The following is a 72089-nucleotide window of genomic DNA, read 5'->3' on the forward strand; positions in this document are numbered from 1 at the left end:
ATATAGCCATATCCTGGCTCATAGACATTGTCATATAGCTATATCTTCACGCTAAGGAAGGGGCAAGGATTCTCTATGGGGTCTTTTTTTTTTTTTATATATGGGGTCTTTTTTATAAGCACATTAATCTTCCTCCTCCTCCTCCTCCTCCTCCTCCTCCTCCTCCTTCTTCTTCTTCTTCTTGAGTTTGTTTATTTCTTAGAAAGAGCACATGCAAGAAAGAATGTGAGTGGGGGAGAGGCAGAGGGAGAGAGAGAACCAGATTGCTTTGTATTGAGCATAGGGCCCAACATGCAGGTTGATCTCATGGAGATCAAGACCTGAGTCGAAACCAAGCCTCAGATGCTTAACTGACTGAGCCACTCAGGCACTCCTCAACATATGAATTTTGAGGGGACAGAAACATTCCATTTATAGCAACTGGTAAAACTGACTACACCAGATTCATGAATGAGAATTTTAGGCTTTGAGATTCCAGTTATATTCATATTAACTAGATTATCCTTTTATCTTTAATTTAATGAGCTATATTATACTTATTCTACTTGGATTTCTTCTCTACTAAAAAAAAAAGAGAGAGAGAGAAAAAAAAAACAAAGCAAAACAACAAAAAAATTCTTAAATTTCTCTGCAAGAGAGTGTCTTTCTGTCCATTCCCCAGCCATTTAGCTTTCTACCATATTATTAACTTAATTGTCTTTACCGATTTTTCTCTCCATTTCTTCCTATAGCAACTTGTAATTCTACCTCTCTTGGACTTTTATCAAGCTCTTCGTCCTTAGTTAGTTTTTTTTTCCTATGGAATTCATATGGAATTGTTTATTTTCTCTTTATTAATGGATTTGAAGCATTTTCATTTTATTTCTATTTTAATGGATACTTTTGAATTTTTGCATAGACATATTTCTCACTAAATTTACGTGAGTTTATATTTACATGAAGGTTACCTTCTATATCAAATAAATCCAAGATGCATATTTTACTTTGTAACACTACAAGAAATTAGTCATCTCAGACTATCAACTATGAACTTTTTTCTGTGAAATTAAGTGAAAAAAAAAAAAGTTGGTCTATTCGCTCAATCAACCATTCTCTAACTTACTTTGTACCTACATTACTTATTTTTCTGACAATAATTCATTGACCACTCATAATGCTGGGTCCTGAATAGGTAGAGTAAAATGATATGAGTTACACAAAGAGTTCAGAATTACTAAAGTTTAAATTTAGACACTGGAGAAGAATATTGTGTAAGTATGAATAGGGTTTAGAAGATGAAATGGTAAGTGATTAAAAAGTAGTTATAGTCTAGAATAGAAATGTTCTTAATTTCTCAGGTAATTGACTATTATCCCTAAAGAGTTTTAACATTGAACTATTTCAGACAAAGTGACACCAACATGGCATCTGAATTTTAATAAAAAAATCACCCTGGTAGCTCTATCAAAAATGGGTTCAAGAGGATGAAATCAGAGATAGGGAATAACCTGGGGAAAATTTTTAATTAGCTGTGATAGAAATTATAAGTTCCTGAAACAAAGGAGGAGTAGGAATAATTCAAATAAGTTGAAAAATATCATGGAAGTAGAAATGACCAGGATTAGGTAACAAATTGTATGAAGGATGAAGAAAGAATATGGAGTCTTAGTGGCCTGACTCCCAGTTTTCTAATTCTTTAGATTGCATAGCTTGTTAGATCCTTATTGCACAGAAAGAAAAGAGTGAAAGAGCTGAATACACATACCTCAGCCTGTATGAGATGCTTTATTAGCCATTCTTTGTGTATGTGTATACAAGTGTGTGTATGTTGTCATATGTATTATCCCTAAGCTGCACAAGCCACCTAAAGAGGACCTCTTCTCCCTTGCCCAAAAGCTGGGGTCAGGACCACATTTGTGGCTCACTGTACAGTGGGAAGTGTTTCTGACATGCTTTAGAAAATGTACCCTCTGTGGTACTGGGAGAAGCCATCTACAGGGAGGATTGTCATCTTCAAACACACTGCAGAATTACCCAAGAGAAACCAGGAGGAGCCATTTATAGGGAAGTGTCCCACTCACGGCATTCTACTATGAAGACATTGGAGAGGGTCTTGGGAGCACTGAGGAAAACCAAGTGCTCTAGAACCAGGAACTGGAAAACCCATCCTCTGCAGGAGTTGGGTCTGAAAGAAGTCACACCCAACAGTAGTGGGTACTTAGCACAAGATTAATTGTACTGTACACAGGATTCTACACTGGAGAAAGCTTTGTCCTGGAGGAGACTGGAAAAAGGAGATGGAGACAGAATGGAGAGAAGAAAAGAAAAACTCTTTCTCCCCCAATGTCCTTTCACCACTCTATTGAGAGCTAGCTCTCATATGAAAAATACTGACAAAATGTGTCTACATTATCACAGAGCAGACAAAGACAGCGATAATTGGAATATGAGGTGTGATAGGTTGACAGCTGAAGAGTCCACACCTTTACATTTTTACTTAAAAAGATACAGCTAACTTTCTGACAAGTGAAGAAGTTTTCACCTCTCAAAATTAGAAGACGAATAGTTGTAACACTCATTTTAGGAGAGAGAAGGAGATTGATATGTATATTCTGTTTCCTTCCTCTTCCTTCCTCTTTCTTTTTCCCTTATTTTTTTTCTTTCTTTTTTCTTTCTCTTTCTCTCTTTCTCTGTCTCTTTCCCTCTCCAAAAAAAGAAACAAAACAAAACAAAACAAACAAACAAAAAAAGAAAATATAAGAAATACTATGTGTTATGGTTACTATCTAAAATTGGCCACAATGCATTGATATCTGTGATTTCCTATTTCCACTATGCATTCTGTATTTCTCTGTCCTCAGAATATCAGCTGAGAGGGGTTTCTATATGGTGGTGTAGTGATGTAAGGATTAGATTGGGGGGTCTGAGTCTCTCTTTCCCTCTTTGCTATAGTTTTCATCAAGCCATATTACTGAGTGTGGAAGTACTAAAAGGTACCGCAGAATATCCCCTAGATTTTAGACATTGTTGTCTTCCCCCTCCTGTGTAGCAGCAACATAATGTCTTTATGGTAATTGACATCAATCACTTCAGCAAAGAGAGGAGATTTTTTTTTTTTCTCCCTATTGATCCAATAGTAAAACAAACTCTAAATAAACTCTGAATAGCCTGTGGCAGTCTCATCTTACATTTGAATTGAAATTGTGTCATGGCCCCTTGACATGTCTTGTGGACTTGTTCTGTCTAAGGGACTAAGACTTTCAAATCAAGAAAGTTCATGGTTTCCAAGAGGGGAAACAAAAATTAGAATGAATATTTAGCAGTAATAGTGAGAGGAGTAACCTTCACTTCTGTTATTTTTCTTCTGGACTCATGTACTGCTACTTTTGGGAAGAGAGCAGGATATAATGGTCTCTGATTCGAACTGTACAAATCACATACTGCAACTTTTTAGGGTATTATCTCTCATTTGATTTTATAACAGAATCTTCAACAAATCACTTCATTTTTAAATTAACTCAATCTTTCCTTGTACATTTCAGTATTATCAAAACAAGTTAATTCCATGAGAATGAACCTATTGCTATTCTTTCTTTGCTGAGAAATTGGCTTCTTTAGCAAAAGAGTTGTTATGAATATGGGTAAGCCATTCTGGCAGTCCATGAATGATGATGTTGGTAGAAATACTACATGAAGGAAAACACATGCATATACAGAATATGTGTATTTCAGTGAAAACAAATTTCTGCCCCTGCATGATAGAAGAGTTCCAACCTAATCAACAGCCATCAGTTTGACTTGCCTTTCTCCACAATTGTGCCATATCTCACAATGGTCCTTAGCATTGGACTCCATATTAACAAAACAGACACTCAGCCATATTTTTAGTCAATTCAACCTTGGTAAAGGAAATTCCATATTGTTGAGCTCACGCATAGCCTCCACTTCTACCACTAGGATTATTTTGGTCATAGGCCCAGCACTGGATGGATTGGGGAAAGACATTGATGGGCATCCATAGAGCATACTGGTTTACCACCTGATTAATTAGAACTTCCCCTCATTGTGAACACCTTTTGGTGGCCATACCACACTGGTGCAAATATATTCATAATCTATGCCAGATCTGAAAAGCCCATTCACATACTTCTTTCCCATATTTCCTTGTTACCAATCATCCAACCCTATTTCTTTCAAGGTCCTGCCATCCAATTAAACCATGAGCATCTTCTCTTATATAATTTAAATATGTGTGTCTGGCTACCTGTAACTAGATATATTAGACAAGTAAATGCAGTACTTCCCACTGGAAGAAGATCTTTCTATTATTCTTTAGGTATGGCCCTAAGTGAGGTTGCAGTACTGGAGCTGTCCACTTTTGGCTGGTATCAACATATTATGGAAACACATGTGTAACTAAACTCAAGAGGTTGGTCAGTACTTTGGTGTGGTTTTGGTTTGGGTTTTTCTTTGACATTTTTTTTAAAGATTTATTTTTTTGAGAGAGAGCACAAGCATGAGTAGCGGGGAGGGACAGAGGCAGAGGGAAAAACACACTCCCCACTGAGCAGGGAGACATACCAATCTGTCATTCAAAACCAACATGTGGCCGAAACTATGACCACTGCTGCTGGGAAATCAATAATAAACCAAAATGATGTAGTTTAACTCCTAATTTTGCTTAAAGTGTAGTGGTGGTGGAGAAGGAAAAAGAGAAAAGGAAAAAAGAAAAGGAGGGGAGGGAGGAGTTGGAGGAAGAAGAAGAAAAAGGACAGTGCATAGCAAGAGGAGCTACTGTGCATATAAGGCAAGGAGACTATTTTCTATGGTATTATCAAGAACCAGACATGGAAATTCTAATATTATATAGATGTTTGAAAGAAAAACTATTTTAAGTCACCCTCTGCCATCAAACTCCCAGAAAAACAAAACCAAACAAAAAACTTAGTATATTGCTTTTCTAAATCTGAATTTAGAAGACATCTGCATAAATGAATGAGCTATATAAGATTCAAGGGCATTGTTTAATTTTATTCTTAGAATTGCACATCCAGCTGTAGACAATTCTTAACCAACAGAACATTACTGTTGATTTGCCATAATTTGGAGGAATTATGACCCTTTCTCTCTTCCCTGTAGAGAGCATGCATTTTGCCTCTACACCTTTTCCAGATTGTAGAGTACACTCTCACCTAAGCAACTTATTATCTGGAGAAGTTCAGTAAGAACTAGCTAACATTCTCTTTCATATGATAGAACAGTATAAAGTATATACCAACTGGGGCTAAGTGCTGGGAGGAGGTATCTGAGGAAAAGTCATTTTATTCTTCTTCTAATCCATGTTCTTCAATAAATTCAGAAAATCATCCTTTGTGACTTTGCATAGAAACTAGTAGTATGATTTTGATAGTTCCCACTCCCCTATACGTATGCAACTTTCTTCACAATCTAGGATAAAGTGTTCATAATTCAATATATCCAACCTTAGTGCATCAGTGAATAAAGGATCTGGCTGTAGTCTTAATAATCTACTACCAGGGTGCAGGTTCACATTCAAACTACCCAAAAGCAATGGAGTTCATCCAATTTAATTTTGCAGAATATTTTTCCATTCATTCTTCAAATATACTGTGTTCCAAATTACTGGCTATCCAATACATGGCTCCATGCATTCAGCTTTGCATACTTTTTAATTTATTGATTCACATAGTATTTTTTCATGTGGAAGACCCCATGCATCTTATTTTTATTAGTTGTTAGAGAACAACGATTTAATACCCCTACAGAACTCAACCATCTGACAGCAAGAAACACAAAGACTTCTCATAGATAAATTAATTTTAAGGAAAGAAGGAATAAAAGAGAGTAATAGAGTGGACCTTGCTTTATATAAAATATGAGAAGTCATCAGCCAAGTAAGAAGAAACCATTGCATTCAGAGAAGTAATACATAAGCAAATAGGACAATTTGGAGAGCACTGAGTTTCTGGTCATTGAACTAAAAACTTCAGAGTTTCAATGGTAGTAAGTAAAGAGATGGCCAGGTAATAGAGTTGCTGAGCTGATCAGGAGCAAAGGGTAGCAACTGAAGACATTTCACTAGAAGATTCCAATTACTGTTCTGGGCCATCTTTATTGGCATAACCTGTTTAAACTAGATTAAGCAGCATTAGGCTGCTTAATGAAGGATCTACAAATTCCATTGGTTTACGCAAATTCTACATATGTAGTTATATTTGTGGGTGAATTATAATCCTAGAGAACTTGGAGGGAACTAATTTAACACCGAGAAAAGTTTTATAATAACAATCATTCAGAATTTGAGTTGCATCTCAGGTTTCTTTGATTTCAACATCTATGCTCTTTGTACTATATTTATTTTATGAAACAAGATTTGAAAGTAAAATGGTGTGGATGGAATAAAAAAATGCATGTCTATCTTCACCTAAGAAGGGACAAAAAGGAGGATGGGGAGGATCATAAGCAGAGAGGTTATTGGAGAGGTTCTAGCATGTGTATTTATAGAGTGTAGTCAGTGTTGAAAGTTGAACATTGAATCAAACAGATTCAGAGTGAACAAGACTCTCTAATGCTATCTAGAGAGTGTTATTTAACTTCTTTAAACAGAATTATTAACTTCTTTAAGTCTAAATTTATTTAAAGTGAGGATAATAGTAACTACCTAATAGGACCATTGCAAGAAAGTAATCATCAGTCCTAATTTTCACTTTGTTGCACACATAAAATATGCTATATTTATGTCCCAAAGTGTAAAATTCAGAAGCCTACTCTGGCTGCTACAGGTTCTTACCAGTCACATCAAAGTCTGAAAATAACAGTGACATAGAATATCTAGAATTTTCTGTGATACCCTATTTTGGAAGGCTTTATTTATTTATTTATCTATTTATTTATTTATTTATTTTACTTGGAGAATGCATAAGACACATTGCTTGATACACAGTAGGTTATCAGTAGATAGCAGCTATTATTATAGATTTTTCCCTATAATTAAATGGGTCAAAATTTTCTGTTTTATGTAAGTGTTTGGGATGCCATAAAATATATGTAGTAAACTGAAGATTCCTCTCTTTTTAGAAGATCACATCAACTCCATATTTACTGGGTTTAAGTTAGGACAAACATGTTCCTCAAATACATATTCAATTTTCAGTGACAATCTAAGCCTCAGTAATTCAGACATTGGCATGATACTGGATTCATATTTGGGAAATGTGATCCTAAAATATTTTTTTCTATAAAAAATATCTTATTTGTTCATTTTTGATGACATAACAAGGAGAACAGCAATATCTGTCCTTTTTTTCTCAACTTTTTCAATATTTTCATTATGTTTCTTTTTTTTCTGCAGGATTTCAGGATTTCTTCATGTTTTAAGGTTCTCACTTATAATAGAATTCTGACTCTCTCCATACATCTAATTGAAGCTGTTTGTGTGTGTATATATTCTCATCAGTTTCTTTTTTCTTTATAAAATGATGAGTGCATAAAGCCTGAGCTGACACCATAGCAACACAATTTTTTGAAATTTCTTATTCTGTCAATTTAAGGAGTTATAATATTTCTCTTAGTAAATCCTCTCATTTACTTTATGTTCACCATTTATTCTAAAATAATGTTAAGTATGATTCTGTAATTCTCACTTGCTCTACATAGGATGATTTTGGTGGATAAAATTGACATGGCAGATGAGGATCATGTTAGTAATATACTTTTCTTTAGATCACTAAGCTTAATTGATATATATATATATATATATATATATATATATATATAGGAATAATCTGTGGGTAGCTAACCTCTGAATTTATACACAGTACCCCAAAGGAAATGCTCTGCCTAATTCAACTTCATGTCAATGGCATATTGCAACAAATACAGTAATTCTCATGCAGAATGCATAATTACTTCATGACCTGGATTTATCTCAAATGTTACTTATCTATGTATCTGGCAACATAACTTTACTATTCTATTTCCTCAAAAAAAGACACTTACATAATGTCAGTCTAAAATAGCATCACTCAACTTGTTATAGTACTTGTAATAAGTCACATGTATTTTATCTTCAAATCTAATGGCAAATGAATTCATGAATCTCTTTTCTTTCCTCAATAAGAAAGTCTTAATTTTTGAGATTACTATTTCTTCCTTTTCCCAGTAGTGGCAGGCTCCCTCCTGGGCATTTGAATAAAATGCTTTCATAAAATTAAAAAATACTTCTTGGCATGAAAAAAAGAAGTATAGGTGTTTTATATCATCAGGACTTTAAAAGCAATTATACAATAACCAATAGTTTTTCTTTAAAAAAAAAAGTAAAGAAAATTGAAATAGAGTAAATTAAAAGATGGATTGCAAGGTAAATTCCCATTTTAGAGTAGATGGAAAAACAAATACTTATATTGTTTGCTTTAAAAAAAGAAAGAAAAAAAGGAAAGGAAATTAAATGTTAGTATCTAAAGTATAAACTTTTACAAGGAAAGAAATATTTTTTTCCTCATCTAATTTGTGTACCTTGAAAACATCAGAAAATAGAAAAACTCTTCAGGTTTGAATTTCTGACTATATAATCCTTTCTGCTTTCTTTCCTTGGAAATACCAAAGACAAACAATTTCCTCTGTGCGATGTTGTAATATGTGAATAATTTCTATAAGGAAATCTCTCTACCAAATGATTATCTAAATTTTTAAAATTTTCTTTATTAACTTGAATGGTTACATAGTTTCTTCACAAAAGTGTACTTGCCATAGTAAAATCAAACAAAATGAGGCTTGCAGAAATATAGAAACAATGAATTTCTCCTCATGATTGTAATTCAATCATAAATAAAAATATCAAACCCTTTTCATTAATCAGGCTTTGTAGACTTTGGATATTGTGAAAGCTGGGGAGAATGGGCCCTATCCAGGGACTATCTGAGGAAAGCTCTCTTTGCAGTTGATGTGCACATTTGGTTTAGCAGATGTTCTTTGTTGATTGAGCCACGAGTGACTATATCCTAGCACTGTCTAACCTCTTTCTTTCCTTCAGTCAATCTTTTCACAGCCTTGGTTAATCTAACAGATGCTTCAGAATAAGTCAATAGATGGAGGAAAACTGATTAATATTTAAAAATAGGAATGCTTGAGACCCTTATTATTTTGTGGATAAACTACAAATTTTAGCAGATGTGTTTAAAATAAAGTATATAGCAAACTAATTTAAGATTAAAGATTCAAGATAAATTAAATTAAATATTTTTTTATCATTTGCATATTAGCAACTTTATATAATTTTTCAAGCCATGTGCTGATAAAGAGGTGTTAAGCCACCTCCACAGGACACAGTTACAAATATTTTAAATTTTCAAACTGAAAAATGAGAAAATAGTAATGACAAGTATAAATTAAACTATTTGTAGAAGAAAATATTCAGTAAGGGTAAGTACTATTTCTGTAGTAACTACTCAATAATGACTCCTGTGGACTGGATTTGTCGCCTGAAACTCTTATATTGAAGTCTTAACCCCTAGTATAACTGTTTCTGGAGATAGTGTTTTTAGAAGGTAATTAAAGTTAAATGAGGTCATAGTTTCATAAGAGTGTGACTTCATTAAAAGGGAACAAGAGAGATCTCTTTCTCCTGTTCTCTGCTATGAGAGTCGCAGTGAGAGGTTAGCCATTTGCAAACCAGGAAGCAGGCCCTTACAGAACCTGACCATGCTGACATCATGATCTCAGACTCATAGCCTCTATAACTAAGAGAAAATGAATTTCTGTTGTTTAACCCATGCGGTCTATGGTATTTTGTTATGGCAGTCTGAGCTGGCTAATATAAGAACAATAAATAATTTAAATATTCTTCAAATATAGTATATATTACAATCTTATATAAATATTATGTTCCTGAGATTGATATTTGTCATCTGAAAAAGAAAACAAATATCAACTTTTAAAAAATAATTCTTGGATATTATCTTCAAAATTTTATTTAAATGGTGGTTATTCTGAAACAAACGTGAACAGTGTTATTAATCTATAGGTAGAAGAAAGTTGCTAATTATAATGCCAATTATTTTGTCATGAAATATGGGAAAGGAGAAAAGGAAGCTGAATTTCTCTACATAATGAGAAGAGCAAATTTGAACCCCTAGGAAGGAAATTAAATAAGGATTCACTATAGAAAGAACTTGAGAAACCAAGAGAAACCAAGGTATTAGCAAGATGAATGCCAGATGTCTATGTGCTCTATACTGTGGTCAAGGAATTAACCACACTTTTTGTTTGATTTTAAAGAAAGTAAGAATGGCAATTGTAGATAAGGAAGAAACAGTCACAGAACTCATCAATGAGAGGGGCACTGAGAAACATGAGAAATTAAGTTCCTGGGCATATTTTTTTAAATGTTAAAGACATTATTGACTTCCATAATCCTTCGGATTTGAGGATTGAAACAAAATTATATTTATTTCGAAAAAGTAAGAAAAACCAAATGCTATCTAGGATAGATACAGATTGTCTATTAAACATTCAAAATATATTTAATTTTTGCAGCCTATAAAAAAGTCTGTCTTTGTTGCTGAGTGTATAAAGCATGTGTATAGACACACATGCATAGAATCCTAAGATTTTGACTATCAACAGAACCTATATTGTCTCAACAGTGTGTCTTAAATAATTGACACAATCTAGGAGGATCAGAGAAATCACGTACATAAATAAATAATACAGTTCTTTTCTATATTGGTGAAAAGATTGGAATAAGATTAATGCAGTGGTTCTGGTAGCTCATGCCTATCAGTAAGCTGAAAATTCTCATCTTAATACCACCTCAATTACCTCTCAATTACTAAAGATCCAGAAGCAAACACTAGAAAAAATTCATAAGAATATGCACCGGGGGGCTAAGATCCTATTGAGAGGTATTAAATACAACAACTAAATCATGAACATATTCTGTGTCATAAATTAATCAGTCAAACTTTGATAATCATAGTACCTTAAAACTAACATTATAACAAATTAACAAAAAAAAAATTACCCAAGGTACTCATTTCAAAATATCAATGCTTAAAATATAGACTTAAAAAATATATAATAAGAATCTCATTTTAAAATGCATTGGATTGAAGAGGCATCTCTCAAGGACTAACTCCATTTGCCTTTGATCCAAAAACTTGGCAAAAAAAAAAAAAAAAAGTACAATGAGGTTGAATAAACCTTCCTTCCTTTCTCATAGATAGCAATTATAAAAACTAAATACAATATGAAAAAAATATATATCTAAATATACTATAGCACCTAATAAGACAGAAAACTGTTAAAAATATCTACAAAATTATTCTGGCATAAAATCTAAATAAACTTTAATAGTATATCCTATCCCTCATATTAATTTGTAGTGACTAGATGAAAATAAGAAAGATATAAAAAATATAAATGACAATATCAGCCATCATAATCTAATTGATATTTGTAGAACACCATACCTAGCAACTGTAGGATAAACATTATTTCAAACACATATGGAGTGTTCACAAAGCCATACCATTTATTGAACCATAAAACAAATCTAAATAGATATAAAGAATAGATCTTTTTCAAACTATGTTCTTTGATCACAACATAATTAAACTAGAAATAAAAAATACACACAGAAAATCCCCAAATATATACATATTAACTAAATATGTATATACTAAATAGCACATCAATGTCACTATATAATGCACAATGCACATACGTCACTATATAAAACAAAAAGGAATTATACAATATTTTGAGTCAAATAATAATTTAAAACTAGCATGTCAAAATTTATGTGAAGCTGCTAAAGAAATATATAAATAGAAATATTTAATATTAAATGCAAATACTAAAAAAAGAAGAAATGTCTGAAGTCAATGCTGTAAACCTACAGCTACAAGAAAAATGGTAAAAGAACAGCAAACAAAGCGTATAGTAAGCAGAAGAAAAGATATAATAAAGATTAGGAGCAGAAATCAGCAAAATAGGAAACACATAAAAATAGAGAACATAGAACTACCATACATAAATCAGAATGTTCAGTTAAATTCATATTTCATGGAATCCCTGGGTGGCTCAGCGTTTTAGCGCCGGCCTTCAGCCCAGGGAGTGACCCTGGAGTCCTGGGATCGAGTCCCACATTAGGCTTCCTGTGTGGAGCCTGCTTCTCCCTCTGCCTGTCTCTCTCTCTCTCTGTCTCTCTCTGTGTCTCTCATGAATAAATAAATAAAATCTTTAAAAAAATCATATTTCAGATAAATTATGACTTTTAGTTATGTCACAACTGTTATATGGGACGTATTTATGCATACAAAAATATCCATTGTTGATCTGAATTCAAATTTAATTGGGTTCTTATATTTTTATTTGTAAATCTGACAACTCTAAAATAAAAATAGTATCAAAAGTTTGTTCTTTGAAAATATCATTAAAGTTATAAATATCCCACTCTACCATTGAAGAAAAAAGGAGACAAGTGACAGTTTATCATGATGCCAATTAAAGAGAGGATACACTCAAGATCTTTCAGATATTAAAATTATACGAAGGAAACATTATAAACAACTTAATTCCAATTATATGAATTGAAGAAATTATGTGGAAGTCACAAATTACTAAAACTGACAACAGAATATAGATCATCTTAGAAGAGGCCAAAGAACCTCCTAACACTCTTGCTACCATAGGAGGACACAGCAAGAAGATGGCCATCTATAAACCAGGAAAAGGACCCTCGCCCAAAACCCAGCCCTGCTGGCACTAGGAGTTGGGGAGCTATGGGAAAGAAATATTTCTTGTTTAAGCTACCTAGTCTGTGGTAATTTGTTATAGCAGCCAGAATGGACTAAAATACTTTTCCATTTCCATCATGATTGTCTAAACTTGTGGCTTCAGGGACTAGGGAATGTGATGAGTAAGATACTCCATTCTTTTTGCCCCGTCCCTTCGTTCTGTCTAAAATTAAATTCTGCCCAGGCATTTGCTGACTTATGGGGGTGTAGGTGTGAGTCCTTCACAGTCTCTTCTGAGGCTTTTCTGCTGCCAGGATCCAGGAAGTGATAATTCATTTCTGACTCAAATTTTTCCATAGCTGCTAAGGTTTCCTCCTAATGTAGAGGCATTTCTGGTAGGGTAACTACCAAATGTTCAGGTCTTGCTAGCATTTTTTTCTTGACCCAAAATAAACTCACAGAAAATCTGCCCCAGGCCTGAAAATAGAAGTATAGGCTGTTCCATTTTTATCACTCTCTCAAATCTCCTTTCTCCATATATCTGTTTGTTCATTCATTCATTCATTCATTCATTCATTTGATCTTGAGGTGGCCAGAGGATTAGCCCAGTTATTCTCTACATAAGCCATCATCCTACTATTAGAGTATTGGATGGTCTTTTCCTCTTGCAGACACTTTCAAGCTCACTGAGATTCTGTGGACCACTTCCCTTTACTTTGCTGGGTTGGAGGCAGCATGCTGGATATACCATCGCCTTCTCTATGGCATAGGGAGGAAATGGTTTCATGCCATGGCTGCTGAACTTCCACCAGGTAGATAATTCTGATACATCCGTGTCCTCCATTCTGGGTTAAGAGGGACTCAATGGGTAATAATCTATCCTGTTATACTAATTCAGTGTTATCTTCAAATTTATACATATATGGACATACTTGTGCATTTTTATCTGATTATGGTAAGCAACACAAAATGTGCAAGTTGCAAAGTCTTAAATGTTTGAAAACATAAATGGTGAGTTATGATATTTTTGTTAGGATTTTTCATATTTTCTTTTTACTTTCTGAATTTTATAAGTTCTCTGTAATTATATAATATGCTTAGAATCAGAAAAGCAATAAGGAATATTTAAGCACAATGTATCCATTGTTAAATAAATAAATTCTTAATATATTTGCTTCCCTATTATAATTATATATTATAATTATGTAGCATAATTATATGATTATATATAATTCTAAAAATGTTTTATTATTTTTATACTCCAACTGGATACAAATAGTATACGGTAGCTTTAAATCATGTAATTAGAAAAAACACCAGTTTACCCAGAAAAACTTTCATAGTCTGAGTGGCTTAATACTAGGGTACAACTTACTATACAGATGCAAATTTTAGTCTTAAAAAATGAAGTTCACAATTAAGTGATGGATTAAAACTTGGCAAAATCTTTTGTATCCATATTATGTTAAACTATTTTCTACTCCATGACTAAAAAGTAGAAGTGTGTTTGTTAATAAACAGTAATAATGAGTAATGCTAATGGTTCAAGGGTTCAACATTTTCCAGAAAATTTATAATCAGCTTTAATTCAAATGAATGAATAAGATGATGGGAATTTTAGTCTTGGTGACATGATAAAGTAATATTCTCTTGGCCTAATTTCAGAATATGTGTCAAAAATATATATAATTTTATACAATTATAAATTTACTATTTTTAAAGTGTCATATGCAATTAAAATTACCAAGTAGAATCCAAGCAATAAAAGCAATCGAATGCCCAGAAACACTGAAAAGATAGAGAAAAATCTAAAAAACAAGTCGAATATATCCTGTTTAGTTTAATGGTCATTAGTTTTCCTTTAGTTTCCTTAATAATATAGGCTGTATGCCAAACTTATACATATTTTTAGCTGTATGAAAGTAATTTCATACCTGTTCTACTGGAACATCAATATTAATAAATGCTTTAAATAAAATAGTAAATTCTTTGGATGTATAAATTTTCTACTTATTTATAATTGTGATTATGTTTTCTTTTGGACAAAATAATGTCCACAAAAATCTACAAGAAAATTAACAATGAATGTTAACAAATAAAATATACAGCTATGGATTCATAAGAAAATTTTAAGGAAAATAATAACATAAAATATGAAAAATAGTGCCAAGATGCTCTTTAATACAAAAATCTGCATGTCATTGATTTCCTCTTTTTCTAAAGTTATGTAATTATATCCAAGTATATAATTTAATCATTTAGAAAATATATTTTGATGGCTTTTTAAAAAAAGATTTATTTATTTATTCATGAGAGAGACAGAGAGAGAGAAAGAGAGAGAGTCAGAGACATAGGCAGAGGGAGAAGCAGGCTCCCCACAGGGAGCCTGATGTAGACAGGATCCCAGGATCACACCCTAAGGGGAAGGCACAAGCTTAACTGTTGAGCCACCCAGGCATCCCAATTTTGATGCTTCTTTTTGATAAAAAGAAAGGCTTGATAAGCCAGATTGTCATGACTGACTAAATGGAAGTGAATTTCTCCACCTAACAATATCAAATGAAATTTGACTTACTGCGGTGCCTGTGAACTCAGAAAGAAAATGAGATTCCTACAAATATATGGAAGGAAAAAAATAAAGCAAAATTTGGTGGTAACCTGAGACCAAAGAGGTATGACCATAAACAAGTTCTTAACTTTCTTTACTGAAAATCTTACTACATCCTTTCTCTTCTCCTCATTCAAAAACTTTAAACAAATATGATATATATGATTTCTGTTGATGGTTATTTAAGAAAACAAGGAAATTAAATGTCTTATGGTTCTGGAAGATGAAAGCAGTTATAAAAGACTTCAAGTTGATATTGGTAATTTAATGAAAAGAGAGCATTAGTGCTGGAGGTGACAAATCAAATATAAATATTCTTAGAGATTTTCTATTCAAGACATGTATTTTTTTCAACATAAGTGAGATTTAGGATGAAGTCAAGATACTAAAATATAAGAAAAAAATGTTGAGGTTATCTGTGTCTCAGACTCAAATACTCAAAGACCATAAAATTAGTAACAAGGCATAGAGGCAGTACAATGAAATGATAGTAATGGTATGAGAATTTGAATGTGCATACTCAGAGTGAACAATTTCAGTAAAAAGCATGTGTACACACACACATGCACACACAAAAAAACACTTTTTCAGGCAAAAAAGAAAACAAAAACATGAATACACACACACACACATACACACACATACTTTTCCACTCTCTTAGTACAATACAATATACCAAAGATACTAGCTTGATAATGGTCTGTTTCTTCTACAAAATTAATTGGCCATTACCCAAATTGCTCTTCTCAGAGACAACTGGCCTATGTACACTTAATTTGAAAGATCACCATTTAGATTCATGACCAAAACCTTTCTTTCTGAAAGACTACTAAATATATTTTCAATATTTCTAATCAATACTAGCCAAGAGAGGTTGGACACCATTCATCATTTAGCAAATGCGACAGAACAATTTGGATCATCCCTTAAATATTTGTGTCCAAGTTACACAGCCAACAATGTTGCAGAACTGAGAAATAATGCTTTTATTGCTTCAGAATTGGTTGTAGTTCAAGTTTATTTAAATAATAAATTGAGAGAAGTTACATTTAAAGGTTGTTCTATTTGGAGTCATTTGTTCCTTGGTTATTTTTTATAAATGCCAAAGTTATGTCATCTTGACCTTATCCAGGGTTTAAGAAGGTTCTTTTCTATGGGCATCTTTCAATAGTTTCTCTACTTGTAGTTTGAATACTTAGTATTACCAGTGAGGTTTTAGAAAACTTCCTGTTTAACAAGGAAGTTAAATGTCCTGTCCTTTCTTTTGTGGATAATACTTTAAATTATTTTTCCCCCTCAATTGGATGTAAGTGAAGTAAAAAAAAAAAAAAAAAAAAAAAAGAATGATTAACTTTCATCAGAAATTAAAGTTTCAACATTAAGTTACACATATCAACTGAAAAATATCTCAAGTGAGTTCTAATAATCACCAAGCACTATACTCACAATTTGCCTTAGATGATTTGTTTTCTGAAGTAGCTCTGGAAATTTTATTTGTGTGTCTAAGCTTTTCTGGTTATATTGTAAATTGTCTTTTCTCTTTTATTATTTATATTGGAAATACTTTTGATTTAGTTCATAATCTTCCTGCAAAAGATACATTGTACATTTGTGCTTCTTCATACATAATACATAACAATAAGCAAAATTTACAGCAGTGTAAGCAAAAGAATAGTTAGCTTTACTGCAATATACAAAGTTCAGCCAATTCAGCAAAAGCCTTGAAACTCTAGAAGAAACACTTCACAAGCTGCATATGTTATAATAAGCCCTTCAAAGATGTGTATGTATATATATACATATATATATATTTTTTTTCTTCAGAGAAGATTGAATGGTTTAGTAAATTGAAAGTGGCAAGTGAAACACAGTGCTCTCTGTATTGTAGTAATGGGGTTTGGTATGGCAGTTCCAAGTCTAAGACCTTCCATAGATTTTGTTAAAGGAAAATACGACTAGTTTCAAATTTCCATATAAGGACTAAAGCTAGTTGGTTGCTTTATATGTTGAGTGTATTGGTTGAGTGTATACAAAGAAAATATTGAACAGAGCCTTTCTTCCCCTTCAGCTCAACTAAACTTTAGATAGGTATCTTCTTGACTACAAACTCTGACGTTCCTTTTCTTATTTACTTCAGAAACTACAATTGTGAATTAATTTTTCTCCTTTTTTATTTTTATTTATTTATGATAGTCACAGAGAGAGAGAGAGAGAGAGAGGGAGAGACACAGGCAGAGAGAGAAGCAGGCTCCATGCACCGGGAGCCCCACGTGGGATTCGATCCTGGGTCTCCAGGATCGTGCCCTGGGCCAAAGGCAGGCGCTAAACCGCTGCGCCACCCAGGGATCCCAATTTTTCTCCTTTTTTAGATGTGAATCTTCACCCAGCCTTTTGCCGGTTTTACAAACCCAGGTATATTTTTCACAAGGATCTGGGAGCTATCTCTTTGAAATGTAATCCTCAAGAAAGAATTTCTTATCTCCGACTCTTTGAGAGTGGATAAAAGACCAACTTAAGAAGTACCAGTTAGCAAACGAGATGGCCTCATTGTATTGACCAACCTCCCTTTCCTGTAACATCCTCCAGAATTTTTCTAGTATCTCATCCCAGTGTTTAAGAATCCTCCTGCCTTTTATGTCAGTGGAGTTGAGTTCAGTCTTTCTGTCCTATTGCAATAATCTTGACTCCTATTCCAATAGTCTTGAACATGGTCTCATTGCCTGTTTAATTCCATCCAATGATTTTTTTTAACAAGTCTTTGTCTAAAATTACTTTGTGCAATAATCTTTGAGGGAGGCACCATTTCAATGAAACTTCAGCTTCAGGAATGATCTAGTCAGTCTATATTTGAGTGTGATAATTGATACTTTCCTAATTGCCTATGCAATTACTAATGATTTGAAAAAGTGGTTTTTTATTCTCTCATTCAAATATTTTACTTTTAACAGCTATAGCTGATTATTCCTTGGTTTTTATTTTCTGGCCCTGAACAACAACAACAAAGATATCTACAGAAGAAATTCAGCTCTTGTATTCTGAAACATCATTCTACATATAACAATTTTCCTGAGCTTCCTTCTCTTCAAATATATGACAAGGGCTAGATTTTTTTTTTTTTGTCAGTTTCAGCACATAAGCTTCATTCAGATATCCTTGGTCCTCTTTGCTCTTAAAGGGAGAAGGATTATTTTTAAAAATTTAGTTTAGTTTTAACAGGGATTTACATCTTACACTATGGGGGTCATATATCCCAATGAAAATTCTATGTGAGGTATAAAAATTATTCTTCAAAAAGTCCACCTCTACATAGACAATTGAAATTCTAAATTTCTAAGGGTTTATGGAACCCTTCAGCTGGGAGATATATATTACCTAACACAACTCTGCTTCCAACAACAGGTCCTCTGCAACTGAGTTAATGGAACAATATAGCTGTCCTCTGCTTCAGCATTGGACCTCAGCATTGCCTCAGCATTATTCCCTCTGCTGTTACTGCTTCATATTCCCCAACTCCTATGTAACTTGAAGGTGTTTCAATGTTAATCTGGTTCTACTACTTTAAAATTCTCCCATAAATTCAGAGATATTTACCTATAATATTGTATTTCCTAAGTCAATAGAGATTTTCAACCAAAAGTGGGTTAAATTACACTTGAAATTTAACTTGTTCTCTGTTGTTGATCATTACAGTTAGATTTCCTATTGGAACTATTGCTTTACAAAATCTTTAGCAGGTTTTTATGTCTGCGTTAGCTGAATTCACTTTTAAATGAACTCGAAATATTTCCTTATATCTTTTCTATGCTTATTTTCTCAATTGTTTCATTTTTGCTCATACTTACTACCTATTGAAGAATCTGCCTAGAATTGCTTTATTCATACATCTGCAATACTATTATTCCATCAATAATTAATATTTTATTCTTTTGTACTTGGTAAATTACTACCAATATTCCCAAAAGATCCCCACCAAAGTCCCCACAAATTGAGTGGCCCATGACAAAGTTTCTTTTGCCTTATCATTAAAACTCCAGGGAGTTTGGAAAGTTCTTGCCTGTTATATCTCAGCCTGATTAATCTTGAGCCAAGTGATCATCTTTTATCTATGTTCCTTTAGTAGGGATTTGAGACATATTGCTAGAGAATTGACTGACAGAAATGATTATCAGCATCGTGACAATGATTTAACTTATCCCTGGACAAGGGAAGAGAACATATGGTCAATGATTCCACTGGTACAGAACTGACATTCATTCTTGCTCTTGTTTTATGCTAGAACATAACTTTGCAGTTAAAAAAAATCTCATCATGTTTCCTGAAAATTATTCTTAAAACTTCATAGCCCAATTGATCTAGGTGGACAAATTTATTCCTTTCCTTGCCTGTATAATACTAAATAACAAAAACAAAAAACAACTTATGTTATTCCAAAATAGAGCAATTGACACCAAGCTGTTTTCTTTTATAGACCAGATATTAAATAGAAAGTGTGAACCATTATCAGCATGCTAAACATTATACAATATTTGTAGTCTTAAATAATCCCATGTTCTACTACCTTATTTTTTAATGTAACACCAAATTTTCCAGAATTTATATTAAATATACTGTTTCTAAAATATGTTACCCTTTATACAATAATTTTATTATTTTATTTCAAAGTTTTTTCATCCTGTCTTTATACAAGACTTCAGTAGAAGTCAGAGTCCTGAATTTTCCAGTTAGAAACTTCTGCCCTGGGCAGCACAGGTGGCTCAGTGGTTTAGCGCCGCCTTCAGCCCAGGGCATGATCCTGGAGACCAAGGATAGAGTCCCATGTCGGGCTCCCTGTAGGGAGCCCAGTTCTCTCTCTGCCTGTATCTCTGCGTCTCTGTGTGTGTGTGTGTGTGTCTCATGAATAAATAAAATCTTAAAAAAAAAAGCCTCTGCCCTACTTTTCTGATTAAGTTTCTTCTCAATATTCATGGCCAACATCTGGTGTTTAAATGAAAGGCTTTTTGTCTTTTCAATCACTTGTTGATAGGGTGAGACTTCATTGTTACCCATAACCACATGGCCTAATTAGAATCAATCTTGGCATCCAGTCTTGTATTTCTAATCAAATTAGAAATCTACTTTTCAACTTCTTTCAGAGTCATGTTCAGTTTGTCTGCCAACATGTTAATGCAGATACACAGGTGGATGTGACAAATAGTCTCAAATATGAAGAGGCGAGCACTTTCAATGAAATTCTCAAGAATTTCTCAAGCCAACAACAAGTCATTCACAAAAAGCTGATTCACATTCCTTCAGCTTTTTCTGAAGCCTGTCAAAGTCAAAGTTAACATATAAGCATTTAACATATTCTGTACTTTGGTCTTTATATGCGTAAGACTCTGTTAAATAACTTTAACCACATATTTTAGCACCTGCTGGCATTTTTGAACATCTTTGTTTGTAATGATGGCTATAGTCAAATAGTGCAGAATATGTGGACGCATTGTCTGAAATACATTAAGAGATGGTGGCTGGTAAAGGAATGATCAATAATGCTATTGTGTCCTTTGAAGTAGTTGAAGAAAACAGACCAGTGGATGAGCCATGTTTGCTGCTAAAGAGACTGAAATGGAAAACTCACAGAATTATTATGTATAGTCTCTTTTAACCATAACTGCATCTCAATTTTACATTAATATTTCAGAGGTTAGTTTTCCTCTGAGTGAACTCAAATCATTTCTGCTTTGCTGGGACCAACACTCTAAAGAAGTAGATATTCTTCTGCTCCAGAGTGATTCCAACATTCATATTGGAATTTTACATACCTGTAAAGTGCAAATCCCTGCCTAAATATTCCTTCTTAAAACCCTGCCTATCCACCAGGTAGTCAAACAGCATCTGACCATCTCTGGTTGACTGCATCTGCCTTGTAGTTTCTGAATCTTCAAATGTCTTCACAATTGGTTCAATTTATGCCTGAAGCTATTCCAGTTGTACAACAAATGTGGCACTTTTCTCATTTAAAGCATGTGGAATATCATCAAAATAAAGGTTTTATATACATTCATAGAAAAGTCTATCATGTTGGTATCACTAAGAAGATCAAATTTTCCTTGTAAAAATTCTTTTTCTTTATATATCTCTTGATGGAGAGAAACTCAGCGGTAGAAAGACTAGATGCCTATCCAAAAAGTGTGCAATGGAAATAGTCAATTTGTTCTCCGGCATCTTGTCAAGGACAGGATTTCTCCTACCTTCCTGACATAGGGATAGGAAAGATGCACAAATTCAATAAATCTAAAATAACTCTTACTATGGAGGACAGACTTTAAGGTGACCTCCATGGTCTCTGTCTCCTGCTGTTCAGATTCTTGTATAATCCTTCCCTTTCAGTGTGAGAAGACATGTAATTTGCTGTAAACAATGTAATAATGCAAAGTTGATAAGATACTTGTGATTATATTTACAAAAGATTGCTAATATTGTAGTACCCACCTGGATAGACTCTCTCTCTCTTGCTCTCTTTTGCTTCCCATCTCCCTTTCCCGGTCTCTTTCCATTACTGATTTTGAAGTGGCAAGCTGCCATGTGTCTTATAGCTATAAGAAAATAAGTTATTCCAACAAATTGAGAAAGCTCAGAGGTGGATTTTCCACCAGTTAAGCCTCTGAAAAAGAAGGGCAGTCTGGCTCATGCTTCAATTGCAGCCTTGTAAGCCCTCAAGGAGATAACAGTTAAGTCTTGCCTGGACTCCTGAGTTACAGAAACTATGAAATAATAAATGTGTGCTTTAAACTACCACATTTATGATAATTTACATAATCATTTATGATAATTTACTAAATTATGAATACACCTATAAATGCTACTTTTTTGTTGTTATTTTTCTGTTTCACATACTAACATCATTGTAGATTCATTTATCTAGGCTTAAAACATGTCATAATATTTTTTTAAATTTTCCATCATTACCAACAATACACAGCCATTCAATAAACCCTATATGATACATCTTAGTGATATTACACCTCTGACCATTCAATCAAGCAATAGAATATTTCCACAACCCAGAAGTTTTCCTTATGCATATGTCTATTCACTTATTCTCATTCCCAATCCTAGAAAAACAATCCTATTATTTCAATCGTCATAGATTAGCTTTACTTTTAGAACTTAAAAAAAATGGAAGTCTGTATTAAGTACTTTTTGTGTCTGACTTTTTTCACTATGTTTTTGAGATTCACCTGTATGTGTATATGCAGATCATTTTCTTTACTCATTTGCTCATTGATAGATTTTGTGTTATTTACAGTTTTAGACTAATATAGATAAAGCTTCCTTAAACATTAATGTATTTATCTTTTTGTTGACTTGTGTTTTCATTTTTTTGGCACTAAATCTGGAAGTAAAGTGGACAAATCATTGGCAAAGTGTATGGTTAACATTATTAAAAACTGATAGAGTGGGCACCACCTGGATGGCTGAGTCAGTTAAGTGACAGACTCTCAATTTCAGCTCAGACCATGATCTCAGGGTCATGAGATTGAGCCCTTCAATGGGCTCCACAGGGAGCGTGCTTGGGATTGTCTCTCTCCCTCTTCCTCTGCCTCTTTCCCCACTTGTGCTTGCTCTCTCTCTCTCTCTCTCTTTCAAAATAAATAAAATCTTCAAACAAACCTGACAAATTGTTTTCCAAAAATGATGCATTATTTTACACAACAAACAGAAATAAATAAAAGTTCCAGTTACAACCAATCATGTCATAAATTGGTATTGTTTAATTATAGCTACTCTAGTAGAGTATACTTGCTTATTACATACAGATTTTATTTTGCTACTCATATATAAAATTTCAATAAATCTGCATTACATATCATTCCTTTCTAGTAACCAAATACATTCACTCATAGTCTAACCACACCTTCTACACTTGATTCCAATATTCTATTTTAAATCTATTTCCTTCTAATATAATTGTTTAATTTTTCATCTTTCTATCAAATTTATATGAATTATTAAACTGCAAGTTCTTGTCTCCTGAGAATTTTCCTTTGTTAAACAGTTAAAGTAAAAGTAAATAATTCTGTTTATCATAGTCTTAAAGTTGTGATTTTAGATGTGTCATTCCAAGATCTGCAGCATAAGTATAATTTGGGACCATGTTAGAAATTCAAATGATCTGGGCCCTACTAAATGAGCAACTCTGCAGGTAGGGCCAATCAACTTAGGTTTTAACAATTCCTCCAGGTAATTCTGATGCCAGCTAAAGTTTGAGAGCCTTGTTCCTTTTTTATAAAATTGCTTTTTGATATTTTGTGTAGCAGCTTATGAATCTGTTTTATTTAGTAAAGTATGAGATCAGTGAAGCTAAGAACTACAAGTTATTCATTTTTGTACCTCTGGTAACACGAAGGACCAAGCATTATCCAACATAGAAAATCGATGATTAAAAAAAAAAAAAAAAAGAAAAGAAAATCGATGATTGCTTGCTGAATTAAATCATGTTGAGAAGTTAAACTAATATATATTTTTTTCTGTATCAACTAAATACTGAATAATGATGTTTGTTTTAAAATACATGCCCCTTCCTTCAATTTTACTCTTAGTCCCTCAAAATAGACAAAATCAGGAATTTCAAAAGATATCTGTTGACTTATAGTATTTAACTGAGCCATTTCAAATACAAAGAAACTAGAAATTATCCTTTCTCCATTACTCATTATGTCTGATTCTCTTGAAAGGGAAGTCATTTAATTCAGGGACAGGAGGGATTATTAAGAAATAATTTACTTTCTTTCTGAAAATATACATTTATATGCTTTTCTTTTGGAGGCAAGTTATTGCTTTTCTCCTTGGAATTAATTCCGATAGTTAATCAGGATTTTGCTCTAGTTATACTCATCCTCCTCAATGTTTAGTTGGTTGGTCTGCATAAGGAATCTTAATTTATCTTATTATTTACATAGGAGGAATAATTGGTATATCCTAACAACTGAATGCTCAAGTGTATACTTTTTAACAACTCTCCTTTTTTCCCATTGCTATTTGAAGACCATCTTTAAAGGAGCGTGATCTTGTCATATTTCTAAATTATTATAGTCAGAACTCATTATACAAAATATCAGAAATACAAAATGTCAGAAATAGAATGACCAGAGGTTTTCTATTTTTCAGGTATAAGTGTAAACAATTGGTAGCCAAAACAGATTTTAAATTATTTTTTTATCTCACCCTATTTTAGTTCAGGGCTTCTAGTGCTACATTCATAAACATGCAATTCCTTTTATTTCTATTTTTAAAAATATTTATTTACTTATTTGTTTGTTTGTTTATTTACTTGCATTCAGTTCCTCTCAGGTGTAAGTTCCCACATGGACTCATACAATGTAAATGTATTGACTCTTTCTATAAATTCTTCCAAATAAGTTTTATTTTTTGAAATAAAAATTAGAAACGTGTTTAGTAACAGTCAATTTCTGTGTACAAGTGTAACACAAAAATCGAATTTACTCCTAAGGAATTGTTTAATCATTGGCGATATCATATGTGACTCATTTTTTTTTTGCAAGTTCTTACTTTGGGAAAAAAAAAAAGAAAGAAAGAAAAAATAAAAATCCTAGCCTAAACTTTGCATCTCGCTAGAGGTTGAAATATATCATCCATGGGTAATGATGATACAACTGAAAGGCACTAAAATGTGGTCTACATCAGAAACAGAGGTCTTCAAGATCATCAGAGACTTGATATCTACCCAGATAATTTTTTTACAAAATTTTGATAATGAAATCCTTTATTTAACAACAATAAAATACTTGGACCGAAATCAATCAATCAGTCAACGGAGTGTTTGCATTGCACTTGGTGCTACTGCAGAGTACTTTTAATACATCAGAATTACTATGATGGGCTAATTTTTTAAACTTTAACATTGTCTATATTCCACTATAGATATATCTTTTCTCTCCATATATAGATACAGATATAAGTATATAGATAGATAGGTAGATAGATAGATATAGGTAGATACACTCTTACTTAGTCCTAATGTTAATAAGCTATAAGTTAAATAAATCTGAAATAAATTTCTTTGTAACCAGTACCCACTAAATATGATAGTGTTTTAATAATAGATTCACAAATCATTCATTTAATAGTTTGTAAATCAATCAAAATATTTGATCATTTTATTTTTTTAAGATTTTATTTACTCATTCATGAAAGACACGAAGAGAGAGGCAGAGATAGGAGAAGCAGGTTCCATGCAAGGAGCCCAATACAGGACTCGATCCCAGGACTCAGGGATCATGCCCTGAGTCGAAGGCAAATGCCCAACCACTTAGCCACCCAGGCGTCCCATTATCTTATTTTTAAAGGACTACTCCATAGCCACCTATTATAGATATTACTTTGATTACTCTGTAATCAATTTAATGTTAAATATACAAGCTTCTATGTTTTAGAAAGTACCTCAAGGCTTTAATTTTTTAAAAAGAATACTGTTTAAGCTTCCGTTTCAAGCTACCTCTTGGACAATAAAGCATGTAACAAGGTGGGCCAGTTAATATAGTCTAGAACTATGTTTAGGACATTTACAGTGATAATTTTAGACACATAATGTCCTACCAACATTGACTTGATCAAAGCCAGTAAGAGAAGCAATAGCTCTCAAGCTTGTAAGCTTCACATAAATTAGTTACCAAATAAGTAAATTTATGCAGCCATAAATAAAAATCACTTTCCTTGGTTCACACCCTTGGCTTTACCCAGGTTTGTATGCAAGTCTTGCACTTTGGTTCTCTTCAATATCAGATCATTCAAATGTGGTGAGCCAGATTCTTTTTCATTGTATTTTACTGAAGAAAGTTACTGTTTGGCATTGCTTCCTCTTTTTACTATCCACAAACCCTTGATTGGTTCTGTTGTTTTTATTTTTTGTGGTTGTCATTTGTTTTAAACAGGAGCCCCTTAAATAGAGAAACATAATTATTTCAAAAACCTATTTTAGTCCAAATTTTTCATATTACACATTATTCTGTCTAATATGCAATTACCAAATATTTAATGAGCTGTCAGCATCCTAGGAAAGATAGATGTCTGAACCTTTGCTACAAAGTGGATACAATTTTTAAAAGGGACCTTTTTTTTTTTTTTTTTTTGAGAGAGAGAGAGAGCAATGAGAAGTGGCAGAGAGAGAATCCTAAGCAGGCTCCACACCCACATTGAAGCCCAATGCTTCATCTTACAGCCCTGAGTTCATGGCCTGAGCCAAAATCAAGAGTTGGACACTAAATTGACTGAGTTACCCAGGTACCCCTAAAAAAGGGACTACTCAAACCCACATATTTACATAGAGAAATCAACATTTTCTTCTAAGGAAAGTACTTTTAGATAGCCAAACTGTGTAAGTTTGTGTGCATGTCAGTATGTGTTATAGTTGCCAATATTGGGTTTGTAAAACAGTTATTGATGTTGTGATTTGAAGAAATAACTTTCATCCTATTCTAAAATATATTACCCTCTACATCTCAAGGAATTTGCCTGTATTGATTGCATAATTAGGTATGTTATTTGTGAATGTGAGTTTTTAAAAAATATTTTGTTCAGTATATTATAAATATCTAGAGTTATGAAACATTTAAAATATAGAACATTTTAAGAAAGTATTGTAAAATACTTGTAGAATATATAAGTGTTTCTTACATGTGTAACTTGTGTTCATTCTTTAAATACGTGTTTTTTGAGCAGGCATTTTTATTAGCTTGTCATGTACTTTAAATTTGGCTACTTAGGCTTGGTAAGAGATACAGGCTTGGTAGTGATTCATGAATGTACTTTCATTTATGATCATCATAACTATTTCAAAGAAAAGAAAATAGTAGGGAGTGATAAACAGTGGATGGAATGTGTGTTTGTTTATTCTGAATTTGATGCTGAGATGTGGACACCAGGAAGTAGTTGTAGAGAGACCTGAGTTCATACAAATTTAGTCAGGGCACAGCTGGATGTGTTCAAGAAATTGAATATGGATTGCATTGTAAGGAATACAGAGACAGGTAGTGGTGCAAAATGAGGCTGAACAGAGCCACAGAAGCAATGGCAAAAAATAGATTTTCTTTTAAGTGTAGTGGAAGCACTTTGGGTGGCTTAAGGAATGGGATAATACTATTTGATTTGTACTTTAAAACAACTTAGTAGGTCCATATGAACATATTCAGTTTGATCAAACTTCCTGTTCCTCCTGCTAGTACCTCATTCTCAATATCCATTCTCACATATGTTCCACAGATGTATGTGTAAATTAGAAAAATCATGCAGTTATTTTGAATTTTGTACTCCTCTTCAAGGGATAATCTTTGTAATTGACTTTCTAGGACCTGCTTGGACATGAGTCTAGTTCTATGTAGGTCTAGAAGCAAAGAAGGGCAGTGAAGGTAAGTCCTGAAGAAATCTGCATGTCTTGCCAGGCAGCTAGCTACCTCAGGGGAGTCTATTACAGGTTCTTCAAGTAAAAGAGGCTTAACAAATTCAGACAAGGGTGAAAGAACTACTTCTACTGGCAAAGGAGACTCAGCAGAATTTGGAGATTTGATGTCCCCAGATTCATCAGAATCTGTCTATGTCCCTATTCTGGCTTACAGGATCTCATTTCTTCCTAATCAATGCCCTCAATTTAACAGAAGATACCCCATATGGTTGGGGATTTAAATTAGATTTTAATTCAGTTACTGGTATGATGAAACTTTAGATTGGTTTTCAGAAACCTCAGCTCTGTGGCTCCAGGAGATAAAATTTTCTTTCAGAATAAAAATTTTCAGGTCATATTTGCTGAGCTTGAATTGAGAATTTAAAAGCCCTGAATTCATTCTTTTCTGTTCCAACTTATTCCAGCCCAATTATAAGCAAACAGCCAATCTTATTATGCTAGTTAGTTTGCTCAAATTGTTCTAAGCTATCAAACACATGGTCAACCAGAACCTTATTTTTATAAGCATTTGATTAAGATTATTCAATGATGATAACAAAACAAAACATACACACATCCTTGTTTAAATGTGTGGTGCTGAGTCAAATGAATAACAATATTGGGAAGAGAAAAAAGAAAGAAGAAAAATTGAAATGGAAGGTTGATTACTACCTTCTATCATATGCATAAACAAGTTTCAGTAAGACTATTGCCCTGAATATGAAAAGCAAAAACAATAAAGCTACTAGAAGATAGCATAGCTGAATATCTCAATGACTTTGAGGGATGCAAACGTTTCTTAAATATGACATAAAAAGCACTACCCATAGAGGAAAGATTGATAAATCAGAAAGATTGATAAATCAGACATTAAGAAAAAGAGGGACAAAATAAATATCTAAATGACTAACAAATCTGTAGTTTCCAACCTCATTAGTCAAAAAGACATTGTAAATGAAAAACAAAGTGTGAGAGTTGTGCACACCAATCAGAATAGCTAAAACTAAGGGAAACATTTAAAAGTTAAAACAAAAGAAAACTAACAATACCAAGTGTTATCAAGAATGTGAAGTAAATGGAATTTTCACATACTGTTCCCAAAACTGTGGATTAGTATAATTTCTATAAAAAAGTCTTTCATATATTATACTAAATATATACTTTTTATGAGCAAGCAATTCCACTCTGAGAATATATCTAACAAATAATCAGGCATGTGTTCTAAAAAGCAGGCATATGATTTTTTTTTAATATTTATTCATTTATTTGAAAGAGAGAGGGTGTGCAAGCTGAGGGAGGGGCAAAGGGAAGGAGAGAATCCCAAACAGACTCCCCTTCTGAGCAGGGAGACTGATATGGGGCTTGATCCCAGGACCCTGAGATCAAGACCTGAGCCAAAATCAAGAATTGGATGCTTAATTGACTGAGCCACCCAGTCACCCCACGAATGTTCTTGAAGTATCCTCAGAATACTCCCAAAATACAACTCACATGTCCATGTGTAGAATGGATAAACAAATTGGTATATATTTATATAACAAAATGTTGTAATACAATGAAAATCAATTATACACAACAAGGATATGCCCCATAACATAATGTTAACTAGAAGCCAAATGTAGAAAGGTACAGTTGTATGATTCCTTTTGTATATAATTCAAAATAGGCATTAGAAGTCATGATAGTGATTACTTTGGGAGAAGACGGAAATAGTAGTAATCAGAAAGGGCATGAAAGGAGATGTTTGAGATACTGTCATATTATTAACCTAGGCAATATTTACATAAGTATGCTTACTTTTTGGTAATTTAAAGAGCTATATACATATGTCTTTCATCTTTTCTGGATGTGTGTTGTACTTCAATATAAAAAATTAAATGAAAATACTCATCCTACCTGTGGAAAAGAATTAGGCCTTTAACACTTTAAAAGTTCGGGGATCCCTGGGTGGCGCAGCCGTTTAGCGCCTGCCTTTGGCCCAGGGCGCGATCCTGGAGACCCGGGATCGAATCCCACGTCGGGCTCCCGGTGCATGGAGCCTGCTTCTGCCTCCGCCTGTGTCTCTGCCTCTCTCTCTCTCTGTTTGTCTGACTATCATAAAAAAAAAAAATAAATAAAAATAAAAATAAAAAAAAAAAGTTCAATGAAGACAGTCAACATTTACATTTGTATGTATTTATCCAAATGTAAAAAGAGAAGATTTTGAAGAATGCTTCATTAAAATGGTATTTTTAAAGATTATTTATTTGTTTTATAAATAGAGAGGGAGCAAGCATGGGGTGGGGGGTGGGAGGAGCAGAAGGAGAAAGAGAAACATAAGCAGACTCTGTGCTTAGGGCAGAGCTCAACACCCGCAGATCTCATGACCCGGACATCAGCTGAAACCAAGAGTCCCACACTAAACTGACTACTCCACCCAGGTAACCCTAAAATGGTATTTTTAATAAAGAATATTCACCAATGATATTTTGCCTATCTCTATTGCTGCATTACAACATAGATACCATTGCCTTCTTTACCACCAGAAATAGTGATGAACATCTTTAAAATCCAATCAGATTTGAGAACGAATTCCAAAAACTTTGGACTCAGTTAAGAAAACTCACCCTTAAGATTCTTTTCTCCAGAACCACTTTCAGTATAGAAATATATATCATTCAGAGTTCTCCAGAAAGAGAACCAGTAGTACGTGTGTGCATACATATAATACAGATATACTTAATTATATGCATTTTATGTTCTATGCATGTAATGTATATTTTAACATGTATAATATACATTAAGAACTATCTTCATGGGGACTCTTGGGTGGCTCAGCAGTTGAGCATCTGCCTTCAACTCCAGGTGTGATCTGGGATCCAGTATTAAGTCCTGTATCATGCTCCATGTGGGGAGCCTGCTTCTCACTCTGCCTGTGTCTCTGCCTCTCTCTCTCTCTGTGTGTGTCTCTCATAAATAAATAAATAAATCTTTAAAAAGGAAAAAAGGAAATCTCTTCATGGACGACCTGCTCAAGCTGGTGGACGAGTGGAGGAGCCAGACAGCGGGGCTCGGCAGCTGAAGCTGCGCTCAGTCAGCTGGAGCAGACGCAGAAGCTAGGCCCCATGCCGGTGCCAGATTCAGAGAGTAAGAAGCCCCAGGAGCCCAAGTAGGCTGACCCGACCCAGGCGGCAGGCCGGGCTGGTCTAACACACACAAGACAAGGGTAGGAAGTGACCGGGCCTTGGCAGCCACCCATGCCTTGGGTCCGCTCACACTGTCCTGTAACCATTTTCTAAGTGATTGGGTTTTGTTTTTGTTTTTGTTCTTTTTAATTCTCAATTGGAAACATGTAAGAAAGAATAAAAAATATTTGGGGAGGAGGAAAAATTATATATATGCAGACACAAATATATGTTTGTGTGTTTATATATGAATGCCTGCTTATTCTTTCATGTTTGATAAAATATATATTGAGCCATTTTGTTATAGACACTGTGCATGAGGCACAGAGAAAAAGTTAGGCAAGGACTCTGTCCTGTGTTTGCTTACGAGTTGAAAAAAGTCACCATGCAGATGATTACATAAAGTATATCAGTTTATATGAAAGAGGGACAGTATGCTATAAAAACTCAGAGGAGAGTCATATAAAACAGACCAAAAATGTCAGAATAGTGAGATATAATAGACTGATCTCTGCTTTTCCTAGACCACTACATCCTACTTTTACCTAAGGGCATCCTTATCCTGGCTGTTCTATCATCTTGGAAACTGCTCCCCCTAAATAACTGTATAGTTCACACTCTTAGTTCATGCACGTCTCCACTCAGATACACATTTCATCGGAATGGTTTCCCCGGCCACTCTATATAACCATGATGTTTTATTCACCTTACCCTAATTTATTTTCTTCCATAACATCTGATGTCACTTGCTTCCTCCTGTGCTTTGGAGACCCAGTAGAGCATGAACTCCATCTGTATTATTCACTGATGTACTTATTCTTAGTATCTACAATAAATCTTGACACCATGTTGGCACTCGAAGTGGTTTTGTTGAACAGATGAGTAAATATATGTATAATTTAGAATTTGAAATATGAAAATAAATTAGCCTGAGGTGGAGAAATGGGAAAGTGAATTTTTGGCAGGCAAAAACCTTCAGGTGATAGCCTATAGACTGTGATGACAGTTTACACTCAGCAAAATGTGGTAAGGTGGAAATTGTGCACATAGCAATGTTTATGATATAAAGTTACATACCTTTAAATTAGTTGAATACGGAAGTTGAATATGGACCAATAATAAAGTTTAAGTTTCTTGTTTGGAAAACTTGATGTTATACGCAGAAGAAACAGGGCCAGTCGTGCGAATTCTGAGTAATGATTGGAGTATTGGATATTTTGAATTTGAGATGCCTGGGGAGTATCTCATTGGACATGCCCAGTTAGGAATTTACTTTATGAATCTGAATATTGGACAAGATCTAGGCACCGGAGATAGACACCTAAAAGCCTGTAAGTGATAACTGATGCCATAGAAATAAATCAGAGAGAACACAATGAAATAAAGTGGACCTAAGGTGCTAGAGATGAGAAGGGAAAATAGGTTCTATAGCATAAGTGAAGATTAAAGTTAAGCAGAGTGAAGAATGGCACATTGTTCATGGGAAACGAAGATGTTTTTACCTGATGGCTTCTATTTTTTTGTGTCAATGCTATTCTATATAGTTATATGACATGCACTAGTCCAACTCATCAAACTTTCCTTTTTGTCATAACAGATTTGTATACAGCCCATAGATGCTTAATTATTGAAAGCTATGTGACTAAAGACAAGCATATTTTCATCTGGATTTGGCTTCACACAGAACCAGATCCAGAGCAAAGATAATGAGTGAAAATAGTTTATGTGAGAGGTGCAGGGAACATCAGTATGGCAGTGGAGCACTTATTAAGGAGAGGAACTACAGTTAACAATAGGCACATTATCCATCCTGTTATATCATGAGCGTCTGTAACTTAATTTCAAGGGGGAAATTCTGGAAAATTGTGTAAAACACATGCCTCAAAATTATCTTAAGAGAATTTGTGTGTGTACATAAAACCTCCTATCAGATATTAATTGAGAGAGTCTCTTGAAGTTGTTAATTTCTTAAAACTGCTACCAGTCTGCAATGCCTGTGGGCAGAGGCCTTAAGGCTTTGGAGAATGCCTCTAGGCAAAGAGATATTGATGTTGGCAGGCATAATCAAGTGACAAGGCCTGAAGTATTTGGGTGGGGTGCTGAAGGACTAAAGAATGTTTCAAACTGTTCCAGTATTTTTTATTCATAAGTAAAACCATTCTGTTATTCTGTTAAAACCATTCTGTTACCATTCACAAATATTTTTGCATATAATTGATTTAATTCTTTCAAAATCAAACTTAGATCTAGTGTTTATTAAAGACCAATTTAATGTTTTCTTATTGTTTTCAAGCAACCAAGAGTGGCTACATATTATATAACTAAATGCTCTTCATAATGCATATTACCCTTAAAATACAATAGTAGTAAAATGATTTAAGTACCAAATCTTAGATTAATTATTCTAAAGAATAATCATTTTATAGCAATAACCATACTGAGCCACTTTTCTCTGAGTTGATGTATATATAACTTCCCTTATACTTTAAATTATTTTGATGGTTTTAAAATAACCAAAATGAAATGGAACTTAATATAAAATTGTCTCCCAATAGCTACTTTATTGAAAGCATGCTCCATTAGCCTATTTTTCTATCCTTTTCATATTTCCATGGATTAGACTAATTGCAATATAGTTATCAAATGCATTTTTAATGAATTACATAAAAGAGATCCCATACTGTGTCTAGATATTTTTAAAATTTGGATTATGCTACTCTATAGGCTTATTGGTTCTTTTTTAGCATAAATTATTATTATTTTTCATCACATTTAGTTTGTGTTTCTCATAAAAGCTATCTTGCCATGTGTTTTTATTATATAATATTTGATAAGCCTCATATTATATATGAAATATAATAGATATTGGGTAAAATATGATATTAATCTTTAAAACATCAATATTATTATAACCAGTTTTTCATTTGCAATCTATATGGAACTGATCACTTTATATCTTATGCTCTTTAAAGTTTAATTTTTAGGAAGTATGCATTTGAACATAGCTTTGAAAAAGATTCATTTCCTAAAATATGGAGTTATTTCATGTTTATTATGTACCTAATATACATAATAAGATAGAGATCTTTAAAAATAATAAATGAAATATTAAGCTTATTTAGATACCAAATGAGTATTGATTGTCTTTAGAGCTGTATGAATTTAGAGCTATGTGACTTTAGAATAATATTTTAAATTTATAAATTTCTCTATATAGCATCAAAACTTTGCTAAGAGGTCATTATTAAAAAAAAAAGTTTTATTGTAATATAGTTTATATACCAAAGACTATGTATTTAACGTATACATTTTAATGAGCTTGGGCACATGCATGCATCCTTGATACAATCATTGTAATAAGGATTATAGATATATCCATTACTTCCCAATGTTTTCTTATACTCTTTGTGTGTGTGTGTGTGTGTGTGTGTGTATGTGTACTAAGAACACTGTGAGATCTACCCTTTTAACAAAATGTTTAAGTGCACAATGCAATATTGTTAGCTGTATACAGGTGCTAGGTTTCTCAGCAGATTTTCAGAACTTATCCATTTACATAACTGGAACTTTAAAAAAAAATTTAAAGATTTTATTTATTTATTCATGAGAGACACACAGAGAGAGAGGGAGAAAGAGAGGCAGAGACATAGGCAGAGAGAAAAGCAGGCTCCATGCAGGAAGCCCGATGTGGGATTTGATCCCAGGACTTTAGGATCATGCTTTGGGCCAAAGGCAGATGCTCTACCACTGAGCCACCCAGGCATCCCTGAAACTTTATTTTTTTTTAAAAGATTTCATTTATTTATTTAGCGAGCACATGTAAGTGGGGGAGGAGCAGAAGAAAATGGAAAAGAATGTCAAGCTGACTCCAGCACTGAGCACAGAGCCGAAGAGGCTTGACTTCACAATACTGAGATCTTGACTTCAGCCAAAAGCAAGAGTCAGATGCTTAGCCAACTGAGCCACACAGGTGCCCCATATCCATATCCAAAAGCAACTCCATCGCCCGTTAACCCCAACCCCTGGCAACCACTATTCTACTTCCTGCTTCTAAGAATCTGACTACTTTAGGTATAAGTCATTTAAGTGGAATCATGCAGGTTTTGCCCTTCCTTCTTCTACTGGCTCATTTCATTTAGCATAAGGTCTTCTGGATTCATCTGTGTTGCCCAAAATGGCAGGATTCCTTCTCTTTCAAGACTGAATACTATTTCATTGTACATATATACCACATTTCCTTTTTTTATTAAAGATTTTATTTATTTATTCATGAGAGACAAACAGAGAGAGAGAGAGGCAGAGACATAGGCAGAGGGAGAAGCAGACTCCATGCAGGGAGCCTGATGTGGGACTTGATATCAGGACTCTGGGATGATGCCCTGAGCCAAAGGCAGACGCTCAACTGCTAAGCCACCCAAGCATCCCTATACCATGTTTTCTTTATCCATTCATTTATCAATGGATATTAAGGTTGTTTCCTAATTTTGGTATTGTGAATAATGCTGCAGTTAACATGGGTGCAGGTATCTCTTCAGAATCCTGATTTTATTTCCTTTAGATATATTCTCAGGGGTGGATTTGCTGGATCATATGGTAGTTTTATTTTAATTGTTTGAGGAACCCCATACTGTTTTCCATAGCAGCAGCACCATTTTACATTCCTGCCAATAGTGTATAAGAGTTCTAGTTTCTCCACATTGTTGCCAAATTTGTTATATTTAGTCTTTTTGCTGATAGTGTCCTTGACAGATGTGAGGTGATGTCTCATTGTGGTTTTTTGATTTACATTTCCCTGATGATTAGTGATATATATATATTTAATAATAAATTTATTTTTTATTGGTGTTCAATTTGCCAACATACAGAATAACACCCAGTACTCATTCCGTCAAGTGCCCCCCTCAGTGCCCATCACCCAGGAAGTGCCCCCCTCAGTACCCCCACCCCCCACCCTCCTCCCCTTCCACCACCCAGAGTTAGGAGTCTTCATGTTCTGTCTCCCTTTCTGATATTTCCTACCCATTTCTTCTCCCTTTCCTTCTATTCCCTTTCACTATTATATATATTCCCCAAATGAATGAGAACATATAATGCTTGTCTTTCTCTGATTGACTTACTTCACTCAGCAAAGTACCCTCCAGTTCCATCCACACTGAAGCAAATGGTGGGTATTTGTCATTTCTAATGGCTGAGTAATATTCCATTGTATACATAGACCACATCTTCTTTATCCATTCATCTTTCAATGGACACTGAGGCTCCTTCCACAGTTTGGCTATTGTGGACATTGCTGCTATAAACATCGGGGTGCAGGTGTCCCAGCGTTTCATTGCATCTGTACCTTTGGGGTACAGCAGTGCAATTGCTGGGTCATAGGGCAGGTCTATTTTTAACTCTTTGAGGAACCTCCACACAGTTTTCCAGAGTGGCTGCACCATTTCACATTCCCACCAACAGTGTAAGAAGGCTCCCTTTTCTCCGCATCCTCTCCAAAATTTGTGGTTTCTTGCCTTGATAATTTTCCCCATTCTCACTGGTGGGAGGTGGTATCTCATTGTGGTTTTGATTTGTATTTCCCTGATGGCTAGTGATGCGGAGCATTTTCTCATGTGCGTGTTGGCCACGTCTATGTCTTCCTCTGTGAGATTTCTATTCATGTCTTTTGCCCATTTCATGATTGGATTGTTTGTTTCTTTGGTGTTGAGCACTGTTTCATATACCTGTTGGCCATTTGGCCACTTGTTTGATTTTTAGGTGAAATATCTGTTTAGATCTTTGCCTAATTTTCAGTTAGGCCTTTATTTTGTTCATTTGTTTATTTTTGATATTGAGTTGTCTAAGTTACTTATAAATTTTGAATAGTAACACCCTGTCAGATGTATGACTTGTAAATATGGTTTCCTATCCCATTAGATTGTTTTCCATTTCTTTCTATTGATTATTACCTTTGTGGTGCAGAAGATTTTTAGTTTTATATAGCTTTGCTTGTCTAATTTTGCTTTTGTTGCCTATGCTTTTGTCAGGAATGGGAGAGTGTCTGCATTGTGAATGTAGGTCCTTGGTCTTTCAACATCCTTCTTGGTCTTTGGATTCCCCTTGGGTAATATGGGCATTATAACAATGTTACATCTGCCAATCCATAAATATAAGATGATTTTCCATTTATTGTGTCTTTTTTTTTTTCATCAGTACTTTGCAGTTTTAGATTTACAGGATTTTCATCTCCTTGATTACTCTTTGGTTAAACTTACTTCTGAGTATTTTATTCTTTAGGTGTTTTTGTGTTTTTTTTGTTTGGTTTTTTGTTTTTTGTTTGTTTGTTTTCTACTGACCTCAAGCACTTTATTAGTTAGCCTTTTTAGAGGTGTCTTGGTTTGTGAATGAGGGAGCTGGAATGGACAAGAAGTGCCCATCTCAGGGGAATTTCCTGGACATCAGGTATTCCTCCATTCAGATTTCAAGGAAACACCATAATGGATGAAGTTCACAGAGGGTAGCTCTGTGACAGTCAAGCATCAGGGATGGTAGGGATGCCCTAGGCAGACCTGGGCCCCTAGGACAGCAGGGCATCGATGTCAGGCTCAAAGGCAATTATTGGAAAGCGGTGGCTATACCTACACATGAGCAAACCATCTGGGCCCTCTAGGAACTTCCTCAAGTTCCAGGTGATATAGTTGCATCACACTAGAAACCAGGTGATGAACTAGGGAATGGTCATGAGTGCAGTGGCATCATCACTGGAGGGAGGCAGAGTCTCCTGCAGGAAGGCAAAGAGGGAATAGGCCCTCACACCATTCACCTCACAGTTCTCAAAGGCTTCACTGGTGATTTCTACCAAACACTTAAAGAAATAATAACAATACTTCTCAAACTATGTCAAAAAACTGAAGACGACAACTACTCCCACACTAATTTTATGATGCCAGCATTCCCTTGAAACCAAAGCTAGACAAAGAAAGACAGTACAAGAAAAGAAAACCATAGGCCAATACCACTAATGAACAGAGATGCAAAAATCATTTAATAAAATATTTGCAAATCATATTCAACAGTATATGAGAAAGGCTTATACCATGACCAAGTGGGCCTTACTCCTGGGAAGGAAGTATGGTTTGATATATGCAAATAAATTAATACAATACACCACATGAACAGAAATAATGAAAATCACAGGATCGGATGCTGAAAAGCACATTTGAGAAAATTCAACATACTTTCATGATAAAAAAAATTGTCAGCAATTTATATGAAGAGCTTTACCTCTGCATAATAAATAAAAAGTAACCTCTACATATGACAAGCTCACAGCTAACAGCATATTCTGCTATAAAAAACTGAAATTCTGGGCAGCCTGGATGGCTCAGCGGTTTAGCGCCACCTTCAGCCCAGGGCCTGATCCTGGAGTCCTGGGATTGAGTCCCGAGTCAGGCTCCCTGCTTGAAGCCTGCTTCTCCCTCTGCCTGTGTCTCTGCCTCTCTCTCTCTTTGTGTCTCTCAGGAATAAATAAATAAATAAATAAATAAAATCTTAAAAAAAAAAAAATTCTTTCCTCTGAGATCCAGAGCTACTCATGGATACACACTCTTACCACTTCTATTCAACACAGAAATAGATGTCCTAGCTAAAATAGTAGGCAAGAAAAAGAAAATTGCATAGAAATTGGAAAGGAAGAACTAACCTTATCTCTGTTTACATATGACATGATTTTATATGTAGAAAACCCAAAAGATACCACAAAACAACTATTAGTATTAATAAATGAATTCAGTAAAGTTGCAGGATTTCAAAACCAACAAACAAAAATCTGTGGTCGTTCTATAACAATGGGGCATCTGAAAAGGAAATTAAGAAAAATTTCAAAATATGATCACATTAATACTGAGAAATCAAACAGCTATTAAACTAAATTGTTTTTAAATGTACTTAAGAATATATTTATTAATATTTGTTAATGTTGTGCTAGGCAATTTTTGGTGTGCTTTCATGATATTATAGCAGAATGCTACTGCTTTCAGGCCACAAAATCATGAACAAGGAATGAATCATAAAACCGAGTGAATCACACAAATTATCTTATATAATTAGACATACTTCTTGCTGTTAGGTTTTGTTTTTTCCAGTTCAATCTGTATTCTTAGTCTATGGTTCCCTTGTAGATTTCTTAACATGATGTCAGTCACCTGGCAATGCCTTGTGATTTATATCTCATAGGATTTATTTTTTTAATAATAAATTTATTTTTTATTGGTGTTCAATTTGCCAACATACAGAATAACACTCAGTGCTCATCTTGTCAAGTCCCCCCCTCAGTGCCCATCACCCATTCACACCCACTCCCCGCACCCCTCTCCTTCCACCACCCCTAGTTCGTTTCCCAGAGTTAGGAGCCTTTATGTTCTGTCTCCCTTCCTGATATTTCCCACCAATTTCTTCTCCCTTCCCTTCTATTCCCTTTCACTATTATATATATTCCCCAAATGAATGAGAACATATAATGCTTGTCTTTCTCCGATTGACTTACTTCACTCAGCATAATACCCTCCAGTTCCATACACGTTGAAGCAAATGGTGGGTATTTGTCGTTTCTAATGGCTGAGTAATATTCCATTGTCTACATAAACCACATCTTCTTTATCCATTCATCTTTCAATGGACACTGAGGCTCCTTCCACAGTTTGGCTATTGTGGCCATTGCTGATAGAAACATCGGGATGCAGGTGTCCCAGCGTTTCATTGCATCTGTACCTTTGGGGTAAATCCCCAGCAGTGCAATTGCTGGGTCGTAGGGCTGATCTATTTTTAACTCTTTGAGGAACCTCCACACAGTTTTCCAGAGTGGCTGCACCATTTCACATTCCCACCAACAGTGTAAGAAGGTTCCCTTTTCTCCGCATCCTCTCCAACATTTGTGGTTTCTTGCCTTGATAATTTTCCCCATTCTCACTGGTGTGAGGTGGCATCTCATTGTGGTTTTGTTTTGTATTTCCCTGATGGCAAGTGATGCAGAGCATTTTCTCATGTGCGTGTTGGCCACGTCTATGTCTTCCTCTGTGAGATTTCTCTTCATGTCTTTTGCCCATTTCATGATTGGATTCTTTGTTTCTTTGGTGTTGAGTTTAATAAGTTCTTTATAGATCTTGGAAACTAGCCCTTTATCTGATACGTCATTTGCAAATATCTTCTCCCATTCTGTAGGTTGTCTTTTAGTTTTGTTGACTGTATCCTTTGCTGTGCAAAAGCTTCTTATCTTGATGAAGTCCCAATAGTTCATTTTTGCTTTTGTTCCTTTTGCCTTCGTGGATGTATCTTGCAAGAAGTTACTGTGGCTGAGTTCAAAAAGGATGTTGCCTGTGTTCTCCTCTAGGATTTTGATGGAATCTTGTCTCACATTTAGATCTTTCATCCATTTTGAGTTTATCTTTGTGCATGGTGCAAGAGAGTGGTCTAGTTTCATTCTTCTGCATGTGGATGTCCAATTTTCCCAGCACCATTTATTGAAGAGACTGTCTTTCTTCCAATGGATAGTCTTTCCTCCTTTATCAAGTATTAGTTGACCATAAAGTTGAGGGTCCACTTCTGGATTCTCTATTCTGTTCCATTGATCTCTGTGTCTGTTTTTGTGCCAGTACCACACTGTCGTGATGACCACAGCTTTGTAGTACAACCTGAAATCTGGCATTGTGATGCCCCCAGCTATGTTTTTTTTTTTTTAAATTCCCCTGGCTATTCGGGGTCTTTTTTGATTTCACACAAATCTTAATTTCTTCTAACTCTCTGAAGAAAGTCCATGGTATTTTGATAGGGATTGCATTAAACATGTAAATTGCCCTGGGTAACACTGACATTTTTACAATATTAATTCTGCCAATCCATGAGCATGGAATATTTTTCCATCTCTTTGTGTCTTCCTCAATTTCTTTCAGAAGTGTTCTATAGTTCTTAGGGTATAGATTCTTTACCTCTTTGGTTAGGTTTATTCCTAGGGATCTTAAGCTTTTGGGTGCAATGTGAATGGGATTGACTTCTTAATTTCTCTTTCATCAGTCTCATTGTTAGTGTATAGAAATGCCACTGATTTCTGGGCATTGATTTTGTATCCTGCCACGCTACCAAATTGCTGTATGAGTTCTAGCAATCTTGGGGTGGAGGCTTTTGGGTTTTCTATGTAGAGTATCATGTCATTGGCGAAGAGGGAGAGTTTGACTTCTTCTTTGCCAATTTGAATGCCTTTAATGTCTTTTTGTCGTCTGATTGCTGAGGCGAGGACTTCCAGTACTATGTTGAATAGCAGTGGTGAGAGTGGACATCCCTGTTTTGTAACTGATCTTAGGGGAAAGGCTCCCAGTGCTTCCCCATTGAGAATTATGTTTGCTGTGGGCTTTTCATAGATGGCTTTTAAAATGTTGAGGAATGTTCCCTCTATCCCTACACTCTGAAGAGTTTTGATCAGGAATGGATGCTGTATTTTGTCAAATGCTTTCTCTGCATTTAATGAGAGGATCACATGGTTCTTGGTTTTTCTCTTGCTGATATGATGAATCACATTGATTGTTTTATGGGTGTTGAACCAGCCTTGTGTCCAAGGGATAAATCCTATTTGGTCATAGTGAATAATTTTCTTAATGTACTATTGGATCCTATTGGCTAGCATCTTGTTGAGAATTTTTGCATCCATGTTCCTCAGGGATATTGGTCTGTAATTCTCCTTTTTGGTGGGGTCTTTGTCTGGTTTTGGAATTAAGGTGATGCTGGCCTCATAGAACGAATTTGGAAGTATTCCGTCTCTTTCTATCTTTCCAAACAGCTTTAGTAGAATAGGTATGGTTTCTTCTTTAAACGTTTGATAGAATTCCCCAGGGAAGCCATCTGGCCCTGGACTTTTGTGTCTTGGGAGGTTTTTGATGACTGCTTCAATTTCCTCCCTGGTTATTGGCCTGTTCAGGTTTTCTATTTCTTCCTGTTCCAGTCTTGGTAGTTTGTGACTTTCCAGGAATGCATCCATTTTTTCTAGATTGCCTGATTTATTGGCGTAGAGCTGTTCATAATATGTTTTTAAGATCGTTTGTATTTCCTTGGTGTTGGTAGTAATCTCTCCTTTCTCATTCATGATTTTATTAATTTGAGTATTCTCTCTCTTCTTTTTAATAAGGCTGGCTAATGGTTTATCTATCTTATTAATTCTTTCAGAGAACTAACTCTTGGTTCTGTTGATCTGTTCCACAGTTCTTCTGGTCTCGATTTCATTGAGTTCTGCTCGAATCTTTATTAACTCTCTTCTTCTGCTGGGTGTAGGATCTATTTGCTGTTTTCTCTCTAGCTCCTTTATGTGTAAGGTTAGCTTTTGTATTTGAGTTCTTTCCAGTTTTTGGATGGATGCTTGTATTGCAATGCATTTCCCCCTTAGGACTGCTTTTGCTGCATCCCAAAGATTTTGAACAGTTGTATCTTCATTCTCATTAGTTTCCATGAATCTTTTTAATTCTTCCTTAAATTCCTGGTTGACCCTTTCATCTTTTAGCTGGATGGTCCTTAACCTCCATGTGTTTGAGGTCCTTCCAAACTTCTTGTTGTGATTTAGTTCTAATTTCAAGGCATTATGGTCTGAGAATATGCAGGGGATGATCCCAATCTTTTGGTATCGGTTCAGACCCGATTTGTAACCCAGTATGTGGTCTATTCTAGAGAAAGTTCCATGTGCACTTGAGAAGAATGTGTATTCAGTTGCGTTTGGATGTAAAGTTCTGTAGATATCTGTGAAATCCATCTGGTCCAGTTTATCATTTAAAGCTCTCGTTTCTTTGGAGATGTTGTTCTTAGAAGACCTATCGAGTATAGAAAGAGCTAGATTGAAGTCACCAAGTATAAGTGTATTATTATCTAAATATTTCTTCACTTTGGTTATTAATTGATTGATATATTTGGCAGCTCCCACATCAGGGCATATATATTGATGATTGTTAAGTCCTCTTGTTGGATAGATCCTTTAAGTATGATGTAGTGTCCCTCTTCATCTCTCACTACAGTCTTCGGGGTAAATTTTAGTTTATCTGATGTAAGGATAGCTACCCCTGCTTTCTTTTGAGGACCATTTGAATGGTAAATGGTACTCCAACCTTTTATTTTCAGGCTCTAGGTGTCCTTCTGTCTAAAATGAGTCTCTTGTAGACAGCAAATGGATGGGTCCTGCTTTTTTATCCAGTGTGAAACCCTGCGCCTTTCATTAAGCCCATTCACGTTAAGAGTTACTATTGAAAGATATGAGTTTAGTGTCACCATGATATCTATTCAGTCCTTGTTTTTGTGGATTGTTCCACTGAACTTCTTCTTAAAGGGGAATTTTAAGAGTTCCCCTTAAAATTTCTTGCAGAGCTGGTTTGGAGGTCACATATTCTTTCAGTTCCTGCCTGTCTTGGAAGCTCTTTATCTCTCCTTCCATTTTGAAATAGAGTGTTGCTGGATAAAGTATTCTCGGTTGCATGTTCTTCTCATTTAGGACCCTGAATATACCCTGCCAGCCCTTTCTGGCCTGCCAGGTCTCTGTGGAGAGGTCTGCTGTTACCCTAATACTCCTCCCCATAAAATTCAGGGATTTCTTGTCTCTTGCTGCTTTAAAGATCTTCTCTTTATCTTTGGAATTTGCAAGCTTCACTATTAAATGTCGAGGTGTTGAACGGTTTTCATTGATTTTAGGAGGGGGGGGGTTCTCTCTATATCCTGGATCTGAATGCCTGTTTCCCTTCCCAGATTAGGAAAGTTTTCAGCTAGGATTTGTTCAAATACATATTCTGGCCCTCTGGCCTTTTTGGCACCCTTGGGAATCCCAATTAAAGGTAGGTTTTTCTTCCTCAGGCTGTTGCTTATTTCCCTTAATCTATCCTCATGGTCTTTTAATTGTTTGTCTCTTTTTTCCTCAGTTTCCCTCTTTGCCATCAACTTGTCCTCAGTGTCACTCACTCATTCTTCCACCTCGTTAACCCTCGTTGTTCGGACTCCTAGTTTGGATTTCATCTCATTCAATTGATTTTTAATTTCTGCCTGGTTAGTTCTAAATTCTGCAGTCATAAGTCTCTTGAGTCCTTATGACTATACAGCTACTGTATAGCATACTGTATAGCTACTGGCTTATTTCCCTTAATCTATCCTCATGGTCTTTTAATTGTTTGTCTCTTTTTTCCTCAGTTTCCCTCTTTGCCATCAACTTGTCCTCAGTGTCACTCACTCATTCTTCCACCTCGTTAACCCTCGAGTAGCTGTAGCTGTATAATAGTGTTTCTGAATTGGCTTTCTGACATTGAATTGTAATCCAGATTTTGTAACTCTGTGGGAGAGAGGACTGTTTCTGATTCTTTCTTTTGAGGTGAAGTTTTCCTTCTAGTCGTTTTGCTCAGTGCAGAGTGGTCAAAAACTAGTTGTATTGGGAAAAGGAGAAAAAGAGAGGAGAGAAAGAAGGAAAGAAAAGAGAAAAACAAAAAAGAAAAAAAGAAAAAAAGAGAAGAAAAAGAGAAAGAAAAAGAAAGAAAGGAAAAAAAGGGGTGGGGGAAGCAAACAAATCAAAAAGCCAAAAAAAACCACCCCCCAAAAATACAAACAAAACAAAACAAAACAAAACAACCACGGGGGAGTATCTTCTGATTCTGTATACCTTAAGTCCCTTGACTTCCTCTGAACTTGTCCGTCTAGCTGGTCTTCTGGAGGAGGGGACTGTTGTGCTGATTTTCAGGTGTTAGCCCTTGGGGGAGCTGCTCTGCCCACTGCCTGGTGCAGGGCTCCGTGGGGGTTGTTCACCCCGTGAGGCCCCAGTAGGAACAACCGCAGTGGCGGGGCCAGCTCTGCAGCCCTGGAGTCAGCCCCCGCAGTAACTCTGGGGCTCTCCGTCTGCAGGGCCTGGGGGCTCCGGGGCGGGGCCGCTGATCTGCTCAGTTCCAGGTAGGAGCGTCCTCGCTGTCCTGGGCCCTCCCGGCCTCTGCCTGTCCCAGGGGGAGGCCGGGTCCTGGGCTGTGTCCTGGCGCCCTGTGCTCTGGGGCCTGCGCTGATGGATTCGTGCTCCAGCCCCGCAGCCCCCTCTGTGGAGCCGCCACCGGAGCCCCTCAGAGCTGCTCCTGGGCCCCGCCGTGCGCGCTGCAGCCCTTAGGGAGCTCGGCCGCGGGCTGTGCGGCTCTCCCCGGGGCGCAGGTGTCTGTTATTGCCCCGGGGAGTCCGAGGGCATCCCCGCCCTCCTGGGTCCTGCTCTAACTCCCTGCGAGCCCCTTTCCGCCCGGGAAGGTTGGTGCAGCTCCTGCTTCTCCAGGACGGGGCTCTCCTGGGAGGCCTTATAGCCCGGCTTCTCAGGGGCCCCTCCCCCTCGGATGCCTTTTACTTATTTTTTTCCCCCGTCTTCCTACCTTGATAGAAGTGTGAACTCTTCTCACTGTAGCATTCCAGCTGTTCTCTCTTTAAATCTCAGACCAAATTCATAGATTTTTCAGGATGATTTGAAGGTTATCTAGGTAATTTGGTGGAGACAGGTGCTTGGGGACCCTACTCTTCCACCATCTTGCCCCTCCTCCTATCTCATTGGAATTAATTAATCACTATGAGCTGTACAAGTTTGGGTTAGAATAAAAGTGTAATAGAATATTAAGAAAGAGCCTTCAGAATATAATATTTACAATTCTATATACTAATAACTCAAAAAAATCAAATTGTAGTCACAATATTCAGCTAGAGAAGAGGATAGAAAACAAGTGGTTTAAGAGTAGTCATCAGAAATAAAACTTTTGTTTTTAGTCATAGAGAAGTATTTCCCATTTTGGATATAAATTGAATGGAAATAAGTTGTAGCATTTTTCATAAATATGTTAATAAACATGTTTGCTGAACATTAATCAGTAAAACAAAGTATGAATAAAGGACATGGAATCTTTAAGTTATGGGTGAAAACAGCAATTTTGTTATATCTGGAATAACTTAAAATATGAAATTAAATGATGCCAACATATTCCTCAAATTTTAGTTTAGCTTTGTACCAATTAATTTTAAAATTATAACATTAAATATGTTTCTCAAGTCTGCCATCAGTCTCCTCCTCTTGCTCCTTTTCACTTCTTGGGACTGTGGCAGGCAACTTCTTACATCACTCCCAATGACCACACCTCTTACTATTCATAATATTGTACAAGCTCCTTTTATTTGTGTGGTCTGGACCTAGTGACTTGGTTTTAATGAATAGAATATATAAGTTGATGAGTTATCACTTCTAGTATGAGTTTATAGGTAAGAGTTATTCTCATGTTGCTTGCATTCTTTCCTTCTCTCTTGCTATCTAATTTGACCACTCTATGGAAGCAAGCTGCCACGTTGTAAGATGTGGCATATAGAGGAAAATGTGTCAAAACTAAGAGATACTTGGGGTACATGTGTGGCTCAGTCAGTTCATGTCTGCCTTTGGCTCAGGTCATGATCTCCAGGTACTGGGATCAAGCCCTATGTTGGGTTCTGCATCTCTCTCTATCATTAATAAATAAATAAATAATAAAATTAAAAAAATAATAATATAATTAAAAAAAATAAAACCAGAACTGAGAGACACTTACATCAACATCTCATGAAGAACAGAGGATTTTGTTCAGTACTCTATGAGAATTGAATCCTGCCAATACCCACATGAGTGAGTCAGGAAGATAATCCTTCCCAGTTGAGACTTGAGATAAATGTATGCTTGTGAGAGATCCAGAACTAAACGCATAAGCTAAGCCATTTCACAATCTTAATTCATAAAAATTGTGAAATAGTAAATGTTTTAAGCCACTAAACTTTGAGGTAAATTGCTATACAATAATCAATACTTCATGTATAGAAAAAAAAATTTAAAAAGATACTTCATGTATAGGCTATGAGTTAACATCCCCATGGATTCATCAATTAACTGATAAACTAAAATTCAAATTACACATCTCTAATGCCTACTGAGATAAACATCCATATTTTGAAATTCTTGTTTTATATACACATTTGACACCTCTCAGGCACTATAATACCAATATAAACAAAATCTGTCATTCCCCCCGCCCCCCAAAAAATTCACTCTGTCTCTTAAACCTTAGAGATGACACTTTAGTCACATCAGTTTCTCATAATAATGTTTCGAATTAAGTCATTCCTAACATCTCCCACTCTCTAATGAATCTACCATCTGATTTTTTAAAACTAAATTTATTTTCACCTGGTGGCTTAGTGGTTGAGCATCTGCCCTTGGCTCAGGTCGTGATCCCGGGATCCAGGACCGAGTCCTGCATTGGGCTCCCTGCGAGGAGTCTGCTTTCTCCCTCTATGTCTGCCTCTTTCTCTCAGTCTGTGTCTCTCATGAAGAAATAAATAAATCTTAAAAAATTAAATTTATTCTACTTCTAAATGTCTGGAATCTGTTTATAACTACTGTTTCTAGCTAAGTTTAAAATCCTGTCAATTTTCAAATGAATTGCTATATGAGCTATATGAAGAATATCCATTTTTGACATAGCAGTGAAAAAGTTTTAAAAATAACATCTGCTTACTGTTTTTTCCCTTCTACTTGCTTTCAGGTGAAAGTCATACTTTTAACATGGATTTAAAAGATCTGATAGAAATGTCCTGTTTAACTTTCACATATCATATTTGCATTTGCTTTATGCTTAAGTCTGAAACAGACTGCCCTGAGAGCAGTCACATTTTTCTATATTATGTATTTCCTCATCTTCAGGCCCATTTCAGTTTTTTTCAATAAATTCATGAAAGCATAAACAAATTAATGATGATAGTCTTTCAAATTATATTGTTTTAAATATTAAGATTATGTTAAAATACCCTAATCTGGTAAACATACAGACTTGTAAAGACAGAAATGTGTGGATTTTAGGCCCAACTTTGCCATTAATTTCTTATCTTTGACCTTTAGTGAGACATTTCCATAGAAAATCATCCTGGTTTACTACTATTACAGTATAATTCAACCTGGTGAGCAAGAACAGTCAGCATTGAGAGCATTAGTAAAACACAGGAGTGTAAGAGGATAGAAAGAGATAAAAATAAAAATAACAAAAGGGAGTTGGAAACAATAGAGGACATAGTATTGTCTATCATATGTTCACATTGAGGGTGTAGCAGTATCTGACCATCTGTCTCAGGCTACTGGCCACAGGGTCAGACGGGATCATCTAACATGTAACAATCTCTCCAAGTAACCATTGTATCAGAGATAAACATTTGTTTTACTAGTTTAATGTGATATGTCCACCACTGCTAAGAGTAAATCCTATGGCATCAGTATTCATTATATTTTCAAATGCTTTTTCTTGAAAGAGGAAAAAAAAATCAGTAACTCACTCACTGGATTAATTTTCATCCACCATTATTCCCAATTCAGGAGTGGAATGGGGTTCTCCAACATTCTCCTCTATTTACCCTTATACTGCATTGCACAGTTTTCCTTTTCCTTCAGTATCTTCCTGTATGAATCCAATTAGAAGAAGCTTTGAAGGCTTTTGGAATATGAAAAGGAGCAAAATATTTCTACCTCCAATGTATCTTCTATTTTAGTGATAATAATGATAAATGATATATAAGTGGAGATTAATTTGTTCCCTATAGTCTGCTTACATTTCCACTTTGAAAATCTGTACCTGACAGAATTATAGGTATACTTGTAATACTATACTTATAGTACCAAGGTAATCTAGCAAATGAAGAAGATTCTTTGAAAATCATTACAATAGATTAAGATGATTTATTTGAAAAACTCTTGCATTCAAAATATAAAAAGGAATACATCAATTAGGTAATATCAACATCTCAATTTAAATTTGCCGGGTCTTCTTTAATTGTAGGAATTATTAACTTTATTAATCCTCCACCATTACTAATTAAATTTCTTTATAATGTAACAGTCATAAAAATAGGTAATTTTCATGCTGGTTGGAGTTTTACATATACAGAAAACTGAATTAGAGGAAACATACAGAAGCCACAGATGTTGCTCTCCTCTAGGCTTTATGATAATCATGGGATTGATTTCAAACATAATGATGTCAAGAATGGTGAAGGAGGGCACTGGGTAGCTCAGTCAGTTAAGCATACAATTTGGTTTTCACTCAGGCCCTGATCTCATGGGTTGTGAGATTGAGCCCTACCCACACTGGGCTCCATGCTCCATGGGGAGTCTGCTTGGAGAGTCTCTCCCTCTCCCCCTTCCCCTGCTTGCTGTCTCTTCCTCTCCACATTTCACAACCCACATTCTCAGCACATCACACAGGTGAGTTGAGGTGGATGCAGTACACACAGTGGGTTTGTGTCCCAGATGGGAGACTTAAAGATTATGAAACTCAGGCTTTTATAATGAACTGATACTAAACTACAATGAGTTTAGTATCTTTACTAAACTCAACAGGAAACAATTCTACCTTCAGCTGTGGAAGGAAACACAGCCTCTGTCTTCCAGGGCTATTCACTATTCAACACCCAGGAAAAAGAAATTAAAAAGCTGGCAGTGTTTCTACTGGTCAGGGTCTCTACTTGCAGGTGTTCCTAAAATGTGAGAGAGGCCATGAACAGAAATAGCAAAAAAGGCAATTGATTTTATTGTGTGAATTAATGGTGCAAGACAGCAAAGGAGGTGGGGCTTGGTCAAAAATTCATCTGTTTGCAACTGCCAATCCTTGAAATTCTCTCATAAATAAATCAATTACTAAAAGTTATTAACTACACCCTATGTAAAATTGCCTTAAATTATTAATCCCTTAAATATTGCATATTTTGTTAAAAATTAATATGATTCAGCAAACAGGTGCCTGCCCTTAACACATCAATATTCCTTAGTATCATTTTATCTTTTTTAAAAAAGATTTTATTTATTTATTCATGAGAGACACACATAGATAGAGAGAGAGAGAGAGAGAGAGGCAGAGACACAGGCAAAGGGAGAAGCAGGCTCCATATAAGGAGCCAGATGTGGGACTTGATCCTGGGACTCCAGGATCATGCATGGGCCAAAGGCAGGCGCTAAACCACTGAGCCACCAAGGGATCCCCTCATTTCATCTTTTAATGTGGTTCTGAAATTGAAAACAAGTTTTAAAAATGGAGGTAGTAAAAAGAATCTAATAGAGGAAATTTTTCAGAATCCAATAATGTACAGAGACTGGGGAATATTGAAAAAAAAAAAAACAATTATGATACCTGGAATATTGTGTTGTATGGAGTCAGGGGATGAGCACTGGGTGAAGGTAGGAAAATGTTCCAGTCAAGACTTCTTAATGTGTAATTGCTCTTTGGTTTGCCCTCATCACTTAAGCTTATTGTTTTCTTAAGAAAATCACTTCATAAGACTAATAAGTTACTTTAATTGTATTTTGGTTGAACACACATTACCGAAACTTCATAAATGTAATTTACTACATCATCTGAGAGAGTATTCTTATTATAAAAAATTATAAAAACAATTTCTCTAAGTAATAGTGATAATGTACTCATGGCATCATAATTCTGATTTCAGTCACTGAAATTACATTTTGTTGGATTTAAACCACTAGTACTTACTAGCTCTGTAATCTTAGACAAATTGCTTAATTTTTCTGTGTCTCATTTTGTTCCTTTGTAAAACAGGAATTTGTACTTAATAAAAAATTTCTTGCGATATTCAACAAGTTTATGTATGCAAAGAATACAGTGTATTACTGGAGAGATTTAATCCACTTCTTAAGTAGGAGGTACCACTATAATTAGCATTATTATTACTTTAAAGAGCAGAGGAATAACCTTGGATAAACAACTTCTGAGAAAAATAAAACAAAGAAATATTATAAATTATAAATAATACGGAGGCTGGAGCAAAACCTGAAAGGATGAGATGTATACTACACATATATCTCCATAAATTTGGAGAAGAGGATAGTAAAATTTCAGAAAATAGGAAAGTTAAGATTTTGTTTCAGCTACCTAATTGAAATTAGTTTCATCAGAGAGCAGCCATGAGATAATTTAACAGGAAACTGGATATGAATTATTCAGGGCAACAAAACTTGTGGAACATGTGCCTTACTCAGGATTCTAAAGAAGTGAAATATAAAAAGTAAAAGGATGGATGTTTGTCTCTCCAAATAAAAATGTAGTGTCCTTTGCTGTTACTCATGAGGTCATATCTGACCTTCACACAGTTCCAGTGTCCACACTTTCTCAGGACCATGAATATCAATTGAACTGGGTAGAAGAGGCTTCTGTATAATGTTCTATCCCCCATCTGTCAGCAGTCTAAGTTTAGGCACAATATTAGGAACAAGGTAGTTAGGATTGAATAGCCAGATTCTTACTGGGCTTAATATGTAATATCAACATCAAAAAAAAAACAAAAAACTTTGGATTGTGTTACTAAGTGTGATCTTAAAGATAAATAGTATTTTTCAATATGCACATCAAGAAAATTCAATTTAGAAATTATAAACTTACATGTGACAGCCCTACCTACTAACAGGACACTCCTTCTATACTGTAGTCCTTCCATCAATCCATAGTGACCATAGGAATATTTGACTTGCCATAATCAAGTACACCAATGGTGGAGGAGGTTCTGAGAGAATCAACATATAGTAAAAGGAGCCACAAGGAGAAGCACCATTGATGGAGTCAGAGAACCCCTCATAGTGGCCTTGATAATCAGCTGTGTGTGTGCTCTATTCACCTTTGTATCTCCACACATACTATCATAGGACTTTGCCTTTCCAGGTGTTCAATAAAATGCTCACCGAATTGATTTGCTCTGTTTGAAATTCCATTTAAGTTGTCAACACTGCTTATACTTCTTTATCCCAGAACCTCTTGAGGTTCCTCAGAATGAAATATCAGTGAGGTTGATACTGATAGGAGGGGAGGTTATTTGCCTTGCTTTAAGTTGTTTGTCCTGTTATTCATTCATCTGAATCTCATGAAATCAAACAGAAGAGCTTTGTGTTTGCTGTTACTGGCATTCAACATTAGTCCTTCCAGCAAAGTAGAATTAAAGGAAAATGCAGTTTTTAAATAATGATAACTTTAATGAGTGGGCACTGGTAGAACTGTATGTTTTCCATTTTGTAATTTTTAAATTTCATTTATAATATCGCTTGTACGACCCAATTAATCTGCTATTAATTGACTAATTGACTCCTTTATTCTACAAACGCTATTGAATCTTATTCATTCTGAGACAGTCAGTTTGGGTACTGGGGATTAAATGATTAACAGGAGAGTTAGTCCTGGCTTCAGGAAGCTGGGAATCTTTTAAAAAAGTATTTAGGTCAGAAGTGGTACAATAGATTTTGGCTATGACAAGGTGACTTACTTTAGCAATGGAAGACTTTCTGGGAAAGTGATTTTAAGGAGTAAAATGGAGGAAGGATTAGCCCATGAAAAGAAGAGAAGAAAGGATACCTAACAGAGAATTTGAAATCCTGAGGAATGTGAAGAATCCTATATTTGTTAGAAAATGAAAGCATCTGGCTGTAAAAATAGTGAAGTAAGTTTGGAAATAAAGTCTATAAGCCAGTTCATAAAAGGCTTTGTAGTCCAAGAGAAAAGCCACTGTAAAGTTTTAAACAGAAAATTGTCATTATTCATATAGTATTCTAAAAAATACATCTGGTATTTAGTGATGAATGAAATGAAAGTTTTCAAGAGAGGACAGAACAAATGAGTTAACGCGATATTGCTGAGGTATTGCTGTTGTTGTTTTTAATACATTCAACATACAACATTGTGCAAGTTTATTTTTTTAAAGATTTATTTATTTGATAGAGAGAGAGAGTGAGCATGAAGGGAGAGCATGAATGGGAGGGGCAGGAGGAAAGGGAGAAAGAACCTGAAGCAGATTCCACCCTGACCATGGAGCCCAACACTGGACTTGATCTCATGACACTGAAATCATGGCCTGAACTGAAACCACAAGTCAGATCCTTAACCAACTGTGCCACCCAGGTGCACCCCCGCCACATGACACCGTACAAGTTTAAAGTGTGTGCGGCATGTTGATTTGATACATTTAAATTGTGGTATGATTGCTGTTATAGTAGTAGCTAGAACCACTATCAGGTCACATAATTATTGTTTTGTTGTGGGAATAATTAAGATTAAGTCTCTTAGCAAGTTTATAATACAAGTTGTTATCTATAGTCACTACACTGTGCATTAGATCTGCAGAACTTATCTATTATTAGCAGGTAATATACCCTTAAATAGCATCTCTTATATTCCCCCACCCTAACCTCTGGTAATTACTATTTTATTGTTTTTTATGAATTTTCCTTTTTTTAGATTTCATATATAAGTGATATCATGCAGTATTTGTCTCTGTCTAAATTATCTCACTTAAACTAATATTCTCAAGGTCCATCCATGTTGTCACAAATGGCAGAATATCCTTTCTCATGGCTGAATAATATTATGTATGTGTATATATATATGTATTTACCCATTCTTCCATTGATAGACATATAGGTTGTTTCCGCATTTTGGCTTACTGTGAATAATGCTGAAATAAACATGGGAGTGCAGATATCTCTTATAAACCCTGTCTTCATTCCCTCTGGGTATATTCTTAGAAGTGGAATTGCTCTATCTTATGGTAGTTCTAATTTGTTGAGAACCCTCCAGATTGTTTTCCAGAGTGGCTGAGGTTTAAGCATGGGAGAATAGTGGCTCTTACTAGTGTCATGGCATCTAGATGAAGAACAAATATGAAAAATATTTCAAGGATGGAATCAAACAATTGGTGATTGATTTTGATGAGGAGGGGAAGAGAGAACATCACTCTTAAATTCTTGGTATGAGTACCTGAGTGAAGAGTACACTTGCTAAAATTTGACTATTTTCAGCTCTGTATGTGTGTGACAGGGGATGGCAAGAGAAAATAGGGGTGTCTCATGAATTATTTGAAGGCTTTATATTTCTACTAATAACCAGGGGAATTGACAAAGGCATTAAGAAGGATAGAGGATCTAAAATTGAGCATTGTTGAAGAAAATAAGTGACCATTTCAGATAATCTGAAGATTTTAAGTTTTCTTTCTTCTTCAGTTATTAATTTTTGGTCCCAAATAGTATGCATGTTAAATTGCTCAAATTTCCAAATTTCCCTTGACAAATTAATCAATACTTATTTAAGCCACATGATAAATATCATGTATAAAAACTGGAGAGAAGTGAGAGTCAAAGATAAAGTATTTTCTCTGGTCTCCTAAATTTTGCACCCCTCTGCTATGTATATCTGTGTGTATCATGTATTGGTATGTGATATCTATATATGTATTTATAAAGATATTGATGAATCCAGTGTAGAGAAAATATCATAAATTCAAGCCTATTATATTTAATGTATGAAATTTATTGAAGAAAATTGAATGCGCTGATTTCAGCTGCAAAGCCTTAATGTGTTCTGTGATGTGGCTTATTGCTGTGGAATTGGTTATTTAAAAAAAAAAAAGAAAAATGCTTAAGTTGTTTTTAAAAAATCATTTCTATTCTGTATGCTCTTGTAGCAAAAAAAAAAAAAAAGAGAGAGAGAGAGAGAGAGAAAGAAAGCAATTCAAAACCCTTTAAATGACACATCTACTGCAATATAATATGTGATATTGTACTGTTAAGAGTAGCATCAAATCCCATATCAGGTCAGCTATTACCTTTTCATTTAATTCAAAATGACCTTATAGAATGGGCTATCATACTGTGCAAAGTCACATACAGTAATCTAGCTTTAAAAATGCTATTTATATATTGTATTTTATTTTTCTCTGATGCAATGTCAATTGTATACCATTAAGTTGACAAACAAATGCGATTGCTAACAAAAATACTCATCAGAATGTTAGCTTTACATATTAATAAGAAAAAGAATATATGATAATTTGTGCTTGGGATAAATAAACCATTATCATGCAATATATTTCTCATATACACACAATGCATTTGTAATTATCATGCCATTTTTGGTTTCTAAAAATGACTCTTTTAAGAAAACATTTAAAATTTCTTTAAATCTTGCAATCTTTTGGGGGCACTATATAGTTCAATGATATATCTTCTTAGGGAAGAAATATAGTACAATGTCAGAGGGGGAAGATGTTTTATATAAGTATCCTTCACTGTAGTGATTTTCCTTTTATTTTGAGTATAATATATTTTCTTATCTTAGACAAAGTTCCAGGTCTGATTCTTTTGTATGTGATGCTTTAATATCAGTAACTATGGCAACAAGATTTTAAATGCTGTATGTAGTATAAGTACAGGGAAAATGGAGAGCATAAAACCTTAAAAGAAGAAGCTGTCAGTCCTCTTACTGCCATTGTGAGGCACAAAAATAATTTTCAGAATTATGCTGTCACTTATGCAGGAAATGTATCTTGTATGTCACAAAGAAGTTTTAGTTTATTTATTTATTTGCTTATTTTGTAATGATTTTGTTTAGAATTATCTACATTTCTTTACTGGTCTTTGTTTTATGCTATGTTTTTATGTGATGGCTCGCATTAGTTATATGCAAATTTCATTCAATTTCCTGAATAGTGAGGAGATTGGTGGAATCACCTCTCAGTAGAACAAAGACAACTGTAGAAATTTTTATTTAAAAAAATTAAAACCTCTGGAAATTATTCCAAGGACATAAAGCAAATGAATATTTATTCAAGAAAATGTACTAAATATCATGAAGAAAAAGGAAACTCCATAGGACTCAAGCCATGATCTTCCTTGCCTTCATGCTGAACCCCTGTAAAGGGCTATCAAATCTTTCCAGAAGTAGGGTATGACCAGCATTCTCCATCACCTCTAACTCCTTTTTGCTTAAGCCAAACCTCAGGAAAAGCAAAGAGGGCTCCTTCTTCAACTTGCCCCGATGCAAAAAGCCTGTCACTGTACACCAAGAGAGGAACAATGACAATATGTCTCCAATTGCCCTCACCCAGCTCATGCATGGGATGGAGGTGCCACAATAGGGGGGTCAAGCTGAGAGGAACAGAGGCCGTCAACACAGAGAACATTGGGTATGTTCAAGCCTGTGTCCATTGAGATGCAACATCAGAGGCTTTAAAAAAAAACAGAGGCCACAGAGGCCACAGAAATAGTTCAGATAATTCAATAAACAAATGATCAAGCAAACAACAGCAAAATTGTGATCTCCAGAGGTGTCTTAAAGTACATATTAAATGGAACTTTTCATATCCCACAAATGAATTCTAAGAGAAGCAGTCAAGTGTCCCTAACCACAATGCTAGTACAATGGCTCAGAAATTTTCCCCAGTGAAAGATTTAGGTAGACTATATGAACAGAGAGCACCAACATTCTCTCCCCGACAAAAATGACTATTTTGAACAGAGTGTAGGGAAATTTTAGCCTCAGGCCTCTTGAAAACAAGAGAGATTTTAATGGTGAGCAACTAAGCAAGGCTGATATCTTCATGAAAATAACCTATGCTTTAAACCAGTTTAACTTACCAAATAGCAAAGTAAAGAAACAGCTAAGATGATCCCTCCTGGAGTCAGAAAACAAAACTTTCACAGAGAGCTAAAAAAAAAAAAAAAAAAAAAAAAAAAAAACCTCTGCAAAGAAGCCCAAGTGGAGTTGGATTAGACTGTGTAATAATGTATGCTCCAAATTATTATGAAAAACAATAGAACAGTCAGCCAGCATTTGGTAAAGCCCAATAGCTGAGTGTGATGCCAACACACTCAGCTTAACAGATCAGGATATGAGACTTTCAAATAAAGCTCAGTTAAAGCCTCTATCAACACAGAGGACATTGAGTATGTTTAGGCCTGTGTCCACTTCAAAGCAACATCAGAGCCTTTACAAGACAGAGGAAACAGATGCCACAGATATAGTTCAGCCAGTACATTAAACATATGAAGAAGCAAACAGCCAAATTTGCATGCCCCAGAGGTGCCTTTTAGGAAATAGTAAAGTTTCAGATCGAAAACAATAAACATAGAGGGAAATTCAAATCCATACCAAACAGTAAATGGCCAGTAAAAGTAATTATGTAATCCAAAATAAATTGTATACATACAATTTACTGTTTATTTTTTTTCTTAGCTGATTTGAAAAGCAATTGTGAGCAGTCTTTTGTATATTATTCTATTGTTGGACCTATAATGTATACAAATATGATCTATTTGACAATAGTAGCAGATAATACATAGGTAGAAGCAAAGATGTATTGGAATGAGGAAATACCAGATGGTAAGTCAAATCCACAGAAACAAATGAAAAGAATAAAAAAATGACATATAAGTAGGTTAATATAGCAAATTATAAATATGTACTTGCTCTCAATTGTTACATAAGCTTTGTAAATGACCTACAATTATATAAAATAATAGTTATCACAGTGTGTGGCAGGCAAATACATCTATATCAATCATAAATAAATTTTGAATGGATGAAGCAATCTAATAAAAGGCAGATTTTCAGGCTGAGTAGAAGACAAATAAGATCCAACTCTAGGCTCTCTACAGGAGATAAACTTTAAATTCAAACATACAATTAGGTTTAAAGTGAAATTTAAAAAATAAAGTGAAAGTACATACATATATATCATGTGTAAAAATTAATAAAGGGAAACCTCATTTAGAATGGAGTTGCAAGGCCGGCAGGGCAAGCTCTCGCATTCTGGCACTTATTGTCCATTGAAGATACACCTTGTCAGTCTGTATTACTTAGCTCCTACTTCACCATCCCAGCAGTAGGAAGAAAGGTTTCTTCCACCCCCAGCTGTACTCAACCCATGAGACTATCATAATTCAACCAGTGAAAACCCACTATACTTTAAATTCCCAATTTACTCCAGTGGACTCTTTGTTTACAACTGTCCTTCCAACTTCTCCTTTTTCTCTGTGAGAGTGTTCATCATCTTTGTTTTCCAGACTTGCCTATACTTTTATTGTAGCTTATTGGTCCAAAATTATAATTCTTTGCTATTCCCAGATCAGCCCATTTTGAATAGTAAAATAACTGGCAGTTTGATTTTTAAGGTTGATACATGCAAACAGAAACAATGAGAAAGCTGGAGTGGCTATACTCATATCAGATAATATAGACCTTAATATAAATATTTAATCGCTTTGCAAAGCATTTACTTTTAAAATTAAGTATGGAAGAATATATTGCATTGTAAAGAATATTGTAGCAAGATCTCAGCATAGGGATAATTTAAAATCTAACCCCCAAGCATCAGATATGTGGAGTATTTTTCTGATTCACTATAGATCATCATCTAGTCTATCTTGTCTTCCTTCCTTTCCTTTTCTTTTCTTTTTTTCTTTCCTTATCTTTTCTTTCTTTCTCCCTCTGCATTAAATATTCGTACTTATACCCTACTATCTGCTTGAAATTCAAAATTCTGAATCTCAGTTTTGCAAAATATGTGTATTTCATTATTGTATATAAAACTTTTTAATACATTAATTTTATGTCTTCATAAATTTTATCAATGTGGGCACCAAATATATATTCAAACACATCTCAAATAAAGGTATAATCTGGCTTGAGAGTATAATGCTAAGCAAAACAAATCAGTGAGAGAAAGAAATACATGATTTCACTCATATGGGGAATCTAAGAAACAGAACAAATGAGCAAAGGTTTAAAAAAAGAGAGAGAAAGTCAAACCAAGAAACAGGATCTCAAATGGGGGTTGCTGGAGTGGGGGTGAGCATAATGACGGGTTATATGGGTGATGGGAATTAAGAGTGCACTTGTGAAGAGCATTAGGCGTCCTACAGGAGTATTGAGTCATTATATTGTACACCTGAGACTAATATTACACTGTATGCTAACTGAAATTAAAATACAAACTTAAAGTATAATCTAGCATTTTTCACAGATGAATAGAATATCAATTAGTCAAAAATGATTTCTACTGTTCAGTAGATCATTTGAAAAATTGTACATGCATATGTTAGTTTGAAAAAAAAAACAGTAACATTCCTAATACTGTGTTTCAAGCATTGTTACAATGATTTAATATTAATGCACTTCATCTTTACAACATTCTTATGTATTAGTTTACTTTTATTTTACAAATGAGGGACCTGAGTTATAGTGAGGTTAAATTACACACTTAGGATCACAAATCAGCAAATCACAAATCAGGTGGTAGAACTAATATTTGAACTTAGAAGGTTTGGTTTCAAAATCTGGCAACTAATGAAAAGTCCTAATTTTCTCAATAAGTAGTCACATTATTTTAAGACAGTCATTGCATTTTTCTAGGCCTTCTTGGTCTACTGGAGGAAAGGTTGTGTCATATGTCCTAGTTTTTTAGTCCAGATGGCCTCTTTCACCATGTCAAACTAATCAAATTGGCTTTTCTTTAACAAGCATTAAACTGCATCTTTTCATTTAATTCTGCAATATAATTTTGACTTTGACTTTGACCAGACATACTGTCATAGAGAATTAATTAAAGAATTAACAATAGTAAATGTGTATTGAATACCCCTCTCCCCAAGGCACCAGTATGTTACTGAACCAAAAGACACTAGATTTCACTGTGAAATTGAACTCATTGTATTCTAATATCCCGTGTGTGCATTTAGATATAAAAGAGTATCGCATGTCTAAATCAGGAAGGTTATTTTAGAATTAGTTATCAAAGAAAATATGAATTTAAATTGTCACCTTTTTTTTACTAGTTAGAAATAAATACCCAATTCCACAAAATCAGTGTTCCATACTCCACAAAAAAACTAATGAGAAAGGAGTGTGTTATCATTTTTGTAGGAGACTGAGGTATACATTGAGTATTGCACAAAAGCAGTCAGTCATGAAATAGAATTGTTACTTCTTATTCTAGCATTAAATAACTTCTTTTGATGGATGCCAGAATCAAGTTAGAAAAAAATATTAGACTTCTTTTAGAAGATGACATAGAATTAGACAAAATCAATTCAATGATTTTACAGTATGTAATTTCTTCTTAATGTTCTTTATAATTATATACATGCAAGAAATATAAAATATTTAAAATAAAGTGCTGAATTTCAGATTAGTAAAAAATAATAATTTTTAAATTTGCCAACTTCATATTTAAATTTTAAATGAAATTTTCTAAAGTTATGTGTTTGACTAATTCATCAAAGGACTTATTTTAAAAGTGATGTTTTTAACTTTTGGATTATGCTGTTGAATAATTTTGTAAAAAATTCTACTTTACCAGGGCACATAGTTTTACCAAGACATTGCCTGGTTAATTTTCGTTTTTGCTAATTAGAATTTTCTAAGTATTCCTTGTTAAAGATTCAAAAATTAATTATAACCATACCATTTTTATACTATTTACTTTTCATTGAGCTATGCTATTTAGAGTTCTCACAACTGTATCAACTACTTGTCTGTCTAATTTATGTTTGTTCAATCTATTTATTTTTATATGTAAATATGAACAAAATGATAAACATTACTGGGGAAGTATAGGGAGCTTGCCATCAGCAGATCAGAATAGTTAGGACTTTCTGAAAGATGTAAGGCAGATGGTGGCACATATCATTGACTAAGATTCTAAAAAAAAAAAAAAAAAAAAAAAAAAAGCTAACTAACAACACAAAATGGAGAAAGGAAGGAACCAAGAAAATAAGAATTCTCCCAGCAAAACTCCAGAGGGACCCTAAGGTCCAGAAGCAGGGAAGGCGTGAGGTTGAGCTGAATGAAGAGCCCTAATAGCACTGTACCACCCAAAGCCAAAGGCTGGTGCAGCATTTCTCCCTTGAGTAAAGCTGAAGGAATGGCTCCCTGAATAGGGTGAATGATCTATGAGGGGTCCCCACAGTGGGCACTGGGGCTCAAAAGGATTCCATCGTGTGCTCACAAGGAACTTTCGTTATCATGGTGGGCCACTAAATGGGAAATTGCCACAACTCCTTAAAAACAGGCTCCCAAACAAAAAAACAAACAAACAAACAAACAAATTAAAAACAGGCTCCCAATTAGGAATCCACACTCTCTGAATTGACCCAGAGTTTCTGGCATCAGAATATGTACCCATTGTTGGAGAAACAGAAATTTTTGCATGTGATGGAAATGCCAAACTCAAGATGTCAATTCTGTTCATCTAGGTCCAGATTTGGAAATGTGAATATGTAACCTAATCACTACTATCAAATAAAAATTAATAGTCTGAAAGTGATTCATAAGATAAATAGATTCCCTGGGAAAATGAGCTAATGCAGAAAATAGAAAAAAAAAAGTTAAAGCAAGTAAAATCAGTATCTTCATAAATAATTGTGAGTTTCCTTGCAGTTAAAAAAAAAAGATGAATCAGAATTCTTGAAAATTAAAAATATCATCGTATAAATAAAATGCATGCATATTTCTGAGATCTGGAAAAGTAAGATAAAGAATCCTGTCAGAAAGTAAACAGCTAAAGAGATGAAATTCATATAGAAAGTGAAGAGACTGCCATGATTGGGCAAAATAATGGCCTTTCCCGAGATGCCCATATCTAAACCCTTAAACCTGTTTATATATTACCTTACATGGCAAAAGGTTTTTTTTCCCCTGGATTATATTTTATTTTTTGAATTGGAGTATAGCTGACACACAATGTTATATTGGTGTCAGGTGTACAACACAGTGATTCCGCAGTCCTGTATGTTATGCTCTGCTCACAAGTACAGTTGCAATCTGTCACCATACAACACTACTACAATATTATTGACTACAATCCAGAGGTTGGACCTTTTATCCCCATGACTTATTCATTCCATAGCTGGGAGCCTGTACCACCCACCCACCTTCGACTATTTTACCCATACTTCCACCTTCTTCCCTTATTTTTAACAAAAAATAAGAAAAAAAGGGGGGGTGGAGAAGGGAGGGAGAAATAGAGGAAGGAGGGAGAAGAAGAGAGGAAAACATAAAGGAAACGAGGAAGGAAGAAAACTCGAGGTATGGAAGGAAGGAAAGGAGGGAAGGGGGAGGGGGAAGGTGAGAACTGGAAAAACTGAGTGCAAGGCAAGAATGCACTCTCTCATCACTCCTATTCACCAAAGTACTAGAGATTCTCCCTAGGGCAACAAAGTAATCAAGTAAAATACACACGGGACAAAAAATAAGAAGTAAACATCTTTTTATGTGCCTCTGATATTATTATTTATAAGAAAAATCCTGAGTAACCTAGAAGAATTAATTGAACTAATAAGTGAGATTAGAAAAGTCATTTATAAATTATGTATATTCCTATATACTAGAAAATAATGATTGGAAACAATTGGTAAATGGAATCAAAATTAAAAATGTCATTCAAACTACCATCTCCAAATAAGAAATGCTTATGGGTGAATTTTAACAAAACACATGTATAACCTTGGCACTAATAACTACAAAACGTGGCACTGAGGCGTTTAAAAGCCCAAATTAATATTTGGAAAGATATAAGATATTCATGGGTTGGCCAACTTGATATTGTTAAGATATCAATTCACACTGAGTTGCTGAGTGAATTCAGCATTGTTCTAATTAAAACCCCAACAGGTTATCCTTTTGTAGAAGTATACAAGCTGATTCTAAAACATATATGGAATTGCAAAGGACTTGGGATAGCCAAAACATGTAGAAATAAAAGAACACAGTTGGAAGATTTATACTTACGTGATTAAAACTTAAAGCTACACTAATTAAGACACTGATATGGCTTGAGGATATACATGTGGATCTATAGGATAGATTAGAATCCACAGATGGACTCATCATGTATTAATCTTATGTTGCCATGGTAATTCAATGGAGGGAATGGCTAATTTTTTCAACCATTGTTGATGGAGCAACTTAATGTCCATATATGGGAGGAAAAAAAAAAACTTTGTCACCTCACATTATGAACAAAAATTGAATTGAAATGGTTTATAAACCTGAAAAGTGAAAGCTAAATCTATGATATTTCTAGATTAAAAAATAGAAGAAAATCTTTGTGATCTGGGGATAAACATATGGCCAGTTGGCGAAAAATGATTAAGTTGGGCTTTCACAATACTAAAAACTTTTTTTTTTAATGCCATTCAAAATGAAAAGAAACGCACAGACTGGGAAAGAATATTGCAATACTTCTTTGTGACAAGTGACTTGTATCTGAAATATATAAGGAACTCTTATAACTCTATAATAAGAAGACAAACTACCCAATTTAAAATGGGCAAAGAATTTGTACTCCAAAGAACATATGCTAATGGCAACTAAGTACTGGAACGCTGCCTACCATAATTAGTCATTAGGGAAATGCAAATTAAAACCACAATTAGACACTGCTATATACACTGGTAGAAAAGCTAAATTTTGAAAAGGCAGAAAACCAAGTGTCGGTAAGCATGTACATTAACTAAAGCTCTCATACGTTGCTGTTGGAGATCTAAAACAGTATAACCACTTTGAAAAATGTTTTGGCAATTCCTTATACAATTAAACATCTACTTACTGTAAGTCTAGTAATTCTGTTCCTGAATATTTACCTAAGATAAATGAAAATATATATTCTTTCAAAAATCCATAAAACCATTTTATTGCAGCTCTTTTCATAATAGCTGAAAATTAGAATCAGCAAAAATGTTTATAAAGAGGTGAATGGTCAAATTTTGATCTATCTGTATAGTATAATAATGCCAATAAAAAGGAAGATCTATTGATGCATGAAATAACAAGTACGATTCTCAAAATTGTGATGCTAAGTGACAAACACCAAATACAAGAGGGCATACTGTATCTTTTCCATTTACAGAGAACACTTTAAAAGGCAAGTCTTGTTTATAGTAACACAAAGCTAGTTTTGCCATGTGTGGTGCAGGAGAATAACCAAGAGTAACAGATGGCTGCATTCTGTGTCTTGAATGTGGTGATAGTTACCTGGGTGTAAAAACACATTAAAATGTGTTGAGGTGCACTCTTAGAATGGATGTGTTTGCTTATATGGTAACTTGTAATGATGTTTATTTCAATAAAAAATGGTTAGACAAATGAGAAAGAAAAACTAGTACTTATACCTACTTTCTTCCTACCACTAGTAGAGGCTTCTCCAGATAATCACTAAGGTCTTTTTAGACCTTTACGGTTGCAGCCAAAGTAGACAAAGGCACTACATGTTGCCTGACTTTTCTTCTGTTTCTTTCTCTTTAGTCCAGCTTCCTTATTCTCTACAGGAAACAGAAGACAAACAAGCAAATAAAACAAATAATAAAATACAGTTAAGAGAAAAGAAATAATTTAAGGCACCATGATTTAGTATAATGAATTTGTTGAAGGGATTCTATTAACAGGTGAAAAATATGACTTTGCTTTAAACTGTCTCTGAGCCAGTTTTTTCCTTGCCACTAGATGGAGTGAAGTAATCTTTTCCACACTTTTTCTTAAATAATAGAATAGCTTCCAGGCATTTGAGATCCAATCACATGCTCCTTTAAGCAGTTCCAGTTACCACTCTAATGTCAGAATCATACCCAGTGAAAAGCTTCCCCCCTCAAGGCTCAAACTGGAAAGCCTACCCTGAAATTGAAGTAGAAGGAATAAAACTAGACCTGTGTAGAGGATTTCACTCTGTTGCCTTCAGCTTTATGTATTTCTCCTCTCCCTCCATGAGGCTGCTCCTTGTTTCTCCAGATTTAGAACTAAAAGGAAAACAGAGATGTAAGTGTAGGAAATGAAATGTCTTTGTGCAAGGACACATGTGATGGTTTTTTCTGAATTGTGTCTCAGTCATTCTTAGTTCCTGAGGACACTTTTGTGGCTTTCTATGATGTCCCTAACTCAAGTCTCCCAATTGCAATTTGACACAAGCAATGTCTCTCACCCATTTGGGAATATCTATCTATCTATCTATCTATCTATCTATCTATCTATCTATCATCTATCTATCTATCTATCTATCTATCTATCTATGTTACTTTTTATTTATTTATTTTTTTGTTTTTATTGAAGTTCAATTTGCCAACATATAGTATAACACCCAGTGCTCATCCTATCAAGTGCTTTCCTCACTTCCCGTCACCCAGTTACCCTAACCTCTCACCCACCTCCCCTTCCCCATCCCTTTGTTCATTTCCCAGAGTTAGGAGTCTCTCATGGTTTGTCTTCCCCTCTAATTTTTCCCAATCTTTTACCCTCCTTTCCTTTATAATCCCTTCCACTATTTCTTATATTCCCTGTATGAGTGAAATCATATTTGGGAAATTTTATGGTTCCTCATTCAACTTCTGGACATCCAGTAGTCCACCTTCTCTTGGTGTCATAAACCCACTTTTATGTCTGGTGTTTTAATAAAATATAAGGAAACCTGGGTGCCTAGGTGACTCAGTTGATTGAGAGTCTGACACTTGGTTATGGCTCAGCTCATGAACTTATGGGTTGTGAGATTGAGCCCAAAGTGAGGCTCCAGGTTCAGCAGGGTGTCTGCTTGAGACTCTCTACCTCTGCCCCCTTCTTCCAGTGACACACACTTTCTCTCTCTCTCTCTCTAAAATAAATAAATCTTTAAGAAAAAAAAAAGATGTATGGAAATCTCAGTTGTTGTTTTATGAAGTCTTTAGTTTTGCCTAGCCAGAGGAGAAGACACAGTTTGAGTCTTATATACTAAGTAAGCCTTCATGCATCATTTCAATCTACCTTTTGCCTATAGACTTTCAAGGCAACATCCATTAAAACTGTGGGGCTCACGTAAATTTTTCAGTGGTCCGCTAAAAGTGTTCTCATTTAATTGTCAGTAAGGAGAAAGCACTTGTGTTAAGGTTCTCCAGAGAAACAGAACCAATAGAATATATATAGATATATAGAAAAAAATGTATTATGAGTGATTACATCACACAATTATGGATGCTGAGCCATCCCATGATCTGCTGTCTGCAGGCTGGTGACTCAGGGAACCCAGTGGTATAAATCCAGTGCAAACTTGAAAGCCTGAGAAGCAGGGTAGCCAATGTTAGTCCTAGCCTGTGTTTAAAGGCTCAGGAGCAATGAAATTTGAGGGCAGCAGATGATAGATGTCTTAGCTCAAGCAGAGAGCAAATTTGCCAATCCTCTGCCTTTATATACTATTGTGGTCCTCAGTGGATTGGATGACACCCACATACATTGATGAGGGCAGTCTTCTTTATTCAGTCTATCTGTCCAAATGTTAGTCTATTCCAGAAACACCCTCCACCCATACACCCAGAAATAGTTTTTTATCAGCTATCTTGTCATCCTTTAGTCCAATAAAGTTGACATACAAAGTTAACAATTACAGCACCCCATACCTTCTCCATCAAAGTGGAGTAAGGATATGTAGAGGATAGTGACAATCTTACTTGAAAAGAATGAACCCCAAAATAAACTCGCATGTGTATGATTAGTTTACTTATCACAAGGAGCTAGGAATACTCAATGGGGAAAGGACAGTCTCTTCCATAAATGTAAAAGAATATAAAAGAATGAAACTGGACATCTGTCTTATACCATATATAAAAATCAATTCCAAATGGATTGCAGACTTGAATGTAAGGCATTAAAACATAAAACCCCTAGAAGAAAACATAAGGGGTAGGTTACCTGACAGTGACCTTGGCAATGATTTTTTTGGATATGACACCAAAAGCAAAGGCAACAAAAGTGAAAATAAGCAAATGAAACTACATCCACCTAAAAAGTCTCAGCATAGGAAAAGAAACCATCAACAAAATGAAAAGGCAACCTATGGAATGGGAGAAAATATCTGGAAATCATATATCTGATAAAAGGTTAGTATCCAAAATAAATCATAGAACTCATTAATAACAATAGCAAAAACGAAACAAAATCTCTGATTTAAAAATGGACAGAGGACCTGGTATTCATTTTCCCATAGAAGACACACAAATAGTCAATAGGTACATGAAAACGTGCTCAACACCACTAATCACTAGGGAAATACAAATCAAAACTATAATGAGGCATCATCTCTTACCTTTTCAATGATTGACTCTCTTTGAAAAGACAAGAGATAACAAATGTTGGTGAGGATGTGGACAAAAGTGAACCCTAGTGTACTATTGGTGGGAATGCAAATAGTTGCAGCCACTATGGAAAACAGTATGGAGATTCCTCAAAAAGTTAAAAATAGAAATATTATGTGATCCTACAATTCCATGTCAGAGTATATATCTAAAGGAAATCTCTGTTGAAGAGATACCTGCATTCCCACATTCACTTCAGCTTTACAATAGACAAGACATGGAAACACCTAAATAGAAGATGTGGCATATATATACAATGGAATATTATTCATCCACAAAAAAGGAAATCTTACAATTTGTGACAACATGGGTGAACATAGAGGGGCATTATGCTAAGTCAAATAAGTCAGACAGGGAAAGATCAATACCAAATGCAGAATCTAAAACAACAAACTCATAGAAATGTTGGCCAAAAGCAGGATTTGGGGGGGGGTGAAGGTCACAGACCCCCTTATGAAACCCCATGTTTCATAAGCATATCTTCTTTAAACATAAAGATTTGAAATAGAAAAAATTACACATATTAAATACAAATTGTAAGAGGCCATCAAAATGTTCAGATACTCATAAGAAGATAGAACTGAAACTTCCAATAGGAAATTTTAACAGACATTATGTGGTGTGGAAGTGATTGGCAGTTTCTTTAGTAAGGAAAAAAAATATTTTATCACCTAAGAGGATATGAATTTTATTAAGATATGCAGTAGTTAGAACTGTAAAAGCCCTTTGAGTTTTGAGTTTAAAAATTACACTTAACCATCACTAATACTTTTTCTGGCTAATATTTTGAGATATCCTCTCAGTTTCAAAGTGGTACATACTTCAATTTTTCTTTAAAATGTGATCTTATTTTGTAATCTCTTAAACCTAAGTTCAAGTGAGTTTATTATTTCTCCATTTAGATATTCCATAAAAGAAATGTTAAATTAATTTCTTTGTAACACAGAATAATCTTAAGTACTAAGAGATTTTGCATTAATGAGGAAAGCACTATGCTAGTTCTAATATAGAAATAGAAAATGTTGGGACGTCTGGGTGGCTCAGCGGTTTAGCACCTGCCTTTAGCCCAAGGCATGATTCTGGAGTCCCTAGATCAAGTCCCATGTCGGGCTCCTTGCATGGAGCCTGCTTCTCCCTCTGTCTTTGTCTCTGCCTCTCTCTCTCTCTCTCTATCATGACTAGGTGAATAAAATCATTAAAAAAGAAAAAAGGAAGTCCTTAATAAAGTCTCAGTTTTGGCAGGTTTGGTTTCTCCTAGGTCTTCTTTCCTTGGCTTGTAGATGACAATCTTCTTGAACTGTACTTCAAATCTAATATACTATTTGACTTGATAAAGATTGAAATTCTGTGATAGAAGTCAGGTTTTCTACCTTCTGCAGTATAATGCTTCTGAGATGTTCATGGAACAATAGATGGTATTTATCTTATTGAAGAAATGTGGATGTCAATTATTGGGAAATTACTGGGAAGCTAAAGACTAAGGAAGGTTGAATTATACACATTTAATTACCTGAAATACATTAAGGTTCAAATTTGGGACTCATCGTAGTAGAATGAAAAGCCAAGAGAAAAGTATCTATATTGATTCTTCTCCTTCTCCTCCTCCTCCTCCTCCTCCTTCTCCACCTCCTCCTCTTCCTTTTCCTTCTTCTTCTTCTTTTCTTCTTCTTCTTTTCTTCTTCTTCCACCTCCTCCTCTTCCTTTTCCTTCTTCTTCTTCTTTTCTTCTTCTTCTTTTCTTCTTCTTCTTCTTCTTCGTCGTCTTCTTCTTCTTCTCTTATTTCTTTTCTTTTTAGAGAGAGAGAGAGAGTGGAAAGGGACAGAGAAAAAGGGAGAGAGAGAATTTTAAGCAGGCTCTATGCCCAGCACAGAGTCCTACCCAGGATTTAATCTCACAAACTCAAGACCATGACCTGAGCTGAAACCAAGAGGTAGCTGCTTAACCGACTAAATCACCTTGGTGCCCCTATACAGATTCTTGGTGAGAGCTTTGGATTTGGCTGGAGTAAATATTGAGATTTGCAGAAGAGAGGAACAGTATAGATTATCTTATATAGATATATGTAGTTGTATCTTTTCTTCTAACAAGTTTTTACTATATAATACAGTATTGGTCTAAGAGATTTAAATTCATGCATTTGTTTAAATTTGGAAGAGAATTCCTTCTTATAATTATAGGAGATTATTTTCATACACAAATGAGATCTGTACTTGTAGGTACCTAGATATTTAAGGTGTAATATTTGAAATTAAAATGATCTTTTTTCCTTCAGAATTTTGAAAACCTGGAATTCTGAAAACCTTAGACAGTAATTAAGATCTTATCCTTGAAATATTTAAGAAAAAATGTTTTCACATAAGCAAATAATTGAAGAATGCTTGTGTTATCATTGCGCACTAAAATGTATATAGTAAATATCTTCCAAGTAAGAAGATGGTGAATGCAAAGTGAAAGTAAGATGAAATCAAAATGATATTTTATCAGTAATAACAGTAAATTCAATTTTATCAATATATATCCTTAAAGGCAGCTTTTCAACAATTTATTATATTAATTATGCATTTTTAAAATAATAAATAGGTAATATTTAGTTAATCCATTCATCAGGTTTTTGTCTGTTTTGGTACAGTAGCATATGAAAAATGGATCTCATGACTATTATTTAATGTAGAGGAATGATATGATATAAACTAATATAAAATTGGTTTAGAATTACTTATAAAAAGTATGTACTGATTTAATAAACTTTTTTTTTTAAGATTTTATTTATTTATCCATGAGAGACACAGAGAGAGAGGCAGAGACACAGGCAGAGAGAGAAGCAGGTTCCATGCAGGTAGCCTGACATGGGACTCAATCCTGGGTCTCCAGGATCACACCCTGGATTGAAGGCGGTGCTAAACCGCTGAGCCACCAGGACTGCCCCTGATTTAATAAACTTTTGACATCTGTTTCCTTTAGTAACACAGGATGCCACGTCCTTCACCCCCATCCTCCACTTTTATGTTTCTGTTATGGTTTGAGGGTTATGTTTGAGGAGAAGCAGTATAAGAACTGAAAGACACCTTCGAATCTTCAAAATAATGTTTTGTAAGCATACTTAGATCACATATGCAATGGATTTTCCCATTTATTCACTTAGACTTATGACAATTCTCCTGTAACCTTTTTTGGATCTCTTATTATATTCTAAAAGTATGCATATATATGACAGGGAAGGTGCAAAAAAGATAGAACAAAAACAGACAACTATTTTGTAGCATTTACAGGCACAGTATGTGTTATCTTAAATATTAACATTGAAATGTATCAAATATTGGTATATAAAATGTATTTTACTAAATATATCAGAAGAATCGTTTATTTTTAGTAATTTCCATTATGATGTTAAAATGGTTTGATAAATTACATTTCTGTGTTTTTATCTGACTACAATGTATCATTATAGAGATATATATAGAAGTACATCATAAAAATCCAGTAGAAATTAAACTACATTGAAAAGCAAAATCCAGGATTCTTTAGCTTATATGTCTTTAAATAAGTTGATGTAACATGCATGATTTTCTATTAAAAGAAATAAAATCTAAAATTTTTCAAAAGAACCCAATGACATTATTTTCACAACGTAGAGTTAGATCCTTAGTAGGTTAAAGAAGGCAATGTGAATAAATTAAATTATAGACAATTGTGTTGAATCTAAAAAAATGTTTCTAAAAGGCAAACAAACATGAAAAAGCCCATAGAAAAAAATGCTGATCTTAGACAAATGTTATCACCAGCAGACATAAGGCACCATGCCATAGCAAAATAAAATCAATAAAAGAATTCCAGATGCATGTTAGTAGAAAGTGACTCATATTCAAAACTTTAAAATGTTAATGCCAGTGCTTGACATTAAGGGAATTAAAAAGTACAATTTAATTCATTCAATGGAACTTGATGATTTTTGAAAGTTATTTTTCTCAATGTACCCTCATATAGTTAAGTAATAAGATGCCAGTTAACAATAAGTTAATAGGGCAACATATAGAGCAACCTGAGTGGCTCAGTGGTTTAGCGTCGCCTTCAGCCCAGGGTGTGATTCTGGAGACCGAGGATCAAGTACCATGTCAGGATCTCTGCATGGAGCCTGCTTCTTCCTTTGCCTGTGTCTCTGCCTCTTTCTCTGTGTGTCTCTCATGAATAAATACATAAAGTCTTTAAAATGTTTTAAAAAATAAAAATAAGCTAATAATATTTATAATAAAGTAAGCATTTTTCAGCTTGTTTATAACTAAATTGATCTTTCAATATGAGTGTCTTTTGAATTTAACTTTTTATATATATGTCTATAAAATTGTGTTTTTATCGGCTCAGTTTATGCACATTTTAGAGTCAAACTACATCATAGGACATGATATTATTTATTAAGTAAAAAATTAGTACAGATTTGCAATCTGACATTGTATTAATGACTACTGTAAAAAATTTTTTTTTAATTATGCATTGTGTAATTGAAGTAATAAATGCAGCCGAACTCTGTAAAGACATACAAACAACTGAACTGGTATTAAATATTTGTAGATAGAATAGACATTTGTACATACTATTATCAGGGAGTGAACTTATATTTATTAATTTAGAGAATGTCATTTTAGATATAATAGGATAACATGTAGTGCTCCAAACAATCTCTAATGGGATTTTAAAATTATTATTTAGTAGTTTACAAATGGAGAAAGTGAGCCATACAGATGTTCACTACTTGCATAGCTTGCTGTGAGACCAATTTTAAGACCCAGGTTTTTATTCTTTGAATTCTGTACTAATCCCTAGACTGTGATGACTCATAGAAGCATGTGGTAACTGATGACAAGTAACAATCAGTATTGCCACTTTAGGAAATTGTAGATGAGAAGAAAAAATATAGCATCCCAAAAATCTTCCTGCTGGGGTTAAGATTATTATTAGCCTGTGGAGGATCAAAAGCCATAGTGCTCAGTAGACTACAGTGTATAAAAATTTAAGTGTAGATCAATTCTTGAAGGAAAACTTTAAAACAATAAGTCTATCAAAAGTAAATAGAATAGAGTTCCCTAGGCCAAGTAGAGGCCATGGGTAAAATGAAGGTAATAAGGAAATAAACCATGGAAATGTCTTTGAGGTAGGTAGTGAGAATTAG

The 72089-nt window shown here is 34.7% G+C and overlaps 1 long non-coding RNA gene and 1 pseudogene across 1 annotated transcript; both read right to left on the reverse strand.

The window, feature by feature from the left end:
* Positions 1–17026: 17026 nt before the first annotated feature.
* LOC112910240 (eukaryotic translation initiation factor 3 subunit E pseudogene) lies at positions 17027–21549 on the reverse strand (annotated as a pseudogene).
* Positions 21550–63977: 42428 nt separating this feature from the next.
* LOC140599217 (uncharacterized) lies at positions 63978–68497 on the reverse strand. The gene is made up of 3 exons (XR_012001903.1): positions 68436–68497; positions 64478–64567; positions 63978–64096 (listed from the first exon to the last, which is right to left on the reverse strand). It is a non-coding gene; the product is annotated as an uncharacterized lncRNA (long non-coding RNA).
* Between the last annotated feature and the right edge of the window lie 3592 nt (positions 68498–72089).

The sequence above is a fragment of the Vulpes vulpes genome, chromosome 6 (assembly GCF_048418805.1).
Source record: "Vulpes vulpes isolate BD-2025 chromosome 6, VulVul3, whole genome shotgun sequence".
Classification (NCBI taxonomy): Eukaryota; Metazoa; Chordata; class Mammalia; order Carnivora; family Canidae; genus Vulpes; species Vulpes vulpes.